Below are 72,089 nucleotides of genomic sequence, written 5' to 3' on the forward strand. Positions count from 1 at the left end.
ACAAGAAACAAATCTCGTAATTGATTATAATTATAAGGACGTGTCTATTTAGACCGAAAACATACTAATTGTGTAAATCCTATTATAATTATAAAAGATATAATGCGGAAAGGGAAAAGCAATAAACACCAGAAGTTTTCTTAAAGAAGAAATCACGATAGAAGAAAAAACTCGGGACCTCATCCATATTTGTACACCAAATTGTATTAAGCTGCTACAAACACTAGTCTACTATCAGACTTTGGACTGAAATGTTGTTGAGACCGAATCCACCCTCGAAGCGATTCAACTAAAGTCGCGCTCCTTACGTATCTTGAACCTCGCAAAATTCTACGCAATTGATTCCCTTAGCTGACGTCCTTGACAGCCTAAGAGTTGTTTCAACCTCAATGCAGACTTTTGGTACCAATCTGCCTCTAATAGATAAGCGTATTTGATTTCCTCTTAGATGAAAGATCGAGGCTTGGATTATTTTAATTTTGCAATAGACAAATCTAGCAAACCTCACAAATGCGGAACACTTATACTCACTTTGATGAGAATCCTGTATTCTTTACCATCTCCCAATAACAATCTTCAACTTATCAATTAAGAATAGTTTTCAGATATCTATCTTGAGGAATCAAAAAGTCTAAGACGAAGATAACTTTGTGATTTATATCTATCTTGCCTGGAAGATATTCAGGATAGACGAACTATGAAGGTAAATAGCTGGACCTGGCTTCACGAATCCCCAAAACGAAGTCTTTTAGTCGTAGGCCTAATTATGTTTCTCATAGGAAACCTAGGTCAACAAAGGACGACTCTAGCTATCAACTAGGACACAAAGTGTCAGGAATTGAATTTTCCAGTTGAAATAGCATGTTTATTTATAGTTTTTAAAGACTGGGAGTTTCTTAAAAATCAAGCTAAGATAACTTTAGAATCAAGCAAACACTTTCTCTATTTAGATGAAACTCTAATTAGGGTTTCAAGTAAGCATGTGAAGAATTTTCTTGAAAATACAATAAAAGATTATACACTATGGTCCGGTTACAGAACTGCGTATATAACCGTTCTGTTTTGGAAAATATGCCTTTCAAACTATAAGCAAATTGATGCTCATTTAAACACCTAAGAGTTTAATCATGATGGACAAACATAAGTGTTTTATTGATCAATGATGTCTTAGCAGGGTTTAATAGATTCATAGAAATGCTAAACATATTTAAAAAAAATAAGTCTTTGAGCATCTGCTAAATTCTACTAGGACCGTTGGTAAAACGATTCGTGAACCGTAAGGTTAGTTCACGAGTCATGGTGGTACGGTTCGTGAATCGGGTTCGCGAACCTTACTAGATCGAGAACTAAGATGTACAATGTTCGGGAACTGGATTCGTCAACCATACTCGGTATATGAACTAAGATGGACACAGTTCGTGAACTGGGTTTGCGAATCTTAAGCCTTTTACACCAACATAAAAATTCAATTCACTACGTTTCGTGAATAGTAAATTTATTATATGACTTAAAATATACTCCCTTCGTCTCTATTATAAAGGTGGAATTTTGTACTTCGCTTGTCCACTAGATATGTAGAATTCTATTTTCAAGATGACTTTTCTACTTATACTGTAATGACCCGTCCCTCCACCGATACTGTCCTCACTTAGCCACTGTGGTTATCCGGCAGTGTGGGGTTTTCAACGGGCATCGCTGCGGTAATTCAGCAGAAACTTCCCGGATGGTCACCCATCCCTGGATTGCTTCCGCCCGAGCGCGCTTAACTGGAGAGTTTCCTGCCAATTCTGGAGCCAATTGTGCAGAAAATACCTCGGTGTTAGGAAAGGACAAATCATTACTTATATTCCATTCGGCCAACCACTATCGAATATCGGGGTATTGATGAGTGCCAAATATTGTATATATCTATCCCTTTTTGTTGGCATTTTAACTCATCTTTTGTGCATTAATTCTACATTTTATCCCATATTCTGTATTTTCATTGTTTTCAAGAATAAATATTTTTATTAATTAATTTTGCATTTTTAGGTAATAAATAAAGTTCGGATGAGTCGCGGAGCGAAAAGAGCAGAAAAGTAGTGAAAAGCCGGGAGAAATTACGCAAGGAAGCCGCGAAGAATGGTGCGCACAACCTCATTTTCTACCCACAAAAGCGCCTCCGTTCTCAGCCATCAGATCAGTTCTCAGAAGCATCCGACGGTCGCTCCTTCATAGACATCAAAATCTGATGTCTCTGCCGAGCACCACAGCGCTGAAATTCCAAGCCTTCAGATTAGATGGTAGTTGAATCCAACGGTCGCTCCCTTGCTGTGCATCAAAGTTTGATATCTCCGCCTAACACTACAACACCTAACTCCATCTGGCATCGTTGATTTCGTTGTATCAAAAAATCTGACGGTCGCTACAAGCTTCACTTCACATCACCGTCCGATCTACCTACCAGCTTCGCATCCAGTGATTCAGCGTCACAGAACATCAAGATTGGATGAAGCCGCCTCACACCCTAGCGACCGAACCCATCCACCTAACCAAACACCCTTCTCTCCCAAACAGTCGACCTTCCCTTCCACTCCACCCCTCTGCAGAGACACCATGTCCTGCCACCATCTCCTTCACCTCCACTGTCACCACCACACCGCCACCAAACACCACCATACCACCTCAATCATCATCCTACACATAATTGAACACCTTCCCCCATCATTCTAGCCCCTTATCCCATCAGCTCATTACCTAACCTAAACCCTAGGTTATGGATTGATGGATTAACGTGTGCTAGAGTTGAAATTGGCGCATGAGAAATGGAGTAGGAGCAATTACAAAGCATGGGTTGCGATCAATTTGATGTGCTACATCAAGTTAGGTGAGAAATTACTGAACCCTAGTCTACTGTCAGTTTGGGTGAAAAATTTGGGGAAGAACCCTAATTGTATAATTTGGGTCTGTGACTATAAATAGCACTATGGGTTGTGTTGTAAAAACTATGTTAGGATTAGCCTACATCAAGTTCTGTTAATTTTCATGTTTCAGTTAAATATGCTTGTGTTTGCTTTGTTCTGTTAATTGCTTGTCTTATGCTTATGTTCATGTTATAATTGTTATTTGTCTCCTGTTAATGTGTTAGATGTTTATGTGTATTCACATGTTAATTTCAGTTCATTTGTTAATTTCTGCTCAGTTTCATTTTGTTTATGTTCATGTTAGACTTTTTATTCACTGTTAAATGTTCACTGTCAGTTAAATGTTCCTGTTGTGTTTAATGTATTGTTACATTTGAAGGAATGCTAGGCTAGGTATCTGTGAAGCAATGTGCTGATTGTGCAATGGCAAGAAATCAGTGCTCATAGCAAGCTGATGTTCTTGCCATTCTCCTTGTATGCTTAGGTTGTAGTGTTGATTGTGCATTGGGAGAAACTAGTGCTTATAGCAAGCTAGTTCTCTTCCATTCTTTTAGTATACCTCCTGTTTGCCTGTATGCTGCCTTAGTATTGCTTCATGTCAGTTTCTCCACAACCCTGCCCTTGGCCTTAAGCCTTGGTTCATCTCATTTTGTTTTGCTTTTGTGCATTGTTTGTTTTCTGCTGTGTTTAGTTCTTTCATTGCTTTGCATTGTTTGTTTCCCCTGCTGCTATTTCTTTTCCTGTTAATTGCTTCCTTTTTTCTCTTGGCCTTGTGCTGCTGTGCAGCACTTGTGCTGCTGCTACTTCTTTTCCTGTTGTGCACTTGCCTTGCTGTGCACTTTCATCCACTTCTGCTGCTGCCACCCCACTTCTGTAGCTGTTGTCTGCTGCAGCTCTTCTGCTGCCACTCCCAAGCTGTTGCAGTTGCCCTGCTGCCACTTCCACTGCTGCCAAGGTTGCTGCCAAGGTTGCTGCTGCTGTTGCAGCTGCCCTTTTGCTGTTGCTGTTTTCTTTTACTGCCTTTGATTGCTTGTACATTCTGCTGCTTTTTGCTTGCACTGCTCTGTGGCTTAGGTCTTTGCCACTGTGCTGTTTTCCTTTGGCTGCTGCTGTTGCAGCTGTGTTGCTGTTGCCCCCCTTGCAGTTGCCCTTCTGCTGCTGTTGTGTAGCTGTTGTCTGCTGCAGCTCCACTGCTGCTTCCTCCCCAAAGGCCAAGCTCAGACCCCATCCAACTGAACCAAAGCCCAGTTGTTTAACCCAAAGGCCTAGTTCAATTGCCAAGCCCAATTCAGTCAACTGTGGGCTTAACCAAAGCCCAGTTGTTTAAAGACCAAAGCCCAAACTCATTAAGGCCCAATCCAATTTAACTGTGGGCTTAATCAAAAGCCTAAGTTTAAGGCCAAAGCCCATTTTCACTTTCAAAGACTAACTGAGCCCAAGCTCAGTTCCTTTTATTGTTATCAAACCCAATAGTACATTAAGCCCAACACTTCCAAAAGGCTTCTAAGCCCAAAGCAAATTTAGGAACCCAAATAGCTAGAAACATTCCTTTTATTATGGCATATTATCGTGGTATCTACTCTATACCCCCAAACCTAAACTAAACATTGTCCTCAATGTTTCAAAATATGGAAAGAATTAAAATGCAACATATGGAAAGGGACATGCTGAGTAGAGTAAAAGGAGAGAGAATACCCGATTTCGGCGAAAGCAGAATTAAAACTCCGTTATTCAAGGCAAAAATCCAACATATTTTAGCCGAGATCAAATTGGATTAGCAAAATATATACAAAAGGAACAAAAGGTTTTTTTTTTTTTTTTTTTTTTTTTTTTTTTTTTAAATAAATAAAATAAAATTTGGTTTTTGTATGGGAGCAAGCCCACTGTGCAAGCCTCTAATGAAATGGATGGAAGGCTGCGGCCTACGAAAATCCAAGTTTTAATTTTGAAATTTTTTTTTTTTTGGCCCAGTTGGTTAAGGCCCGACGTTTGTTTTAAAACTTTGGTTTCGAGGTCCACTCTTGAGTGGAAGCAAATCCACAATCAGTTATAAGCTCAGCTGGGTTTAAACCCAGAGTCCAAAATACAAGTCCAATGAAAGAATTTAAACAAGCCCACAATAAAAAAAAACAAGCCCACAAATAAATTATTACAAACCCAACAGAAAATAAAAAGCCCAAAAAATTGGGTTAATTATTACAAGCCCACAATTAAAAATTTGGAAGCCCACAGGTTGGGTTCTCTCAATGAATGGGTTTAGGCTTACCGTTTTAGCACAGCCCAGCTGCTCTGATATTGTTGCAAAAACCCAGTTGGGTTTTGGTTCTTTTCTTTGGCGCCGCTGCCGGGGACTAACAAGTTTTTGGCGCCGTTGCCGGGGATTGGTGCTGTGTTTTATCTGTGTTTTTCTTAGCTATTTTTGCATTTCATTTCATAGCATTTGCATCTGCATCTGCTTCACTTCATTTGCTGTTGGACCTGCTGTTCTGAACCTGTTTTTCCTCTGCTGGGACGCCGCCAAGGAAAAGAACCAAAACCCAACTGGGTTTTTGCAACAATATCAGAGCAGCTGGGCTGTGCTAAAACGGTAAGCCTAAACCCATTCATTGAGAGAACCCAACCTGTGGGCTTCCAAATTTTTAATTGTGGGCTTGTAATAATTAACCCAATTTTTTGGGCTTTTTATTTTCTGTTGGGTTTGTAATAATTTATTTGTGGGCTTGTTTTTTTTTATTGTGGGCTTGTTTAAATTCTTTCATTGGACTTGTATTTTGGACTCTGGGTTTAAACCCAGCTGAGCTTATAACTGATTGTGGATTTGCTTCCACTCAAGAGTGGACCTCGAAACCAAAGTTTTAAAACAAACGTCGGGCCTTAACCAACTGGGCCAAACAAAAAAAAATTTCAAAATTAAAACTTGGATTTTCGTAGGCCGCAGCCTTCCATCCATTTCATTAGAGGCTTGCACAGTGGGCTTGCTCCCATACAAAAACCAAATTTTATTTTATTTATTTAAAAAAAAAAAAAAAAAAAAAAAAAAAAAAAAAAAACCTTTTGTTCCTTTTGTATATATTTTGCTAATCCAATTTGATCTCGGCTAAAATATGTTGGATTTTTGCCTTGAATAACGGAGTTTTAATTCTGCTTTCGCCGAAATCGGGTATTCTCTCTCCTTTTACTCTACTCAGCATGTCCCTTTCCATATGTTGCATTTTAATTCTTTCCATATTTTGAAACATTGAGGACAATGTTTAGTTTAGGTTTGGGGGTATAGAGTAGATACCACGATAATATGCCATAATTGAAAACGAACTTCTTCTTCTTTTTGAAAATATTGAAAAATTCCAAAAAAAATTGAAAAATTGAAAAATTGAAAAAAATTAAAAAATTAGAAAAAATCATAAAAATGGAGCTCATTTACCTTGAAATGTTGATTCTTGTGCAAATATGTATTTTTATTAGGAGTCTTAGTCTAGATATTTAGGCACCCTGATTCTAGCACAATTCACATAGTGATAAGAAATTTGCACGCGCACGATCTACCAATACATGTATGGCCTCGATCTTCAAGGTGTTGGATAGGAAGTTACGATTGCCAATCACTTTAGAATACTGAACGAAACTGGACTAGCTTGTTCTTTGGTTGGTTGGGATAGAAGATGGAGGTTACATTAAGAAAGACAACCATCGAATTTAACTGGGTGCATCAAAAAGGGCTACCTCTTGCAAAGTGTCATGTAATCTTTTGTTTCCTTTTGTATTTGTATCAAAAGTGTTCAGTTCAAAAAAAAAAAAAAAAAAAAAAAAAAAAAAAAAAAAAAAAAATTCGATGTATAATTCAAAAAAAAAAAAAAAAAAAAAAAAAAGAAGAAAAAAAATATATCAGAAAAATACAAAAAAATCAAGTATTGTTCAATTCCATCCTCTCTTGTTCCAAAAATAAAAGAGAGTAGTCAATGTAAATAAGAGTCATGTAATTTGTCATCTTTTGTTGTTTTTTGTAATAAGCAAGGAGGGTGTATGCCATTGATGTACAACGCGAGTAATTGTGAAATACCTCCAACTCATTCACAATTCTCGTAAAGTCCGGACAGCTAGCTAGATCTCGACCTCAGTTCTTAGCCTGAGAAACTATCTCTTGGTGATTAGTAGTCATGACTTCAGATCTTTCTTTACACATGTGTAGATACACTTTACACTCTTATCACATGTCTTTTTTTGTTATCAGTGCTAGGATTGTGCCTTCGATAGCTAGATTGACATCTCCATTTTGCTGTGAGCTTAAACTGTTTTGCACATGTCACATTTGATGGAATCTGAGCTTTTATTTTGTCCTTAGGTTTTGTAGGCACACCTCTGGTAAACCTTCACGAGACTTCAACTCGTCCACTAGGGACACTTAGTGGTTTAAAAGGCTTAGTGCATACGCTAAATGCATTCGAGAGACCAGCGACAGTGGTATAGTTAGGATTTCCTTAGTTTTGTTTTACTTGAGGACAAGTAAAATTCAGGTTTGGGGGTATTTGATGAGTGCCAAATATTGTATATATCTATCCCTTTTTGTTGGCATTTTAACTCATCTTTTGTGCATTAATTCTACATTTTATCCCATATTCTGTATTTTCATTGTTTTCAAGAATAAATATTTTTATTAATTAATTTTGCATTTTTAGGTAATAAATAAAGTTCGGATGAGTCGCGGAGCGAAAAGAGCAGAAAAGTAGTGAAAAGCCGGGAGAAATTACGCAAGGAAGCCGCGAAGAATGGTGCGCACAACCTCATTTTCTACACACAAAAGCGCCTCCGTTCTCAGCCATCAGATCAGTTCTCAGAAGCATCCGACGGTCGCTCCTTCATAGAGCATCAAAATCTGATGTCTCTGCCGAGCACCACAGCGCTGAAATTCCAAGCCTTCAGATTAGATGGTAGTTGAATCCAACGGTCGCTCCCTTGCTGTGCATCAAAGTTTGATATCTTCGCCTAACACTACAACACCTAACTCCATCTGGCATCGTTGATTTCGTTGTATCAAAAAATCTGACGGTCGCTACAAGCTTCACTTCACATCACCGTCCGATCTACCTACCAGCTTCGCATCCAGTGATTCAGCGTCACAGAACATCAAGATTGGATGAAGCCGCCTCACACCCTAGCGACCGAACCCATCCACCTAACCAAACACCCTTCTCTCCCAAACAGTCGACCTTCCCTTCCACTCCACCCCTCTGCAGAGACACCATGTCCTGCCACCATCTCCTTCACCTCCACTGTCACCACCACACCGCCACCAAACACCACCATACCACCTCAATCATCATCCTACACATAATTGAACACCTTCCCCCATCATTCTAGCCCCTTATCCCATCAGCTCATTACCTAACCTAAACCCTAGGTTATGGATTGATGGATTAACGTGTGCTAGAGTTGAAATTGGCGCATGAGAAATGGAGTAGGAGCAATTACAAAGCATGGGTTGCGATCAATTTGATGTGCTACATCAAGTTAGGTGAGAAATTACTGAACCCTAGTCTACTGTCAGTTTGGGTGAAAAATTTGGGGAAGAACCCTAATTGTATAATTTGGGTCTGTGACTATAAATAGCACTATGGGTTGTGTTGTAAAAACTATGTTGGGATTAGCCCACATCCAGGACTCTCATGTCCTGTTAACTGTTAACTTTAGTTCAATTTTCAATTTTCAGTCACTGCTTAATTTCAGTTCACAGTTGTGTTGTTCTTGTTCATTGTTCCATGTTTTAAATCTTTGTTTGTTAATTTTCCTGTTAATGTGTTATGCTTATGTTCATATTCCTGTTATGCTTATGCCCAAGTTCTGTTAATGTGTTAGCCTGTATCATTTCTTGTTTTCAATTCCTGTTAGTGTTGTTTACTGTTAAATGTTCACTGTCAGTTAAATGTTCCTGTTGTGTTTAATGTATTGTTACATTTGAAGGAATGCTAGGCTAGGTATCTGTGAAGCAATGTGCTGATTGTGCAATGGCAAGAAATCAGTGCTCATAGCAAGCTGATGTTCTTGCCATTCTCCTTGTATGCTTAGGTTGTAGTGTTGATTGTGCATTGGGAGAAACTAGTGCTTATAGCAAGCTAGTTCTCTTCCATTCTTTTAGTATACCTCCTGTTTGCCTGTATGCTGCCTTAGTATTGCTTCATGTCAGTTTCTCCACAACCCTGCCCTTGGCCTTAAGCCTTGGTTCATCTCATTTTGTTTTGCTTTTGTGCATTGTTTTGTTTTCTGCTGTTTAGTTCTTTCATTGCTTTGCATTGTTTGTTTCCCCTGCTGCTATTTCTTTTCCTGTTAATTGCTTCCTTTTTTCTCTTGGCCTTGTGCTGCTGTGCAGCACTTGTGCTGCTGCTACTTCTTTTCCTGTTGTGCACTTGCCTTGTTGTGCACTTTCATCCACTTCTGCTGCTGCCACCCCACTTCTGTAGCTGTTGTCTGCTGCAGCTCTTCTGCTGCCACTCCCAAGCTGTTGCAGTTGCCCTGCTGCCACTTCCACTGCTGCCAAGGTTGCTGCCAAGGTTGCTGCTGCTGTTGCAGCTGCCCTTTTGCTGTTGCTGTTTTCTTTTACTGCCTTTGATTGCTTGTACATTCTGCTGCTTTTTGCTTGCACTGCTCTGTGGCTTAGGTCTTTGCCACTGTGCTGTTTTCCTTTGGCTGCTGCTGTTGCAGCTGCTGTTGCTGTTGCCCCCCTTGCAGTTGCCCTTCTGTTGCTGCTGTAGCTGTTGTCTGCTGCAGCTCCACTGCTGCTTCCTCCCCAAAGGCCAAGCTCAGACCCCATCCAACTGAACCAAAGCCCAGTTGTTTAACCCAAAGGCCTAGTTCAATTGCCAAGCCCAATTCAGTCAACTGTGGGCTTAACCAAAGCCCAGTTGTTTAAAGACCAAAGCCCAAACTCATTAAGGCCCAATCCAATTTAACTGTGGGCTTAATCAAAAGCCTAAGTTTAAGGCCAAAGCCCATTTGCACTTTCAAAGACTAACTGAGCCCAAGCTCAGTTCCTTTTATTGTTATCAAACCCAATAGTACATTAAGCCCAACACTTCCAAAAGGCTTCTAAGCCCAAAGCAAATTTAGGAACCCAAATAGCTAGAAACATTCCAAACACACCCGATCTCTGTGGATCGACCCGTACTTGCACGAGCTACAACCGACGACCGTGCACTTGCGGTATTACTGTAGGCCCCCGTTTTCATTGCGCTTAATTTTATACATATCTCCGGGCCCACCAAGTTTTTGGCCGGGGATAATTTCTATACCCTTTCGAGGCCTGCCAGGTATTACAATACCACCACCTTAAATTGGAGCCGTCCTTGGCTCCATAATATATTCGCAAGCCAAATATCCGACGTTCCATGCCCCTCATGAGAAGCACCTGGACCAACCTCGTCCAGCGTACCTTCCCACCCTCGGAAGGTGACCTGTCGTCGGCTCTGATACCATTTGTAATGACTTGTCCCTCCACCGATATTGTCCCCACTTAGCCACTGCGGTTATCCGGCAGTGTGGGGTTTTCAACGGGCATCGCTGCTGCAGTCCAGCAGAAACTTCCCGGATGGTCACCCATCCCTGGATTTCTCCCGCCCGAGCACGCTTAACTGCAGAGTTTTCTGCCAACTCTGGAACCAATTGTGCTGAAAGGACCTCGGTGTTAGGAAAGGACAAATCATTACTTATATTCCATTCGGCCAACCACTGCCGAATATCGGGATATTACATACACCCTTATTTATGATACATGAATAATTGTGTTATGAATATGACAAAGGGTTAAACATAAAAAAATATAAATATTTAAAAATTCAAAATAATTTTCTTACTCTAGAAAAATTGACCCCTTCTGCCTATATGTGTGGTACTTGAAAGTATTTGGAACTTGAAATTTATCACCAGACTAAAACGTACATCGTGAATCAAAATTTATCTCCTAACTCAAAATATTCGTTGTAACACAAGATTTGCCTTGCGATCCAAAATACGTATCTTGACCCAACAAAAATTGTCCGAAAAATGGTCGACATATTTCTACGCATTTGCATTGAATATTTAATTATTTTAAAATTATATTGATTTTTTTGTATTTTTCAAGAAAATTATATCGAAAAGATATCTGAGGACCTAGTTAGAAATTCGGCGTGTGGCAAAAAATCGAATCGGTAAAAGTATACGCATTAATCTGCTAAACAAAATGTGAATTCGGTCAACTATGCGATCAAGTCTGCGAAATGCGGAAAAAATCGAAAATTCGTTAGTTCGCGTTTAATGCGTTTCAAGGATACAAATGCGGCATATGAAATTCGGCATATATTAAATAATTTAAAAACTACGATTTATGTTTAATATATACGGTTAACGTTAAAAATAAGTTACATTTTATGTTGAAATTTGAATATATATATATACAATATGTGTAACTTTAATAGGAAACCCTAAAGGAGCTTTAGATCTGGATCAATTCCCTACTCGCAAATGTGAAGATACTAGAACCCCCTACTATATGGGTTCAATATATAGAAGTCCCACTAAATGGATCCTCCCCTATCAACTCCATACTTTCACTTTTTAATATTTCTAGGCCCAGAATGTTAGATTTCAGGGCTTGGTAATAACGTTTAGGGTTTGGGGGAAATTCGTAATACCAAAAATGCCCTTTACTATATATACCTAATGAAATAGGCTATAGGTTTCATTTCCAGATTCATTTTTCACTTTCTCTCACTTCTCTCTCGTCTTTGCTCTGAAGAAAATTAGGGTTCTTTCATCAAACCGAAGAAAACAATTGCAGAGAGCAAGAAAATGATTCTCACTCCATCGATCTTCGCTAATGACGTTTACGTATTACAGAAGAACGAAAGTAATCATTCATTTTTGGTTTTAGATTGAATCTCAGATCAGAGATTCAATGATTCTTTTAGGGTGTTCTTTCTTCCCTATCAGTTACGTCAAATCTCTATATTTTTCAGTTGATTCGAAGATATCTCATGTATTGATTGAATTATTCTAGTTTTCAATCGATTTATAGATTTAATCGATTTGATTCAAACAGGTTTAACAACTGATCATCAATCTACAAGTTCGAATCCATCAATTGACTCTAATTTGTTGTTTCGAAGCTACTTCAAGTAAGGTTTTCAATTTGATTCAATAGGTTTTCCCTATTTAGTAGTTCTATTTCTTAGTTTGATTAGGTTCTGATTTTTGTTTTCATTGACATTATTCAGATCGGAGAAGAACATGATTTTTATTGAATCAACAGGTTTTGAATCTAGGTATGTTTAGGTTTGTTGTTGTTTCTGTTGATGTTGTTGTTTAAGTTCGATTTGTTGATAATACTAGTTACTAGTGGAATTCAATCAGCTAATAAAATATTCTCCATTCAATAAAAACGCTGATCTCTCATAATTCTAGTGGAGTCAGTTATGGACTCTTGTTAGTGTTTTTATCTTGCTTATATTGACTACACATGTTGAGTTTGATTAACGAATCTATGGTGGTGTTGGTGGTGGAGATACAGGTTTTGGAGGAGTATGAAGAGGATGTGGTGGTAGAGGTGGTGGTATTGGAGCAGGTTTGAAGGAGGATTTTGAAGTAAGTGGTGGTGTTTTAATTGATGAATTTAAGGAGATGATGAGATGATAGAAGATGAACTATTTTAAGTTTGTACTGCTGGTGCTAGTGGTCACAGGTAATTAGCTGATTTCACAAGGTTCTCTTATTTATTAAATGTTTATATTTTTGTTGTGATCAAGGTTAACTTGTTCTGATAAATTTACTACGTCAATATCCCCTATGAATGATTGGTTTTTACTGTTGAATTATTCATCGAGATAGTTCTCGTATCTGGGACATTGATTATTCATGATAAACTTACTGCTTTTTCTCCATATAGATATTCTTATGACGCCTGAATACCAATATCAGTTCTCTGATTATCAAGTAGGCCTTCTTGATTGTTTACGACTAGCCACTTCTTTTCTTGAAAGGTAGTATATGGATATATATAGATATAGGTATGGAATGGTTTCACTTAACTCATACATCTGTTTAACTACACATTACATCTGTTTAACTGCACATTACACATGCCATATGCATGACAGTTTGCACATTTAACTAGCATTGGCAGAATATGGATGTGTAATTAAAATGTGTAACTTCTAGGTACACAAGCTAAATGAATGTGTATCTTATAGTTACACATGCTAATTTGATGGGATATGCATATGTAACCTAATATGAAACTTCTATCTGTTATAGTGGTTATATTTATGAAATTGAGGAAAGAACATCAAGTCCTAGTAGTAGGGAGTAGCAATGGATCTAGTGATTCTGGAAATGATGAGATTGAATGTGGAATTTTTAGTAATGATTATGTAAGTTTGTGAGATAATTTGAATTATGGGGCTTTGGATGTTGGGTTTCTGGGAAACAACATTGAGATGAGGTTTGTGCTGCTAAAATACTGTTCGCTTGTATTATAATTTTCGGGATTTTTGGAATATAATACTTTTGAGTTTTCGTTGAGCTCTGAAAAGATGGTAATTACATTGCATGATGGGGTAGAGTATGCTGGAGTTCCTGTAAAGAACTGGGTGCTTATTGCTGGAGGCCAATCAGTTATATCTTAATGCATAGACATGCCATGTATCATTCTGCGGAGCAGGTCTGTGATTTCTTATATATATCAACATACATTATACATTTATTGTACAGTTCATGATTTGATCATACTTGTAGAGTGTTATAACTTGGAAAGATAAATGGACTTGTAGCTACTAGTTACATGTGTAACTTTTAGGTACACATGCTAATTAGATGTGTAGCTACTAGTTACACATGCTAATTAGATGTGTAATTTATAGATACACATGCCAATTGAATTGAATAGGATACAAGGAAATTATTTTCTTCTACAATGATTAGAGGAATTTCTTTGGAAATGATTCTCAGTTCAGATTATTAGTAGGTTTAATCTAATATTTGTGTTGCTTAAACTAGAACTTTATACCGTGATATCGTGTTTATTAACTAAGAATCTGATAGATTTTGTGGTGTGTGTGCCTGCTGTTTGATATATATTACTAAGCATTTATTTCTGTGAATAATATATTGAATTCTTGCCTTTGCTTAATGATTTGAGTCCTTCAATTCCAGTATTCTTATTTGTCTTTGTAAGTTTTCCGCTTAGAAATATATGAGCGGGTGTAATAGAAGTTAAGGATACAATTGTTCATGAATCATGACATCCTTGAAAGCTTGTTTGAGGATATCTACTTTTCCAAATTGGAAAGTGATTGCAGGGGCTGCTGTAGTTGTTTCATTTTGGTTTCTAAAACTAACATAGTATACGTGCCAAGTATACAAGCTATAATACTGATGTGTAACTGCGTCTTACACATGTCATATGCATGTGTAACTGCCTATTACACATGCCTATGACATATGTAACTACGACTTACACATGATATATGCATGTGTAACTGTCGATTACATGTAGAACAGTTTGCTTGTGTATGGACTTTTTCTAGGTTTTTTTAGTTGTTTTTACTTCTTTTAACTGCTCTTTTACATTTATTTCATGAAAATATCCAACTGAGGAAAGTAACTAGATTTCTGATGAAGGATGTGGCATCTCGCTTGGCTGAGAGGGAAATTCCACTAGTTGTGTCCAATGCTACATTGGACATTGTACTGACTGAAAGCTATGATCCAGTATGTGATCTACTCAGCAATGTGCTCTTTCGTCCTGAATAACGAAATAAATTAGGAATATAAAGTTTTCTGCGAGGTTATTCTTATGTTCCTGTTGTTGCTTACAGAAGTTGCAAAATCTTCTTTATCGATTTTACAGGTATATGGCGCTAGGCTAATTAGGAGGTGGATAGAGAAGAAGGTGGTGACATAGTTGTCAAAGATGCTTCTAAGAGAGGAGATTGACGAGAACTCTACCATGTATATTGATGCAAGTCTAGATGGAGCTGAACTTACTTATCGAGTGGAAAATAATGGTGGATTGGTGAATGCCAGCACTGAAATTGCGCTTGATACTACTGCAAGGTTAGTCCAGCATGCCTCAGTCTATATTTTGTTTTCTATTCTTCGTTTTCCCGGACATGTTGAACCTTTAACTCATAGCTTTACAGCAGAAATCAGTGGTTTGAACATTATACACTTGGTAATCATGCTTATGTTCTTGTCTTTATTGGTTCGTATGCTGAATTCCAATATGGATGTGTAACTCCTAGTTACGCTAGTCAGTTGCATGGGTAACTGCTAGTTTCACTACTCAGATGTATGTGAAATTGAATATACATTGTTTTTCATTTAATCTTATAAAAACTAATTGTTTGTCGTTATATTTTAGGTCTCGCTGGAACTGGAGTTGACGCTGAACACACAAGTCAGACGCATGTGTAACTCTCAATTACACTAGATAGATGCATATGTAACTCTCAATTACACTAGACAGATGCGTGTGTAACTTCTAGTTACACATGGTAAGAAATTATTATAAATGAATATTAAAGTAATACATGTACTTTTTTATGCGTTCTTTTTTATGTCTATTTTTTGATATGTAACTCTGCATTACACATGTCATAAGGATGTGTAACTTCTGGATACATGTGTAACTTCTGTTTACACATTCACACTATGCTTTAATAATTTTGGGCCTAGATTTAATAATTTTGGGCTTAAATTTAAATTTTATTTAATTTGGGGCTTGACAATATATAAAAGGGAATGGATGTCTTTTAATAACTCGTGACCTAGATTTAAACTTCTTTTAATTAAAGGCCTCATATTATGGATTATCCATGAGTTGGGCCTTGGCCTAATTTCCCCTTCGCAAATTTGTAAAAACCGCCAATAATCCGGAGAAGTCATAAATTACGTGTTTCTATCCGTGGTTGCCTTTGTTCAGCACAAATTAGTTTGTGAATATTTACAAATAATACGACAAAAGTTCGAAAAAAATTGCTAACTAGACCCGAGGAGACTTTTTTTGATAGAAACTAAAAAATTAACAATATTTTTGATAGAAACATATTTTGAGGCATACTCAAGGTTCGGCTGATAACCTATGTTTTTGCCTAGGTTCGGCTGATAACTTTTCAGCCGAACTTAGACAGATGTATGCCTCAAAACAGGGTTTTTTTTATAGAAACTAAAAAATTAACAATAGAAAACTCCACACTCCAACTTTAGAGGCTTCGCCAGAACCAACCCAAGAGTCCCAAACAACCAACCGTGACGGGCTCACTTTAAACTCTACTAGAACCGGTTTCGAGTCCAGTCGGAAATTCAGGACCTTCAGGTAGGTTCTGATAAATACGCTATTTTGGGTCACATCACGGTTCACTAGCAAACCAAATGGGGTTCTTCCTTTTAGTGAATTGTTAGAGACCCGTTCCGTATTACGTCACCAATAAAAAATCTTATGCTCTGTTAACCCCAAAAGGTATCATGATTCAGCTGGCAAACTCCATGGGGAAATAAAAAGTTTGTGATATTTTCAGAGTAATCATCTAAATGACATTATCCTGCACTAGATAGAGTCCACCAGTAAATGGCTAGCTAAAGCTTAATCGAAATGCAGATTATAGCCCTTTTCAGAATACTCACCTAAACAACACTGTTGCATACTGGACAATGGACATATCCACCAGTAACGGGCCATCCCAAGCTTAAATACTAGGCAGATTATGATATAAAAACAGACAAGGAAGGTACACTAATTGTTCTTGCAGGAGGATTAGGATGCCAGCTCTAACTCATATTCCTGAGGGGGCAGAGAGAAGGCTGCAGTAGAACTGTAGAAGCGGTCAAATAGACTATAGAACTACAGTTCTGAAATCTGGATACAGAAAGTAGTACCCACACAGCATCAAATTTTTGAAGGCAAAATGATTTTCTGGATGAACAATAATGATGCTCCTAGAAGACAATGGTCAAAGTTTATGTTCCTTTTGACTAGAGGAGATCAGGTAACAAGACTGCAGAAGCATTCACAAAATTAGCTAATCCACAATCTTAGTTACTACAGCTACTGTTTGATTTGGATTTCACTCGCACGGAGTTCATGAACTGAGCTATGGTCCCTAGCCTAAATCATCTGAGATAGCTTAGTATGACCAATAGATTGAGAGTTCGACAAAACCCAGTTATATTTACCCACCAAACTATTGATACATTTTATTACATAGACAAAGGGACATGTCCATTTGCACATGCATATGTACACAAAAGGCCTGGTAATTTACAATTTCTTTCTCTGATTTGAAAATTGATAAAATGAAAGACGGACTTCTATTAGATAAAAGGAAATATGATGTATTCAGAATAGAAGAGATTCCAAACAAACCGATAGTACCCCGATATAGCATCCTGCAAAAAAGTTTGTGTATGGAGTATTAGAGATGATCTTTATTCTGTTTGACAAAAAAAAGTTCTGTATATTTTATGAAATGATGTTCTCGAGAAATGGTATAATTGGCTTGGTGTTACACAATGCTACCGGTAAAATTTCTAGCCAGATGAAGATTGTAATTACCTTGGTGTAGTTTGCTTGCTCTAACATCCATGTCTGTCAAAAAAAAAATTGATCTTATATTAGATTATAACTGATACGAGGAAAGGAAATTGCATAATATGATGTTCAAACTTCAGAAAATAACTCTTTTTTTCATCTAAAGAACATACTTGGGAAAGAATCAAAAACAAAGACAGTAGACCTGCAAATGTTTTCAGCTGTTTCCATTGTAATATCAGAAGAAATTACTCTGAAATGATATACTTGAAGAATAAACACGGAAGCCCTTTCAGCGGCTCAGCAACCAAATGCATTTTGCCGAAAATATTTCCAAATGCAAAGGCTCATAAAAAAAACAGCATGCTACTCGAACTGGAATTGACGAATACCAATGACAATAGAACTTGTCCAGTGTATAATATAGTCTACGCCATCCCGCAATAAGTAGCAGCTTGCCCTCATGATACTGTCAGGAGCCCTTTTAGCTGGACTTCTTGCCTCAAAACATGAGATGAGAAGAGATTGAACCTTGAGAGGGTTTGCGGCAGTGCTCTGACAAATGGCAGCGTGAAGTAACCTTTTGCTTTTTCTTGTATCTATGACTAATGCTCCATGCTGAAGGTTAGATTAAGTTTTAAGATGACTACCTGAATATATTTCATGGATTCGTAGGGAAGGCTGGGAAACGAAGGCACTTTGCTTAACCTTAGGTGGAGAAAAAAAATATCTCTCATTGTTATAATTTTGGCGGTTTGAGTTCATTTGAACAAAGTTTCGGGCAGCTGATAGAAGTTTCTCATGTCTAAACATTCAGTCATTGGAATTACCTATGCAGTCATTCAACTCAAATGCCTCTCAATACACCTCGTGGTAAAATGTCTAGATTGAGGTAAACGGTTTATTACACCCACCAGCATCAATTGATTTCAGATGTTAACTAAAAGAACAAAAGTAAAATATGCACGGAAGGAGAGAAGTGTAATACCAACTAAATACCTGGAAAATCAAACCCATGGCTAAAACTGCATGCAAAGGGATCATCAAGCGACTCCTGAAAGCCTGCAATACACAAACGTCAAAATAATGTTTAGCTCTTTTTTGGAGTAAATGTTGTGGACCTTCGTCAATGTGTCAGCTGAATATGATTAATCGAACAATCAAAACACCACGCAAGATGCCTTTACCTGCGGAAAGTAAATTGCAGCAAATATAGCACCAATATAATTTACAAGCAAAAGGCCGGACCCAAGTAGTGCAATATTTCTAACACCAAGCTTTGTTGCGAAAGTTGATATCTGAAACCTACAAAATCAATTCAGAAATTTACCAAACAATAATTATTAGAAAGTGATCATTAACCTGCTTTTCCTATTCATCGCAATCTGAATAAGGCCTACATCAACTTAAGAACTGTCTTACTGTACAAGTAAGGCACAACTCTAAATTGAGCTTCATGAACGTGCTTACATGATACTTTTAAACATTGTACCAGATAAGGTATTATGTATAAAATGAGTGACACAGAATACAGTAGCAGAAATAGAAAATATCCAGTGTATCTCGATTTGAGCTGGTCATACAACTTACTTGCGATCTCCCTCTACATCTGGCAGATCCTTTGTTATGGCAATAACCAGGGCAAAAACCGTCACGAAAGTCGTGATGAAAGCAACAGGTGAACTGCATGTAGAAATAGAGATATTTGCTATTAAAAGGAAGGTATTATTAACAATGACTTGAACAAACATGCTTGAATCTACTTTTTTGAGTCATTTAACTGAATCAGAATATAAAATAATAAGATAATCGATGGATATCATTTATCACCTCCACTCAAATGCAAGCCCCAATGCAACTTTCGTGGCATAATAAACACCAAAATTCAGAAGAAAACCACGTACCTGCCAAATCAACCCTTTCTACTCAGTTTCAAGCTAAAATATGGGCAATATTATACAAGCAAGGTCCAATGTGCTTATTGCCTTTGCAAGTTGACAAGCTTACATCTAATGACAACTAAGACCATTAGAGCAAGTTTGCTAAAGAAATGGCACAGCCAATAAAGTTTATGCAAAGGCAAAAAAGTATATAGTGAAAATATTTTGTTTGGACTATGTAAACCAGCATACAGAAATTGCTCTCCCTAAATACCCTCAGTAACATGTAGAGTCTATGCACAATAAGAACTTTCCTCTTCTGTGTTTTATTTGCACGAAATAGAAAATGATTTTTGAAGCAGTTAAAACCATAAAACATATTAGCTGAAGCCTGAAACAAATGAAATAATAGCAAAACAAAAACCACACTTTTGTGATAACTACAACATTTGAGGCATTTAAGTTATCAATGAGAAGTGTCCCTGTAGACTTATTTTTTTGTTTTCTAGTAAGAGAAAAGAAAAACGTACAAGGTTATGACAAAAATGAACTTACTGTGGCAATGATGAGAAATGCTGCAACAGGAAATCTCTTCAACCTCAATGGAGGAACGGAATATGTGTTCCCCTGCAGCTATTGGTAAATAAGGCTTGTTTACCCTGTGAACAAGATACAAATGGCAAAACTAAGAAGTATAAACCATCACAACAACAAAATGCAACGCGCATGATTCAGTATTTGGACTTACTTATCAATTCCAATATCATAAATTTGGTTAATGCCCACTATATAACCGTTCCCACATATAAGAGCAAAAAGACCACATAGTGCTTTCGTCACCAATGACCACTTTATTAGATTTGGATTTTCAATCAGGGCTTTTGATACCAGTGCACTGTAAGCAGAACAAAACATAAATTTGGTCAGCGCTTAAAGAAAAGGCTAAAGAGATCAATAAATTTCCAAAGGTAATTACTTACAAAGACCCTAGCGCAGTCCCACGAATTGTATGAGGCCTTAAAAATCTCCAGATTGCATCTTTAAACTCTGAAACCTTATGCAATGCACCAGGATCGGATCCAGAAGCTTCAACTCCACTGCAGCCCTGCCCAGCATCGAGTTCCAGATGAACCCAAATCAACTCTTAATAATCCATATATTAGCTAATTAGGAAGCAACTCGGAAATTACATCTAACTCAAAACTTAAATTACATGACACTTAGATGGTTCACTGATTTCATTTCTGTTTGTTATCTTCCTAAGAAAAAAAAGTAAAGCGGTGCTACTTAAGCTACAAAGAGGTATCAGGCACTCTTGAAATTCATATTTAAATGAAAAGAATGATAATGATGAAATATTCGAGTTATTTACTGGTATTGGTTTTAATTTGAGCATTGTCACCATTCCAATTCGTTTCATCCTAGATTAAAATTGCTAAAGACTCCATATCCATATAAAGATAGTAAGTAAGTTTTTTTTTTCTGTTAACAACAAAATTAATATGCCAATTGATAATTAATGGTTATGCAAGAAAAAATAACATGAAACACAGTGTAATGAAAGCAACACTAACAGAAATTTGGTATATAACAAACATACCCAGATTGAAAATCGCCTTGAATGTCTATGCGAAACACCCCTGCTGCTGCAACTTGTACACTTGGACAATCCAAAGGTCGATGAATAATTCTTGGAGCTATTTAACAAAGACTGACTATGACTTTCAGTGGGTTTAATAGGAAATTTCGTACGATTGGATTTAGTTCTAGAACTAAGAAGTTTTACGGCTGAAACTCGAAAAGAACAGGAAGACGGAGAACTCAAACAGATATCCATCGAAAGAGGGGTTTAAGTAACAGACGCAATCAAGAAATGGTGTATTTTCAGTATTCCTCCTTATTCTCCATTTGGGTTCAGTGGATGATGAATGATGAGAAATTGGCCTCAAATCCCCAAGGAGAAGCACACTATAATAGTGATCTGCTACAACAACTTCTTTTTCTTTAACTTACATACTGGATCCTACCTATTACTCACCTCATCAAGACCGTTCATTTTCTATCTCTCTAAATATCCCGAATTCCTTGATCTTTTAACGGTCGTCTCAGCTACCAGTTAGTCTGTGTTACAATGGCGACCTCATTTCTGTCTCCAATCCTTCAAATCCTACAAAAACAACAAACATTAAAAACCCTAATTCCGGCACCCTCTCAACGAAGGCACCGTTTACTTCTACAACTACCTCGATCGTCGATGGTTCCAATTCATCGGAATAACAATCAATATCGAGATTCTCAGCGTTTTTCATCATCAAGCAATGATTGGTCGTTTGAAGAAAGAATTGAAGAAGCTCTTGGTATATTGGATTTAATGGAATCACAAGGAATTGAACCTGAACCTAATTTGTTCTGTACTCTCCTCAAGAGCTGTGCTGAGGCGGAGAATATTGAATTAGGTAAAACGATTCACTCTAAGATAGTTGGAACACAATTAGAAAACAATGCTTATGTTGTGAATAATCTCATTAATTTATATTCAAAATGTGGGTGTTTAGAAACTGCTCGTGAACTGTTTGATAATATGTCTGCTAGGAATACTGTGTCTTGGACTAGTATTATTTCTATGTATAGTCAGTAAGGTTTCCATGAAGAAGCTCTGCGCCTTTACAGTTCTATGAAATTTGATCCAAGAATTAGACCTAATCTGTTTACGTATACAATAGCATTGAGTTCTTGTGCTAAGATTCAGAATTTGAAAATGGGTATTCAAATTCATGAAGATTTGGTTAAAGATGGGTGTGAAAATGATGATTTTATTGTCACGACGTTGATTGATTTTTATTCTAAATGTGGGAAGACCGATAATGCACGTCGAGTATTTGATAGGATTCGAGTACCAACAATTCCTAATTGTACAGCAATGATTGATGGTTATACGATGAATAACCGAAGTAAGGACGCGATTAACTTAATTAGAAGGATCTTGAGGTCTAGGTTAGATTTGAAGATGGTTAAAGATTTGGGCTTTACCTGTTTGCTTAGACCTTGTACTAACGAAAAACTGCTTAAACAAGGTCAAGAAATTCATGTTAACATGATTAAGTTTGGGTATAAACCCGGAGCGCAGACAATCATTTCACTAGTTAATCTATTCGAGAAATGTGACAAAATGGTAACTGCTCGTCGTTTATTTGATGAGTTGATTGAGAAGCATGTAGGGTTATGGGCAAGAATGATAGCTGGACATGTAAGAAATGGATTGAACCATGAAGCTATGGAGTTATATTTTGAAATGATTTGTGAAGATGTTGAACCGAATCCCTTTGCACTTTCTTCTGCTATTAGTGCTTGTATTGCTACATCAGGTATGAAAGAAGGGATGGAAATACACGGTCGAGCAATTAAATCTGGTTGTAGGTTATCAGAAGATGTTATTGTAGTTAGCCTTGTGAAGTTTTACAGTGAGTTTGAGCTGCTTGAGGATGTACAGAAGGTTGTTAGATGTCATAGGGAGCAAGTATATCCATGATGCATTCAAAAAGAGGTATTTCATCTGATAATAATTTTTAAGTTTTCATGTGGGTATTATAGTGAGACAAAACGAGAAATTTGATGTCAGTTGGCTGTAACCTAAATCAGAGTACTTGTATCTTCAGTTTCAACCCTACTGAATGGTTGGGTGACTCTATAGCATTGCACGGCCTTTCTACTTGTGAATCTTGTCAATATAATGTAACATGTATATTGAAATTTAAGAGCCTAAACTCAAAATAGTTGATATTAGTAACCTCCTTATTAATCACTTTAGGTCTATTGGTTGTACTAGTAACCCTGTTTTGCCTGCTGATGATTTCTATATTATTTCCTCTGTTATTACCGATATTGATAATGTTGGTTTAATTGCAATCCCACCTACCTGCACATGAGTTTTTTAAATTGTTTAAATTCATGCCAGCTTGGAGTTCACCTGATCTAGATGGTTTCCAAATCGATTTTTATAATCTCGGTGGCAATTGTGGGTAAAGATGTTATTGATGTTGTCCAAAGATTTTTTAAATTTTGGTTTCATGCATAGATGTTTGAACATGACATGCATTTGTCTCATCCCAAAGGTGAAAGACAAAATAAACAATAAACAATAAAAAAATAATTGATTTTAGACCCGTAGGACTATGCAATGTTTCTTATAAGATAGCATCCAAAATTCTAACTAATAGGAATGGCCTTTTTTTAAGGAACTCGTCTCTCCCTATGAAGCTGCTTTTGCGCCTGGAAGAGCTATCCATGATAATGTTATAGCTGCTCATGGACTTATCCATACCATGAAACAAAAAGAATTTTTTTGAAGAACTATGGCTCTCAAACTGGATCTTTCTAATTCTAAGGTTTTTGACAAACTTCACTGGACTTTTCTTCTAAAAGTTCTGTCTCGTTTTGGTTTCAATGAGGCTTTCTGCAACTTAATTCACCAATGTATTTCCACCGCAAGCATTAGTGTTCTTCTTAATGGATCACCCTATCAGGACTATATCCTTTAGAGGCATTAGACAAGGTGATCCATTGTCACCTTTTATCGCTACAGAATTTCTATGTAGAAGCTTAATAAATGCTGAGACCAATAAGATCATTGCAGGTGTTAAAGTTGCAAGAAGAGTTCCTCTTATTACTCATTTCTAGTTGTGTATGACATCATCTTTGCAAAGGCTGACATGCATCACATTGATAGTATTCTGAGTATTTTGCAAGATTTTGATAATCTTTATGGTCAGATTATGAATTTTGACTTAGTCCAGGTACATGTGAGGATTTAGCTGGAAACTCAATATGATTATGGTAGGAGATCTGAAGAAAAAAAATTAGGTGCTCCTTTGCTCCTAGGAAATTCTAAGGTAAAGCCTTTTGATCCTATAGTGCATTCCTTTGAAGCTAGACGTAAGAATTTGGTGAGTGTATCTCTTAGCCAAGAAGAAAGAATTACCATGATATAAAACATTTAATAAGTACTCATGCCTTTTTGGAAATGTTCCTATGTCCCAAAAGAAAAAAAATAAAATAGTTGGTAGTCTTTCTAAATTAGCTAGAACCCAAAGAATGAGTGGTGTTTGGCTTTTAAATCCTCCAGGTGAAATTATTCATCAGCTCCAGGAGGAGGCAAACTATGTAAACACTATCTAATCTTCAGTTTCAAATAAAAAAGAATTACCATGATTAAGTCATTCTTGAATTCCCTTCTCACATACCAGATGAGATGCTTTAAAATTCCTAGCACTCTTATTAATAAACTCAATTCTCTGCAAAGAAACTTTTGGTGGGGACATAAAGGTAATAAAGGGATTAAGTTTGTAGCTTGAAAATTTTTAATAAACCTAAGGAATTAGTTGGAGTGGGATTTAGGAAGTTAGAAGTCTTTAATAGAGCTCTGATTCTGATAAATAATGTGATAAGACCCTTAAGGCTAAATATTTCAGGAATGACAGTTTTGTACACTTAGGTAAACTCAATGACAGTAGCTCTTGGGTCTGGAAGGGCATTTATAAATGTTTTGACATTATAAGGAATAATAGATTTAGAATGTCAGATGTAGAACCAGAGTCAAGATTTGGTTAGATATAATTAGCTTAGATCACCCACCAAAAACAGTTGTGAATATGACTTCTTCCTCTGCGCTTATATTTTTAATGAATTATATTTACCAGTTACTAGGAACTGGAATTTCCAGCTTATTCATGAAATATTTTCTGATGAAGATGCCATCAAGATTTTGGCCATGCAATTGCCAATAACTGGTGATGATGCTCTTATCTGGTTATCTGACGGAAGGGTAATTTTCAGTTAAGAGTGTCTATAATGTCTTGAACATTAGCTCTATAATATGATACTCTTAATTCTTCACAAAATTAAGCTTTTTGTTTGGAAGTGCCTCAAAAGCATAATCCTAACAAGAGATAAAATCTTCAGATAAAAACAAGACATTGACACCCACTGTAGCATGTGTAATGCTACTCTAGAATCTACAGAATATCTTTTCTTTGATTGTCCCTATGCTATATCTTTGTGGCTTGGTGTTAATATTAATGTTGGTAACATATTATCTGATTTTGGTAACTTGATGAATTGGATAGTAAGTTGGTTTTCTGCAGGAAATAATAATGTTAATTACGTTATGGACAATTTGGAAAGATAGATGTGCAGTTATATTTCAAAATCACAAACCTAACATAATATTTCTATTGGTAATATTTATACTTCGGATAATTGCAAATCTATTAATGCTAGTGTTATTATCTCCAATACCAATTTGCAGTTGCAGGTACAGAATTGGGATCCTCCAGATATATATAAACTATGTCAAAATAAATATTGATGCATCTTGTTATAACACTGTTCAATTGAACTCGCAAGTTTTGTTATCTCAAGCTTGTTATCAATGTTAGTGGCATAAAACTATATCTTGATTTCTAGTCTACTAAAGTCAAGTCTCGGACTAAGATAACCCTCGAAGATTGAAGATAGAAGATCGGACGAAGACATTTGGACACTTCGTCAACAAAGAGGTATGGGAAGACTGCAGCATTCTATTTACTCACAAGTTAGATATCTAAAACTCTTCCTACTTGATTAGTTTAAGATTATTATTGAGAGGTGGTTAATAATCCAGGCTTCTCATCTAACTAGGTGTAAGTGGGATTTGTGAGATTTGCTAATTTTGTCTATTGCAAACAGATTTTCAAGGATTGATATATTCGATCTAAAATAAAATCAAATAGACTTATTTGTTAGATGGAGGTTGGTATCATAAATCTTCACTTAGGTGAAGCAACTCTTAGGCTATAAAGGACGTCAACTAAGGGAGTTAATTGCGTGGAGTCTTATGAGGTTCAAGAGACGTAAGGAGCACGACTACAGCTGAATTGCTTGGAGGTAAATTAGGTATCAACTACATTTCATTCTGAAATCAGATAGTAGGCCAGTGTCTGTAGCGACTTAATACGGTTCAGTGTTCAAATATGGACTATGTCCCGAGGGTTTTCTGCCGGTGCAGTTTTTCTCGTTAAAAAAAATTATGGTGTCGTCTGTTTTTCCTTTTTCGCGTTATATTTTATTATCTTTATAATAGTAACCCAAGTAATACGTAATAAATCTTAGTAGATAAGTCCATATTAATTGTGATCAATTACGAGACTCATTCTTGTAGAATTCGTATCTTGAAAGTTAGATAACAGGTTTCATACCTGGAAGAATTCAGATCTTCTTTATTTGGATACAACTAAAATTGATTTTGGATATTTATTTTTGAGATCGTCCAAGTACTTTTTTATACAATCAGGTTTATGGACTTTATTGCCTTGACTTTCGGATTGTGAAGAGAAAGAGATATAAACTATTGTTTGCGGGTAAAACGGTTTACTGGTTTTTTGGGTAAAAGTTGTGGAGTAGGCAAGTGCTCGATGTAGCAAATCGTCTAAACCTTTAAAAAAATATACTTCACGGGAGTACTTTGATTTCGAGAGATTAGTCTGTATGACTCTGTCCTAAACCAAGATGTTAGCTGATTCATTTCAGTCGCAAGGTAGGAGAATGGTCTGTCTGTAGGGAGGGAAACTAAGAATTGTAGTGATCAATGAAGATTGATTGATTGATGCGTGATGTATTGAACTTCTTTGAAGATGATTCCTATGTGTAAGACGAGAAAAATCTTCACTGCGCTTTGATATGGTTGTCAGACGAGTGATGTCTGATGAGATTAATTCAGTTCTTCCTAAGTTTTTCATGTCCAGGACCTATTTATTGTAGTGGTAGTTAGCACATCGATCTCAACTACACACTTTTTATGTTGAGTCATATTGCACGAATTGATTAATTGTTTGTAACTGGCGTAGAGAATAGTTTTTGTGGGTGATAATTTTTCTCACGAAAATCTTGTATCTTAATGCCTCTAACATTAAGATCGTTACTTTTAAACTCTTCATTCGTAACTGGTGAGAAGACAGAAAAATATTGGGATACTTATTTACTTTGTTCGTAACTGGAAAGTAAATTTGTATGTAGAAGGAAAATCCTTCTCTTGTGATTAGGGTTAAGATCGCTCATACTGTTCTTTCGTAAATGAAATCTGTTAGAGCATTGCTCGGTCGAACTCACAAGTGTTGTTATATCAAGCTTGTTGTCAAATTTAGTTGATCAAAATTATACCTTGATTTCTAGTCTACATTTAATCAAGTCTCGTATTAGGATTAAAATTGTGTAGTTGAGTATCAGACATCACTGCAATCTATCGTTTGAAGGCGAAGATCAACTGAAGGCATTTGGAGAACTTCATCGACAAAAGGTATTTGAAGACTGAACCAACCTATTACTCAAGTTTTCACTATTATATCTATGAGACTAAGTCGCATGATTAAGTGGACTTTAAAATATTGCACAATAGAAATTTCGAGTCAAGTTTATCTTATTAATTATTCTCGAAATATGAATGACTAAGCTTAGGAACACTTGTTCAAAACTTTATGAATTTGGTTAATAACAATTTATTGTTTATGACTTAAATCATGATTCAGGTCAATCATTTAAAAATAGCCTGGAACAGTGGTATATGTCATTGATGTTTTTCGGGAATTTTTCAAATTGATTATTAGAGAGATATAGAACTACTGTAAATCTGGATACAGGATAGTACACATACCAGTACACGTACCGGCGTAGCTATAGTTCGGCAACGACCTTTGGTACAATATCCAGTATGGATACAAAAAAAATTGTTGACTCGTGAACTCAAAAAGGTACACATACCAGTATGGATACCAAAATTTCCTGAAGTGTTTTTTTCTTAAGGGTACACATACCTGGTATACATATTGTGACAAAAATAACTCACGAACTGGAAGTAAGTACACGTACTTACCCAGTCGAATATTTTCAAATGCATCAAAATTATTTATATAAGATAATCAGCATTTGATTAACTCTCTAAAGACACCTCTAGACATATTTGATCACATTATAACCTATGGTTGTGACTCAATATTAAAGCCTAAAAGTGTTATATGAAAATGGTCAATTAAGATTATAGTTCGTCTGGCTAGTTTCGGCTAACCTTTCATGAAAAAATCATTATACACGGTTTGGTTATGGTTATTCCTAACTACAATGTATATTTTATCGTGTTTATCTCAAGTCGAAGATTCATCTAATGGTGGATAATGATTGCTTGATTCCAAAGCTACCTTAGCTTAAATCTATAGCAACGATCTTGAAAGTCTATAAAAGGAGAACCTCGAGCAACTGGGATTTTTTAATCCCTGACACTCTTCTTGTGTATCATAGTTATAAACTAGAGTTGTCATCTCCTTTAGACTTCGCTTAGGGATTCGTTAAGCCAGGTCTGACTATCTTTATCTTGATAGTTTGTGTATCCTGATATTGTTACTGATTGTTGAGTCTCATCTCAGACTTTATGATTCCACAAGTATGTTCCTCCATGTTGAAATCAGAGTAGGTTTTACTTGTAAGGTGAATAATAATCCAGGCTGCTCCTCGGGAGTCGTAAGTACAAGATTTTGAGGTTTGCTAAACCTAGTCTACTGCAAACGATTTCCTATCTCACCTTTATCTAATGACTAGAACATAAATCACGTATATTTGTTGGAGGAAAATCGGTTTAAAGTATTCACTTAGGTTGAAGCAACTCTTACGTTGTAAAGGAACTCAACTAAGGGAATCAATTGTGTAGAGTCTTGCGATATTCAAGAGGCGTAAGGAGCGCGATTATAACTGAACTACTATGAAGGTGGATTTGGTTTGAACTATATTCCATGTCCGAAGTTTTAATAGTAGGCTAGAGTCTGTAGCGGCTTAATATAATTTAGTATTCAAGTCTGGACAAGGTCCCGGGTTTTTTCTGCATTTGGGGTTTCCTCGTTAACAAAATTTCTGGTGTCTTTGTTACTCTTTTCCGCATTATATTAGTTTTTTATATAATTGACATATCACAGGTTGTATGTAAAACCAATCAAAGTAGATACGTTCATCTTAATTGTTGGATAAGACTTGATTGATCTTGGTTATAGATCTTTGTAATCATCCAAGTACTCTCACAGTATAATCAGGTTCATGGGCTTGTCTCCGTTTACATATTGATTGTGATAGAAATAGATATAAACTCTTGATATAATTCCTGATTGAGATTCATTAAATTGTAACTCTCATAATTGTATTTGGGTTTAGTCCATACAAGTTTCCTACAAAAAAGTTGGTGGTGTACTTTTGTACCCTCGCATTTTCAATTGGTATTAAAGCATCCAAACACGTGAAAGACCTAATAAGTATGTGTTTGAAGCAATTTGATTATATGGACCTAAGACCAATCTCAATAAACATACCTCCAACCCTTGATGGCACAAATTACTTATGGTGGAAAATTTTCTATTTGTTATGCTCTACAAGCTCTTGACCTTCAGACATGGAAACTTGTTGTAAAAGGATATAATGTTCCAACAGTTGTTAGAGATGGAACCACTACTGAGAAATATATAGCAGAATACAGTGAAACCGAGATAGATACTGCAAAGTATAGTTCTGACGGGTTAAACGCTATTATTCACACCATAAGCCAAGATCTTCAGCAATATGTGACTTTGTGCACTAAGTCAAAAGATGCTTGTGATATCTTAGAAACTGTATTCGAAGGAGATACCTCATAAAAAAAAAACCTAAGATTTAAAACCTAAATTCTGACTGGTAAAGTCTTCGTATGTATGATGAAGATTTGTTTGATGAGTTTAATCCCAAAGTGTCTGAAATTGGTAATGCATATTATGCGTTAGGTAAGACTATTCCTGAAAATGATATTGCGACAAGATACGATTCTAAGAAACATGTCATCATGGAAGTAAATATCCTTGGAATGCTTTCTAGAAATTGTCTAAGTATATCGTTCAAAATTTAAAGATATATGATCACGAGAAGAGTATGGCTAAGGATAACGCTCGTGGACTTGAAGCCACTACCAAATCAAGCATAATTTCTTCGAAGGAAAGCTTGTTCTCAGCCATATTGTTTGGTCAAACATCCTTTGGTAACACTAGTGGCATTGAGTTCAAAAGAAAAACCTTAATCACTAACAACTATTTCATTTCGGCTGGTTCATGTAAAAAGGAAACCGTTTGTTGCGATAAACAGAGAGCCGAATCTTCTAAACATGTGTTCTCTCTGCTTTGTTTTTTTTGTGGAAATAAGTACATGTTCAATAAAAATGTTGGAAATTCAATAAGAATAACAAGAAAATTGTTAAACTTCAGAATGACATGCGAAAATGAATAAGATATTGAATAATGGTACGGAAGCTTCAATACCAAATAGAAGTAAATGGAGAAGAATAACCAGAAAAGGTAAGATTCCTGAATGATGGGATATTTTATATGCCGCAAGTGTACGGCTGTCGATAGAACAATATACAAATGCGGTTCGTTCCACAGGGACTAATAAGAAACACACCAGGGCCTTAATTCCACCACTATGTTGGCTACTAGATTATTCAAACATTTTCTATAAAATTCTTCAACATTGCTTCAAGGCGATTTAGGACACGAATATTTACGTCTTGGAAGGTAAAACATTATAACCCACTATATTGAAGGTCTCAAAAATACTAATAATTTATCTTTACTTAAAGTGATGTTCTCTATGAACAGAATATAAAACTCAATCAAATAAGCACGAGGACATGCGAAGAAAATTACCATCATTACGAGACGAAAACAAGGACCAAATTTGAATTGTTATAAAAAAAAATAGTGGAAATCCTCTTACATACATCATAGGGCTTCATCTATCTCCGGTACAGAGTTATTTCATTACAAAAGCATAAATAAAAGAAAAATCCTAAAACTATAATATTTCTCTAGACTACGAACCCCGGACCTCCCCTTTTCCACCTGCTTCAACCAGTATTTATAGTTTTCAAAGGAAACCACTTTCCTTTTTCATATCCACTACCACATCATCATCCAACGAAAGTATGCCACGTGTCAAATAATATAAAAATCCTTTAATCAATACGAGACATGTGTCAAATACTGCAATCAATATCTTAATTATTATTTTCAACCATAAAGAATAATATTCTTTCCCAAATCTTCATATATTCCATTAATCCACATCATAAAGAAATATTTTCTTCATTAAACAAAATATCTTCAAATATCCTTTATCATAATATCTTGCACATGGTCTACACACGCCCAAATCCAAATAATTGGCCCAATAATTCTTCATATTTTCTTTTGGGCTTAACCCATCAAATCACTTCCTTTCTCCAGCAGAATTCTGTATTTTAGTCCATAGAGCTTTATTTTCTAAAAACTGCAAAAATAAATAAAATCATCAAATATGTACAAAATAAAGAACTAAATAAATGTAAAATTGAGTAGTAAATATATAAGAATTAAGCACTTATCACACCCCGAACCTACATTTTGTTAGTCCTCGAGCAAAATTAAAGAAGAATAAGAATCCTAACTCACTGTCGCAGGCATCGCGATTGCACTTAGAATGTGCAACAAGCCTTTAAACCCCTAGGTGGCCCTAGTGGCCGAGTTATAGTCTCGGAAGGGTTTACCAGAGGTGTACCCACAAAACCTTTACTCCAAATTGGTCACAAGTATTCAAAGAGCTATGAGGACCTACATATTCTCAACCTATCGCCAAGTATCTAGAATGCAATGGGAAATCAAAGGTATTCGCTTTACAGCTGAATAAAGAATTTGGGAGATACACCCGCTCTACAGCTGGATAAAGAGATATCCACTCTACAGCTGGATAAACATTATGAGACGCATCCTCTTTACACCTGGATAAGATTAGGAGATAGATAGAAATGATAGGGACATCCGCTCTACAACTAAATAAATTACGTGTGATGAGTTGAACCAGTGCTAGAAAGATCTTGTGTCAGATGGAAAGCAGACTAAAAAAGCAACCAATATGCATTTCTCCTCGGCTCTCTCATAATGCTTAGTAGAAACAACGTCTTCTTCGGCTTCAAGTGTTGATGATAAACTCTCGAACCTCTTAGAACCTTGACAATTAACTCTTCTCCTCAATTTCTTCTTACTTGAAACTTCTTTATAGATTTCTCTTCTTCCACGTGATCTTATTGAACAAAAAGGTAACTACAAGATTAATATTTTTTTTTAAACACAATAATAACAAGATTAATATTTACATGGCCATGAGAGAAGCACTTGATCTTCTCAACTTGTAATATCTTGGTATCATGAACTTCAACAACTTACATCGTTTTCTTTGCTCTTGTACCTAAGTCTTCAACTTTGATTTTGAATTCTACTTTTCTTTCTATTATTTCTTATAAACCTTAAGCGTCTTCAATTTTCTTCTTAGATTCTGATGTCGCTTCGCTTGTTGATGATAAGTTTCTTCTGAGAGAGAGTCGTAATCCAGTAACTAAAACTTCATGGGAGGTTGGTTTGTCTTTCTGGAAATTCTTTCTGACCTAATTGTCTTTCCATCATGGATGGTTAGGTCCATCACGATTACCCTCTAAAAGGTAAATTTTCTCTCCTGGGTGTCAATGATCTCAATGTCTTTTTCTCTAATGTCTCAATAGAATGTTATCCCTAGCAATTCTAATTTCCATCTTTTCGGTGAGAAACAATATGTAAACTTAGCTAACTGAATACTTTGTGACACTAGAAGTTTTAATAATGCAACTAAAAGTTTCTCACATACCCCCAAACTTAAATCTAACATTTTCCTCAATGTTCTAAAGATAAAATTCAACGCATGAACAAGGAGACTATTACCACTTAAAGCAAAAGAGTTAAGGAAAGATATTACCATGTTGCATGAGCATGGGTTACCTCCCAAGAAGTGCTAAGTTTAAAGTCTCCAGCCAGACATCGGAAGAATTAGTCACCACATAAAATCATAAATTAGTAGCTGGAACAACTGTGGGTCATGAAAACCAAATAAAAGGAATGCCAAGAAAATGAAAAAATAAAGCACACCCTTGTCTAGTTTCTTGTTTAAGACAACTGCACCTAGTTGTGGCTCTAGTTCATGCTCTATGAAAGGGTCTAGATAAAATATTTTCATTAGCTTAGTTTCCACATAGGCAGGATCTGGAGGATCAGGTTGTAGAGTCTGGAAAAACTCAAATAAAAACTTAGAAGCACATAATAATAACCTGAATAATTGTGGATCCTCAAAGTCAATTAGATTTATCTTACACAATTGACCACAATGAAAGTGGTGGTCATTCTTAAGGAAATGTGTCGACGATTCTAATTTCCTAAAATAATTAGGTTTAAATATAAAAACTATATAATAACACATTTCAAATTTAGATACTCCCACATTTGGTAAATAAAATCTTGGTGGGACAACAAAGTTAATTATGGTATCATGGACCGGATTAACCACATCAAACAGAGGATGGATTACTATCAATTGAGTTTCTTTTTGGACATAACTAGGTTCAGCAAAACGTGCATGAAGATAGTCTTTTAAGATGGTAGAGGCACATACGTCAAGTCCCAAGTTAGGGACTTTTATAAGAGTCAAAGGTAAACCACGTGGAGAATGATATTCACCCCCAAACCTAGAGTTTCCAATATCCTTGGATAAACTAGTCACAATTTCCTTAATTTCTAAATTATCAGATTTAAGAAAATGGTCTTTTATTTCTTCTAGGTTTTAATCATGTGGTTCTACATTTCTATAATCCTCAGCAGGGACTATTGTTTCCAAAACGCTAGACTCTAAAACATTAGTCTCAGGATAAAGTCCTTCCTCTAAGCCATCCTCGGCTTCATAATCACAATGATATACTACGCCATCTAAAACAATGGTATCCCTAGTCAAATCCTCATCCTTTTGAATAGGTGAATGATTATCAACATTATTAGGATTTGAACTAGAAACAACATCTAAATCATAAGGCTCAATTGATGTAATAGTTTCCTCGTCATTATGAATACATATTTCAAATTCTTCATCGACACTATCCTCATCATCATCATAATAACATGAAGATGCTTGAACCTTATCAAATTGACAATTAAGTTCATTGAGAGCAATACTTAAAGATGCAATTGTTTATTTACATTCTAGGTCATACTTCCGTTCAGTTTCAGTTAATTGATCGAGCCTATCATTCAAAGAATTAATCAAAGAACTGATGAAGGTTTCATTAATTTGTGCAGTTTCCATGAAACGTCGGAGCACATATTCTAAATTTTCCACATTTTCATCATTGCAGTGTTGCTCATTTACCCGTTCATATGATTTGTGTACGTGTGAATAGTAATTGGAATCACCATGGTATAAACCATAACCTTCAGAATAATGGTAGTGGTCCCAAGTACTATCTACACTATAGTTATAGTACGGATATTGTCCATTAAGATACTCAGTCAGATAATCATTATATTGGTATTTATGATACCAGCTCGACATTTATTTATTTTTTGGTTGCACGTGCAAATGCAAATGCTGAGTTCACTATTTTGGGTAGGCTTGGGTTACCTTTAACAATATATACCTACAGTCAGAGACTGATCAATGGTACGGGATAAGGTTTGTGGTGTTTCGGATAACGCCCAGAGGGTTCACCGTACTAAACCACGTGTTTTCCTACTAATCGGTGCCAGACGATGCAATATGGTGTGCACGTGTACGTTTGTGTTTTTTTTATAATAAAATAAAATAAAATTCTAATATAATTATGTACAATAAAATAAAATCTAGAGAATCCTAATATAGATATTTACAATAATAAATGGAAATCTAAAAGTAAAATAAAATATGAGATTTCTTACTTACCTTTTGGCAGTCAAATTTTATTTCCACTTTTAACGCACTTAAACCTGCACAACGAAAATAAGAGTTGTAAAAGTTCGTTGAGACTTGTGAAAGCAAAAGATTTTAGATTTAATGAAATTTAAAAACAAACAAGAATTAATTCAAGATTATTAGGAATAACCAAGACACTAATTCCACTATCACACATGAATAAATTATGGAAAATAATCCAAAACTCTAATTATCTTTTAAGTCCCTTATTTCTTAATTCACAATTAATCAAACATATTCTCAAATATTAATTGTATTCCCCAAGCATAGACTATCAATTGATTAAACAAAGTATAATCTATCAAATTGAATCACAAGTAATTAAGAAAATTATGTAGACATTTAAAAACTCTGCAAGAGCAGTGATTGAGTGAATTATAATTAAAAATTAGAGAAAATGAAATAGTTATCCATTATTCATGCGTGAATAGCTTCCTCATTGCCTTGGTTGTGGGAGAATTAGATCATCATCATGTTGGAAACACACTCAAAATTCATTTTTATTGCTCAAAGGGTGTTTACAAAGATGAAATGTAGAAAAACTATTAAAAACCGGGTTTGCAACAGTTATAAGTGTTACAAACTGAAAAGAACGATAGAACAGAGTGATGTCGCTTATTCTCGCCCCTCGCCTGTGTGTCATTTCCACTGTTGAGAAACGACTGTTGTTGCGCGCCTAATGTTCTTGGTGTTCTTCACAACAGCAGAAATGGTGGTTCTTCCGCAACTCGACTTTCACAGCTTTGTAATCTCCCCTAAACTCTCCGTACCCCTTCCTTGCATATCCCTTCACTATTTATACATCTTTGCAGTAAGAAAATCACCGTAATAACTCCATTCTAATCCTCATTAACGTTGCCAACCACAGGAATATTTTCTTTCCTTTTTCTTCTCTTGCACGCACCTGTTGTAGTCATCCTCTGTCCAAACACTCTTCCACACATCCCAACATGCGTCAAACACGCTCAGGTCACATGAAATCTTCCCAAACATACCCAGAGATCCAGAGAATAATATAAGCTTCCCTGTTTCTTCTTATCGTGAGAAAATCTTTCCTTTTTTCGAACCAGAGGAAATTACCAGTCCTGTTTGTGGTTAACAGGGCCAAATCAAGCTAAAACTTCGATTGAATCTCACCAGAAGCTCTCCAAACCAAATCCAGAAGATCCCGTATAATATTTTTTTTCCGTGAACCTATGTTTACCTAAACTCAATGATTTAGCCAATTCTGGACCAATAAAACACCCACATCATCTTTATTTATCCATAACAGGCATATCCCTTGAAAATCAGCGGTTGAATCTCTGTAAATCCCGTCCAAAACTTCAACCTTAATTCTGCCAGTGAAGACACGTTTTCCCGCCAATTCTTGAATTTGAAAGGTAGAAGAAAGTGCCCCTTATCCACAATAGGGGTGCGAATAGCAGGTGGCGCTCTGGGGGTGCAAATAGCAGGTAGTGTGCCCCTTAGTAATTGGGTGTTGATGATGAATTTGGGCTATGCACAACCCTGGGTGCCTGATAGACACATTTTTGTGTTTAATTTGATCTCAATACTATATATTGTTGGCACTCGAGTTTGTACTAATTTTGGTGTTTTATGTGTTTGTAGGCACCTTTGGAAAATAAACATTTTTTGGAAAATTCGGCTCGAAAAGTTGGTAAAAGCCCCGGAGGACACGTGTTATTCGGACTCTCACCGTTGGATAAGGGGCACCTCAATTACTAAGGGGAAACCCAGGTCACCCCAAAAGGCATCTGCTATTCGCACCCCAGTACAGGATTAGGGGGAGGTCATCTTCTCCATTTGAATTTTGTTTTTGGCGGGAAAATGGAGAACACTTCTGCGGATTTTTGATCGAATTGTTGAACATGTTCTAGGGAGATTCAATGGATGATTTTTGGTAGATAGTTGTGATATGGCCTATTAAACACACTGTGGGCGTTTGGTTCGACCAGAATTGGCTAGAATCAGCTAAACAATTCACGGGTTGAAAACAGGGCAGTTCGTGTATATCACGGGTTTCACGTGATTTGGAGAAGATTCAACGTGTTTTGTGCGTGCATGGAAGACCCTCACAGCCTGTTGAAGCGTGAAGGAGTTAAATATGGTAATTTGGAGGCTTGAAAACGCGTGATAAGATGAAACAGGAAAGAATCCTAGAAATATTTTCTTTACTGCCGAGTTAAAGAGAATTATATGGAGTGAATGAGTGAGATTCGATGGGTATGTTGGCTATAAATAGGTTGTTGGGGTTGAGTAGAAAGGGTGTCGAGAGTCTGGGGGGATGAGGAGAGCCAGAGAAGAAGAAATTCGAGTTTTCCCAAACTCGGTTTCTGCTGCTGCTGCTGATGATGATGAACATGAAGAACACGAAGAATGGACCTGCACCAGCAGTCGTTTTTCTACAGTAATAACGACTCACGCCTGTGGGTCGTACATCAGGCAGACTTATTTGCTACAGCGTTTGCGACACAGCTGCAGCAGTCTTATTTTGTCACTGAGGGTCGTAGTTCTCTGTTTGTAACAAATATAATTGTTACAAACCCGGTTTTATTGTATTTCTCATATTCTCATCATTTGTAAACCATTTTTGAGCATCAATGAAATATTTTGAGAGGTTTTCCAACATGATGAGCGGCTAATTCCCTCGTAACCAAAGCAATGGAGGAAGCTATTCACGCAACATAAATGGGTAACTATTTCATTTAATTATATAATTCACCTAATCGCTGCTTTTGCAGAGTTTTAAATTATTTGAATGATTGTCTTAATTATTTGTTATTCAGTTTGATAGGTTATGCTTGGTTTAATCTCTTGATAATCTATGCTTAAGGTTTACAAATAATGTTTGAGAATCTGTATGATTGATAGTGAATTAAAGATAAAAGAGGACTTAAGAATTGAATAGAGTTTTGAAATATTTATCATTCAATTTTGCATAATAGTGGAATCTAGTGTCTTGGTTACCTCTCGCACCCATTGTTAATATTTTTGTATATATAATTTTATCAAATCTTTAAATTTAATCTTCACAAGTCCGAGAGTTTGAACCTCATTACTACAACATCATCAAAAAACATGATATCATTTTGGCGCCGCCGACGCGGATTTGTGCTTAGGTAGAATTTTTATGTTTTTATTATTTTTTATTATTCCATTTGTTCTTTTTACGTCTCTTTGGTTGTGTCTTTGTATTACAGGTTTGAAGTTGGATACTAAAGAGCTTGGAATCAAAGCTTAAAGCTAAAAGAGAAGGAAAAAAGACAAAGCAAAAAAATAAAGAAAAAAGAGAGGAAAAAAAAAGAGAGAGAATTATTTATTTATTTATTTTTAAGAGACTTTCCATTTTTTTTTTGTAATTATTATTATTATTTTATTTTTTTTGTATTTCTTTTCATTGGACTGGACTTTGGACTATTTATTTTAATTTTAAACCCTACGGAAGGGTTATATAAAAAAAAATTAAATATAAACTGTTTGCAGGGAAGGACGACGATTACAATATCGTCTCGGCCCCTCGGGTTCGCACACTGACACCGGAGTCAGTGGCCCGAGTCGACTACAGCTGTTCTTCGCCCATCTGGTACGGGAGGTAAACTTCTAAACACCCGCGAATCTCCTGTCAGCGGGTTTACTGTCTGCCTTAAGGTGATTATATGTTGAGGACTGAACCGTCTGCTTTAATTTCCTAGTAAAGGGCAAGAACTGGCCATATAAGATAAGGGTTCATATTTCATCACCATTCCCTTCTTGCCCGCCTTAGGTAAACGAAACCTAACGCGAAACCAAGCTTAAAATTTGATTAGAACGAGACAGATAGGGTAACGAGCTTAGTAGGAAATTCGTTCGAAAAATATTGGTTACTCTTTTAGCATACTTCGAAGTTCATGATGGTTTCTGTGAGTTGAATGCGTGACTGCGCCGCCTTGTGATAGAGGTGAGGCCTTGGGTATTAAAGCTCCACTGAGCTTCCCTCGCCTCAATTCAACTTACTTTGACTCGGATTGATTCCAGAGGGGTTTGCTTAAATTGTAACGAATTCTCTTTCGAAGGATTAGAAGCTAGTCTAGAAACAATCTAAGTGGAGCCATCATGCTTTTTGTTTGCTAGAAATCAGTAGGTTTGATTTGGTCGAGTCAGCCTTGTTTGTGATTGTGTAGAATTCCCTTGCAATTAAGAATGTCGAACTGGTATGACAGAATCCAATATAATGAGTATCGATCTGAATTTGAATATGGACATCATCATTTTTATGACCATGGTGGGAATAGTAGTTGGGAACGCCAACCTTTTCAAGGTTATGGTTCATACCATGGTGAGCCCAAGTACTATCCACACGCGAATTGGTCTTACGAGCAAGAAAATCAGGAACACTGTATTACGGGTTACTCGTTTTTGGAAACTAGTCCTGATTATGATATTTTTGAACCTGTTCCATCTCTAGAAGAGACCCAACAACGGATTGAAAGGACGTATAAACGTTTAGTTGCAATGAATAGTTCAAAAGAAAAGTGTACACGATATTCTGAGATGATAAACGAGAGTGGTAAACGTATAAGTGTTATGCACAGTGAAATTCAGGCACGTCTAGAGGCAGAAAATGAACAGTTGGCTAATGCTGCTCGAAATATTCTAAATTTCCAAAATAGGGTTTCTAATTCTACCCTTGATACCAATAGTGAATATTTGCCTAATTTAGAGGACGAGGCTAGAATAAAAGACACTACTTATTTAGATAAGGTTCAATCATCTTTGTACTATTATGATGATGAGGATAGTAGTAATGAAGAATCTGAAATATGTAGGCATAGTAATCAGGAATCTATTAATCCAATTGAGCTTTATAATGATTATATTATTTCTAGTTCAAATCCAAATAATTTTTATGATTATTCACCTATTCAAAAGGACGAGGATTTGATTAGGGATACCACCATTTTAGACGATGTAGTTTTTCCTTTTGATTACGAAGCCGATAGTGGTTTAGAGGAACGGGATTATTCCGAAAATGCTGTTTTAGAGTCTAGCGACTTAGAAACAATAGTATTAGATGAAGAAGATATACTCGTAGAGATGAGTGAGGATGAACCCGACTTAGAAGAATCAATTGACCATTTTCGGGAATCCGATGACCTAGAAATTAGGGAAGTTGTGACTAGTCTTTCTAGAGACACAGAAAACTCTAAGTTTGGGGGTGATTATCATTCTCCGTGTGCTTTAACTCTTAAAAAGTTCCCTCGTGTAGGACTTGACATTTGTTCCTCAACCATCTTACAAGATTATCTTCGTATACTTTTTCCTGAACCTAATGATGTCCAAAGAGAAGCTCAGTTGTTAGAAACCCATTCTCTGGTTGATGTGGTTGACCCAGGCTAAGATACCAAGATTGACTTTGTTTTCCCACCAATAAATTTTCTTCCAATTGTGGGAACATTTGATTTTAAGATGTGTCGGTTATTAAGTTTTGAGACTAAACCTAATTACTTTAGGAGAATAAGGTCGACACATTTTCTTAAGGAAGACCAACTCTTTCATTGTGGTCAGTTTTGTGAGTCAAGTCTAATTGACTTTAAGGATCCGCAGTTGTTCATGTTATTGTTATGTTCTTCTAAGTTCCTACTTGAGTATTTCCAGACTCTACAACCTGATCTTAAGAATCCTTCTTTTGAGGAAGTCCAGCCTATGAAAGCATTTTATTTAGACCCTTTTATAGAGCCTGAACTTGAGCCACAACTAGAGATAGTTGTCTTAAACAAAAAGTTAAATAAGGGTATGTTCGGTATCTTCTTGGTCTGTTGCAGTTTCCTCTTCTTGTGGTTAGCACTTTTTGATCCAGATGACCCACAATTATTCCGGCTACTTCTATATGATTCTATGAGGTGACTAATTCCTTCTGATGTCTGGCTGAAGACTTTAAACTTAGCACTTCCTGGGAGGTAACCCAATCTCATGCAACATGGTAATATCTTTCCTTAACCCTTTTGCTTCAAATGGTAACAGTTTCTCCTTGTTCATATGCTTTTAATTTTATCTTTAGAACATTGAGGACAATGTTAGATTTAAGTTTGGGGGTATGGGAGAAACTTTTTAGTTGCATTTTTGAAACTTCTAGCGTCACATGGTATCCGGTTAGCTAAGTTTACATACTGTTTCTCACCGAAAAGATAGAAATTGGAATGCTAGGGATAACAACTTATTGAGACATTAGAGAAAAAAACATTAAGATCCTTGAAATTCAGGAGAGAACTTGTTCCTTTTAGAGGGTAACCGTGATGGACCTAACCATACATGATGGAAAGGAAAGTAGGTCGGGGAAATGCCAGAAAGACAAAGCAACCTCACAATGTAGTCTTAGTTACTGGATTGCGACTCTCTCTCAGTAGAAACTTATCATCATCAACAAGCGGAGCGACATCAAAATCTATGAAGAAAGTGAAGATGTTTTAGGTTTAGAAGCAACAATAGAAGAGAATAATTGAAAAATCAAAGTTGAAGTTATAAGAGCAAATGATATAAGTTGTTAGAATCCATGATACCAAGACATCACAAGTTGCGAAGAAGTTTTGAAAGTCCTTCTCTCATGGCCATGTAAATTTTTGTCTTGTAATTTTTTTGTTCATCAAAAAAAAAAAAAAAAAAAGAAAGAAAAAACATCATTACGTTCTTTTTGTTCAATAAGGCCATAGGGAAGAAGAAATTTATAAGTCAAGCAAGAAATCGAAGAGAAGAGTTAATTGTCAAGGTTCTATGAGGTTCGAGAGTTTATCATCAACAGTTTAAGACCGAAGAAGACGTTATTTCTACTGAGCACTGTGAGAGAGTCGAAGAAAGATGCATTTTGGTTGCTTTGTTAGTCTGCTTTCAACCTGGCACAAGATCTTTCTAGCACTGGTTTAACTCATCACACGTAATTAGTCCAGCTGTGTAGCAGATGTCCCTCTCATTTTTATCTCTCTCCTAATCTTATCCAGCTGTAAAGCAGCAGACGCATCTTACAACGTTTATCTAGTTGTGTAGCGGATATCTATTTATCTAGCAGTGGTGCGGATGTGTCTCCCCTTTTCTTCAGACAGCTTTAGACCTGACACCTTTAATTTCTCTGGCATTCTACTTACTTGGAGATAGGTTGAGAATATGTATGTCCTCATAGCTCTTTGGATACTTGTGACCAATTAGGAGTAAAGGTTTTGTGGGTACACCTCTGGTAAGACCTCCGGAGACAACACTCCGCCGCTAGGGCCACCTAGCGGTTTAACGGCCTGCTGCACGTGCTAAGTGTAGTATTTTTATCTTTTCAAAATTAAATTTTGCTCGAGGACTAGCAAATAATAAGTTTGGGGGTATTTGATAGACACATTTTTGTGTTTAATTTGATCTCAATACTATATATTGTTGGCACTCGAGTTTGTACTAATTTTGGTGTTTTATGTGTTTGTAGGCACCTTTGGAAAATAAACATTTTTTGGAAAATTCGGCTCGAAAAGTTGGTAAAAGCCCCGGAGGACACGTGTTATTCGGACTCTCACCGTTGGATAAGGAGCACCTCAATTACTAAGGGGCAACCCAGGTCATCCCAAAAGGCATCTGCTATTCGCACCCCAGTACAGGATTAGGGGGAGGTCATCTTCTCCATTTGAATTTTGTTTTTGGCGGGAAAATGGAGAACACTTCTGCAGATTTTTGATCGAATTGTTGAACGTGTTCTAGGGAGATTCAATGGCTGATTTTTGGTAGATAGTTGTGATATGGCCTATTAAACACACTGTGGGCGTTTGGTTCGACCAGAATTGGCTAGAATCATCTAAACAATTCACAGGTTGAAAACAGGACAGTTCGTGTATATCACGGGTTTCACGTGATTTGAAGAAGATTCAACGTGTTTTGTGCGTGTATGGAAGACCCTCACAGCCTGTTGGAGCATGAAGGAGTTAAATATGGTAATTTGGAGGCTTGAAAACGCGTGAGAAGATGAAACAGGAAAGAAAATATTCCCAGAAATATTTTCTTTACTGCCGAGTTAAAGAGAATTATATGGAGTGAATGAGCGAGATTCGATGGGTCTGTTGGATATAAATAGGTTTCTGGGGTTGAGTAGAAAGGGTGTCGAGAGTCTGGGGGGATGAGGAGAGCCAGAGAAGAAGAAATTCGAGTTTTCCCAAACTCAATTTCTGCTGCTGCTGCTGCTGCTGATGAACATGAAGAACACGAAGAACGGACCTGCACCAGCAGTCGTTTTTCTATAGTAATAACGACTCACACCTGTGGGTCGTACATCAGGCAGACTTATTTGCTACAGCGTTTGCGACACAACTGCAACAGTCTTATTTTGTCACCGAGGGTCGTAGTTCTCTGGTTTGTAACAAATATAATTGTTACAAACCCGGTTTTATTGTATTTCTCATATTCTCATCATTTGTAAACCATTTTTGAGCATCAATGAAATATTTTGAGAGGTTTTCCAACATGATGAGCGGCTAATTCCCTCGTAACAAAGGCAATGGAGGAATCTATTCACGCAACATAAATGGGTAACTATTTCATTTAATTATATAATTCACCTAATCGCTGCTTTTGCAGAGTTTTAAATTATTTGAATGATTGTCTTAATTATTTGTTATTCAGTTTGATAGGTTATGCTTGGTTTAATCTCTTGATAATCTATGCTTAAGGTTTACAAATAATGTTTGAGAATCTGTATGATTGATAGTGAATTAAAGATAAAAGAGGACTTAAGAATTGAATAGAGTTTTGAAATATTTATCATTCAATTTTGCATAATAGTGGAATCTAGTGTCTTGGTTACCTCTCGCACCCATTGTTAATATTTTTGTATATATAATTTTATCAAATCTTTAAATTTAATCTTCACAAGTCTGAGAGTTTGAACCTCATTACTACAACATCATTTAAAAATATAATCAGTGCCCCTTATCGAAATCTGGGGTCCGTATAGCAAATGTCCTCCGGGGTCCAAATAGCACTTTTTGAGCAACTTTTTCCACACAAGTGTATTCTCCAAAAACACCTACACAAACATAAAAATACCATAATAAGTACGAAATCGAGTACCAACAATACAGAACATTGAGGACAAATTAGACACAAAAATGTGTCTATCAAATACCCCCAAACTTATTATTTGCTAGTCCTCGAGCAAAACTAATCTAGAAAAAAAATGACTACACTAAGCACGTGCAACAAGCCGTTAAACCGCTAGGTGGCCCTAGCGGCGGAGTGTTGTCTCTGGAGGGTTTACCAGAGGTGTACCCACAAAACCTTTACTCCAGACCCTAGATATCTACGCAGAACCTTGGAAGGCACTAAAGAATCTCCTTGATTGGCATACAATCATTGACTATAGGAGGAAGTACCCTGATGCGAAATTCCAATTGTTGTACACGAGTTTGCACTCAGCATACTATAATTCATATATAAGTGACAGAGCTCTACTCAGATAGTTTCTAGACATCATAACCGGAGTCAACCAATCATATGGAAAGATTAAGAAGATGGATAAAGAGAAAAATAGATGGTTAAAGTGAACGGTGTTTCCCATATCTGTCTGAAGGCCTCTGCCAAGATGATCCTATTCTAATGGATTGAGATACCGGTCTGGCTAATATCAACACAACTGGCATATACAAGGGGACCAGTGGTCGATAAACCTAACTCTAGGTCAACACAACTGGCATATACAAAGGCACCAGTGGTCGACTTTATTGAATTTATTCCAGTTGTTCTGATGGTCTGGTCTCAAACTTTTTTTTTTTGTATCTCAATCACTCTATTTCACCTAGAAATGGTAACAACTTGAGTCGTGTGCCCCCCCCCCCCCAAATCACTTAATAAATAAAAACATAAGGGATTAGGATTCAACGAGTTATGGCGAAACTACCATGTTTTTTTTAATTCTAACACCTGAGCTCTGTGCTTTTATAAATAGACTCTTTAGATGTTTCCATCTAATCAGATTGGTTCCTCAACTCCTACAACCAAGATGTTCCCATCCACTTAGGTTGGTTAGTGCCAACCTTAATAAGCATAAATTTCTAGGCTCTGGAGTTTATTTATTGCAACTAAAAGCTAACAAAAAGTTTCTTCCCCACCCCCAGACTTAAATCTAACATTGTCCTCAATGTTTCTAATGAAAGAGCAATACTAAAAAGCAAAGTAACATGAGGAATCGGTAAAGAGAGAAGTCGGAAAGATAGTACCTAGGTGAAGAGAGAAATCAAAAACTAATATACAACATACAATCGCCTCGATGGTCAATCAAGGGTAAACAAGGTCCTCCAGAGGGACCTCCTCAACATCACCTGTTGGAAAGGGCTCTAAAAAGGGTTTCAATCTCTGACCGTTAACCTTCGAAGAACTACTACCATCTGGTGTCTCGATCTCAACAGCTCCATGAGGAAAGACAGTACGAACAATAAAAGGACTCGTCCACCGAGAACGTAACTTCTCAGGGAAAAGATGCAAGCGGGTATCATACAGAAGAACTTTTTGACCTGGAGAAAATGACTTCCTTAAAATATTTCTATCATGTACAAGTTTGATTTTGTTCTTATACTCCTTCGCACTATCGTAAGCATCTATACGAATCTCTTCCAACTCATTGAGCTGGAGTTTCCTATGGGCTCCTGCCTTGTCAAGTGAAAAATTTAGCTGCTTAACAGCCCAATAAGCTCTATGTTCTAACTCAACAGGTAAATGACATGCCTTTCCATACACAAGCCGATAAGGAGACATTCCAATGGGGGTCTTAAACGCAGTACGGTAAGCCCATAAGGCATCAGTAAGCCTAGACGACCAGTCTTTCCGATTAGGATTAACTGTTTTCTCTAATATACGCTTTATCTCCCTATTGGAAACCTCTACCTGACCACTAGTCTGTGGATGATATGGGGTAGCTACCTTATGTGTAATACCATATTTCTTCATCAAAAGCCTAAAAGGTCCATTACAAAAGTGCGACCCTCCATCACTAATTATAGCTCGCGGTGTACCAAAACGTGTAAGTATATTATTTTTCAAGAACTCAATCACAACCCTATGGTCATTTTTTACACGCAACCGCCTCAATCCACTTAGAGACATAGTCTGCGACAAGGATGTAAAGGTTACCAAAAGAATTAGGAAACGGACCCATAAAGTCAATACCCCACACATCAAAGACCTCAACAACTAAAATAGGGTTCAAGGGCATCATGTTCCTACGGGAAATGGTTCCTAATTTCTGGCAACGTTCACAAGTAACACAGTAATGGGAGTCTTTAAACAACGAAGGCCAATAGAATCCACACTGCAATATCTTAGCAGCAGTCTTCTTAGCACTAAAGTGACCCCCACAAGCATGATCATGACAAAAGGAAATAATACTGGACTGGTCACTCTCAGGTATACATCTCCTAATAATCTGGTCTGGACAATACTTAAACAAATAAGGATCATCCCAAAAGAAGTGCTTCACCTCGGCTAAAAACCTAGAACGATCTTGTTTACCCCAATGTTGGGGCATTCGACCAGTAACAAGATAATTCACTATATTCGCATACCAAGGTGCTTGGGTAACAAAGAACAGTTGTTCATCAGGAAAACTATCCCTAACAGGAGGAGAATCATTAAGGGTATCCACAACAAGACTATACAAGTGGTCTGCTACTACATTTTCTCCACCTTTTTTATCTCCAATATCTAAGGAAAATTCCTGCAACAATAGGATCCATCTAATCAATCTAGGTTTAGTATCCTTCTTGGAAAGAAGATACTTCAAAGCAGCATGATCAGTAAAGATTATGACCTTAGAACCTAAGAGGTAGGATCTAAACTTGTCTAAGGCAAACACAATAGCTAATAGTTCCTTCTCCGTAGTGGTATAGTTCAACTGGGAATCATTCAGAGTTTTGCTAGCATAGTAAATCACATGAAGTAACTTATTTTCTCGCTGACCTAGCACAACACCAATAGCATAATCTGAAGCATCACACATGATCTCAAAGGGTAGGTTCCAGTTGGGTGCCTGGACTATGGGGGTGGTAGTGAGTAAATTCTTAAGCTTCTCAAAAGCCTCTAAACAAGCATCATCAAAGACAAACTTAACGTCTTTTGCAAGCAAATTGCAAATAGGTCTAGAAATTAAGCTAAAATCCTTAATGAATCGACGATAAAAACCTGCATGCCCTAAGAATGACCTAATATATCTTACAGTTTTTGGGACCCGTAAAGTTTTAATGAGGTCAACTTTGGCTCCATCTACCTCTATACCCTTCGAAGATACGATATGCCCTAGAACAATTCCTGAACGAACCATGAAGTGACATTTCTCCCAATTAAGCACTAAATTCTTTTCCTTACACCTAGTGAAAACTAATGACAAATGATGCAAGCACTCATCGAAAGACGAACCAAGCACTGAAAAATCATCCATAAAGACCTTTAAGAACCGTTCTACCATGTCAGAAAATATGCTCAACATACAACGTTGAAAGGTCGCAGGGGAATTACATAGCCCAAAAGGCATGCGTCTATACGCAAAGGTACCAAAGGGACAGGTGAAAGTGGTTTTCTCTTGGTCTTCTGGGGCAATAAAAACCTGATTATAACCGCAGTATCCATCTAAAAAACAATAATGGCTACGTCCAGCTAATCTCTCTAGCATTTTATCGATGAAGGGAAGGGGAAAGTGGTCCTTCCTAGTGACCTTGTTCAATTTCCTATAGTCAATACAGACACGCCAACCCGTGGTCACCCGGGTTGGTATTAACTCATTGTTATAATTCTGGACTACAGTAATATCGGATTTCTTGGGAACAACCTGAACGGGGCTGACCCACTTACTGTCTGAAATGGAGTATATAATGCATGCATCTAACAACTTAAGAACCTCGGTTCGAAATACTTCTTTCATATTAGGGTTCAGGCATCTCCCTAGAAGGTTTGGTGTCACTCTCTAAATAGATATGATGCATACCATCAGTAGGACTTATACCCTTAATGTCTGTTATGGTCCACCCTAAAGCTTCCTTGTTATTCTGAAGGACAGTCACTAGCCTACTTTCCTGATCACTATCCAAGTCGGATGCTATAATCGCAGGTAAAGTTTCAGATGGGCCTAAAAACACATACTTCAGGGAATCTGGTAATGGTTTAAGGTCCAACTTAGGAGGATTTTCTAACCAAGGAACTAGGGTAGACTCAGAAACGGGTAGAGGTTCAAACTTAGGTTTCCAGCCATTACTAGTGTCTATCAAAGGGGTTGAATCTAACAAAGAATTCACCTCATTAATCACATCGTCATCATGAAAATCAATCCCAAAGTGCGCTAGGCATTTCTCTAATGGATCTTCTAACAAAGTGTTTGGTAATTACTCCTCGACTAATGTTCCTATCATGTTCACCTCTTCTATGTTCGAGTCATCTAGTTCAGAGGGTATCTTACTAATATTAAAAATGTTCAGCTCAATAGTCATATTACCAAAAGACAAATTTATAATACCATTTCGACAGTTAATGATCGCATTGGATGTAGCTAAAAACGGGCGACCTAAAATCACTGGTATTTGGTTCTCTGGGTCAGGGACAGGTTGGGTATCTAGGATAACAAAAGCCACTGGATAAATAAACTTGTTGACCTCAATAAGAACGTCCTCGATCACACCACGAGGAATTTTAACAGACCTATCAGCTAACTGAAGTGTCATCTGGGTAGGTTTCATCTCACCAAGTCCTAGCTTAAGGTACACATAGTATGGAAGTAAGTTCACACTGGCTCCTAAGTCAAGCAAAGCTTTCTCGACACGGTATTTACCTATTGTGCAAGAAATAGTAGGGTACCCTGGGTCTTTATACTTAGGAGTAGTGGTATTCTAAATAATAGAACTCACATGACTAGCTAGGAAGGCTTTCTTCTGGACACTAAGTTTTCTCTTTCGCGTATACATATCTTTAAGAAACTTGGCATAAGCGGGAATCTGCTTAATCGCATCTAACAATGGGAGGTTGATAGTAACCTGCTTAAAAACCTCCAATATATCATTAAAGTTGGACTCACTCTTAGTTGGAACTAGCAGCTGGGGGAACGGGGCTCTGGGAACAAAGCCGGGCTCAGCATGACCCTCATTGGTCTCTTTGGAGACTCTATCAGTCTCCTCATTTTCTGGATCAGAAGGGTGAACTACAACATGTTCACTATCAGGCATGGAAACCTTGTTGTCAACTTTCTTTCCACTCCTAAGGGTTGTTATAGAATTCATATGATTGTACGATTTCTCACCTTTAGGGTTAGGATCAGTTTGACCAGGGAATCTTCCATCTTCTCTTTCACTAAGAAACTTAGCTATTTGGCCGACTTGAAGTTCTAAGTTAGCAAGAGACTGGGAATTATTCTTAAAATTCTTCATGGTTTCTTCTTGAAAACCACAGTGGTTCTTTGATAACATCTCGTGGTTCTTTGCTAACATAGTAAGATTTTCTTCTAAGGTAGAGATCTTTTTCTCATTCTGAAACTGGGGTTGACCTAAAGAGTTCTTAGCATAACCAAAACCTGGGGGAGGCTAAGAATTACTAGACTGTCCTTTATTCTGACCCTTAGACTAAAAAAAATTAGGATGGTTTCTCCAACCAGGGTTGTAAGTCTCTGAGTATAGGTCAAACTTATGATGGTTCTCAAACCTAGCATTGTTATAGACAGCATGGGCTTGATCTTCACTAACCTGACCTTCCCAAAACGAGTTACTGGGTTCTACTCCACAACTAGACACTTGAGAGGCTCTAAACCTATTATCAGGTTCAACAAGAGACCTATGTTTAGGATGATTCAATTCCAAAGCTTCTAACCTTCTAGACAAAGCGGCAAACTTAGCATCAGACTCGAAGCTTGTATCTACCACATTGGTGCTACTTATATTGACCAAAAGTCTTTTGGGGTGTTCAACACAAGACTCCCACTGTTGGGATTTTTCAGCGACAGCTCCTAAGAAGGTAAAAGCATCATCAACACTTTTACTAGTGAACTTACCAGCGCACATAGACTCAACCATGGCTTTGGTTGAATAGTCTAAACCATCATAAATAATCTCTACGAGTTTCATCTTATCAAATCCATGGTGAGGACACTGGGATAAGATATCATTGAATCTCTCTAAGAACCTATAAAGAGACTCTCCCTCTTGTTGCACACTAGCACTAATTTTCTACCTAACAGACGCAGTTTTATGCTTAGGGTAGAATTTCATATAGAAAGCGGCAATAAGTTCCTGCCATGTTTCGATGGATTCAGATGGTAGGTTGTTCAGCCAGGTCTTGGATTTATCTCTTAAGGAAAAGAGAAACATTTTAATTTTCAAGACTTCATCAGTAAGGTCTTTTATTCTAATTGTCCCACAAATTTCCTCAAAGTCCCTAATATGAAAATAAGGGTTCTCATCATCTTTTCCTAAGAATATAGGGATCATCTGAAGAATACTAGGTTTTATCTCGAAATTAGCCGTAGTGGCTGGAAATTTAATGCACGAAGCTCGGGTGGACCTAGTTGGGAACATGTAATCTTTCAAAGTTTCCATCGCTGGCACAGCTGAAGTACTAGGGGTATTTTCCTCACGAAGAGACAGATTCTCAAAACTGAAGTTTCCAAAAACAGGGCTCTCAAAAGAAGAGTCTTCGAGCTCCCCGCCTTCACAAGAAGAACTATTAGGTTTATCACTAATCAAACGACCTAGAGTGTTTCTTTTCCAAGCCCGCTCTTTAATAACCTTGGGCATACACTAGAAAAATAAAAGAAAAAGAAAGAAATCCTAAAAGGAAGGGAAGTTCTATGCAAACACAAAGCAGGCTGACTCCACCACAACAAACCTACTGATTTCTAGCAAACAAAAAGCATGATGGCTCCACTTAGATTGTTTCTAGACCAGATTCTAATTCTTCGAAAGGGAATTCGTTACAATTTAAGCAAACCCCTCTGGAACCAATCCGAGTTTAAGTAAGTTGAATCGAGACGAGGGAAGCTCAATGGAGCTTTGATACCCAAGGCCTCACCGGCATTACAAGGCGGCGTATTCAACTCACAGAAACCATCATGAACTTTGAAGCATGCTTAAAAGAGTAACCAATATTTTTAGAATGACTTTCCTATTAATCTCGTTACCCTATAGGTCTCGTTCTAGTCAAATTTTAGGCTTAGGTTCGCGTTTGGTTTCGTTTTCCTAAGGCGGGCAAGAAGGGAATGGTGATGAAATCCGAACCTTTAACTTGTATGGCCAGTCCTTGCCCTTTACTAGGAAATTAAAGCAGCCTATTCAGATCCTCAGCATATATGCAAACGAAGGAATACAGTAACTCGCTGGCAGGAGATTCGCGAGTGTTTCGACAAACTTACCTCCCGTACCAGATGGGGGATGAACCGCTGAAGCCGACTCAGGCCACGACTCTTATGTCGTGTACGAACCTGAGGGGCCGAGGAGATATCGTAATCGTCGTCCTTCTATGCAAACAAATGATATTTAAACTACCCTTCTGTAGGGTTTAAAAAAAATAAAGACCCAAATTCCACATTCCAAAGTCCAAAAATAAAGTGCAAAAAAAAAAATCTAAAAAAAAAAATTGTCTCTCTCTCTTTTTTTTTAATTAATTTTTATTCTCCTTTTCTTTCGCTCCTTTCGCTTTGCTTTTACTCCAAATCTTTAAGTATTCACCAAAAGCTTTGGAAAAATTTTCTTTCGCTCCAAATTCCAAAATATGTAAGGAAAAGACAAAAACCAGAAATGTAAAGAAGAACAAATAAAATAAAAATGAAAACAAATAAAAACCTAAAATAAATAAATAAAAGCTCTAGCCTAAAGACAAGTCCGCGTCGGTGGCGCCAAAAATTGATGTGATTTCAAATTGAGTTGTAGTAAAAAGTTCGTTGAGACTTGTGAAAGCAAAAGATTTTAGATTTAATGAAATTTAAAAACAAACAAGAATTAATTCAAGATTATTAGGAATAACCAAGACACTGATTCCACTATCACACATGAATAAATTATAGATAATAATCCAAAACTCTAATTATCTTTTAAGTCCCTTATTTCTTAATTCACAATTAATCAAACATATTCTCACATATTAATTGTATTCCCCAAGCATAAACTATCAATTGATTAAACAAAGTATAATTTATCAAATTGAATCACAAGTAATTAAGAAAATTATATAAACATTTAAAAACTCTGCAAGAGCAGTGATTGAGTGAATTATAATTAAAAATTAGAGAAAATGAAATAGTTACCCATTATTCATGAGTGAAGAGCTTCCTCATTGCCTTGGTTGTGGGAGAATTAGCTCATCATCATGTTGGAAACACACTCAAAATTCATTTTTATTGCTCAAAGGGTGTTTACAAAGATGAAATGGAGAAAAACTATTAAAAACCGGGTTTGCAACAGATAAGTGTTACAAACTGAAAAGAACGGTAGAACAGAGTATTGTCACTTATTCTCGACCCTCGCCTGTGTGTCGTTTCCACTGTTGAGAAACGACTGTTGTTGCGCGCCTAATGTTCTTGGTGTTCTTCACAGCAGCAGAAATGGTGATTCTTCTGCAACTCGACTTTCACAGCTCTGTAATCTCCCCCAAACTCTCCGCCCCCCCTTCCTTGCATATCCCTTCACTATTTATACATCTCTACAGTAAGAAAATCACCGTAATAACTCCATTCTAATCCTCATTAACGCTGCCAACCACAGGAATATTTTCTTTCCTTTTTCTTCTCATGCACGCACCTGTTATAGTCATCCTCTGTCCAAACACTCTTCCACACATCCCAACATGCGTCAAACACGCTCAGGTCACATGAAATCTTCCCAAACATACCCAGAAATCCCGGGAATAATATAAGCTTCCCTGTTTCTTCTTATCGTGAGAAAATCTTTCCTTTTTTCGAACCAGAGGAAATTACCAGTCCTATTTGTGGTTAACAGGGCCAAATCAAGCTAAAACTTCGATTGAATCTCACCAGAAGCTCTCCAAACCAAATCCAGAAGATCCCGTATAATATTTTTTTTTTCCGTGAACCTATGTTTACCTAAACTCAATGATTTAGCCAATTCTGGACCAATAAAACACCCACATCATCTTTATTTATCCATAACAGGCCTATCCCTTGAAAATCAGCGGTTGAATCTCTGTAAATCCCGTCCAAAACTTCAACCCTAATTCTGCCAGTGAAGACACGTTTTCCCGCCAATTCTTGAATTTGAAAGGTAGAAGAAAGTGCCCCTTATCCACGACAGGGGTGCGAATAGCAGGTGGAACTATGGGGGTGCAAATAGCAGGTAGTGTGCCCCTTAGTAATTGGGCGCTGAGGATGAATTTGGGCTATGCATAACCCTGGGTGCCCCTTAGCCAAATATGGGGTCCGTATAACAAATGTCCTCCGGGGTCCAAATAGCACTTTTTGAGCAACTTTTTCCGCACAAGTGTATTTCTCCAAAAACACCTACACAAACATAAAAACACCATAATAAGTACGAAATCGAGTACCAACAATACAGAACATTGAGGACAAATTAGACACAAAAATGTGTCTATCAGTTGTCGCTAGGACAATATACAAATGCGGTTCGTTCCACAAGGACTAAATTTGTTACCTTTAATTTCTAATTAAATCAAGTGAGACAAAGAATAATATAAGATAAAAATTAATAAAATAAAAAAATAAGAAAGATACCAGGGCCTTAATTCCACCACTATGTTGGCTACTAGAGTATTCAACCATTTGGGTCCAAGAGCATAGCTCAGTGGTATCCCATCAACTCCACTATGGAGGAAGTCAAGGGTTCGATCCCCACCATAGTAAATGTTTGTATTTAAATTAGTTGTATAGAGGGGTTTGGCGGGGTTGGGTCTAGCAGTGTGGCTAGTCCAACTGGTCGGATTTGGATATAGGCCTGGGTCCGGCTTAAGCCTATCAAAAATAAATAATTATTCAACCATTTTCTATAAAATTCTTAAACACTGCTTCAAGGCGATTTAGGACACGAATATTTACGTCTTGGAAGGTAAAACATTATAACCCACTGTATTGAAATTCTCAAAAATACTGATAATTCATCTTCACTTAAAGTGTTGTTCTCTATGAACAGAATATAAACTCAATAAAATAAGCATGAGGACATGCGAAGAAAATTACCATCAATACAAAACGAGAACAAGGACCAAATTGAATTGTTATAGAAAAATAGTGGAAATCCTCTTACATACATCATAGGGCTTCATCTATCCCTAGTACAGAGTTATTCCATTACAAAAGCATAAAGAAAAAAAAAATCCTAAAACTATAATATTTATCTGGACTACAAACCCCGGACCTCCCCTTTTCCATCATCTTCAACCAGTATTTATAGTTTTCAAAGGAAACCACTTTCCTTTTTCATATCCACTACCACATCATCATCCAACGAAAGTATGCCACGTTTCAAATAATATAAAAAAACTTTCAATCAAAATGCGCCATGTGTCAAATACTACAATCAATATCTTAATCATTATTTCCAACCATAAAGAATAATATTATTTCCCAAATATTCATATATTCCATTACTCCACATCATAAATAAATATTTTCTTCATTAAACAAAGTACTTTCAAATATCCTTTATCATAATATCTTGCACATGGTCTACACACGCCCAAATCCAAATGATTGGCCCAATAATTCTTCATGTTTTCTTTTGGGATTAACCCATCAAATCACTTTCTTTCTCCAGCAGAATTCCGCATTTTAGTCCATGGAGCTTTATTTTCTAAAAACTGCAAAAATAAATAAAATCATCAAATATGTACAAAATAAAGAACTAAATAAATGTAAATTTGAGTAGTAAATATGTAATAATTAAGCATTTATCACTGAAATCTCCTGAAGATGAAAAAGGTTCTTCCTCAACTTGTCTTTTATCTATATGCCGTCAGGATAATGATTTTAGGGCTACAGTGAAGAACTTCATGTCCCAAAGAAATGATTTGAAATCTCGAATCAATCACTCTTTGGATGAGATAACTTACTATGAGCGCATGATGTCTCTGTCAAAGACCACCCTATGTAAGTTTGAGACAGATCTTAGTGAGTTAACTGACATCTCTAAAGACTTAGAAAAACTGAATGATCCTATCATCAAAGAGTTTATCAACAATGAGAAGGAATTCTCCACCCAGGGTATTAGAAATAACCTGATGCATTATTAGGAAACTTCTTGTGAATTTTTTTTCTTATGTTCGAGAAGGATAACTAGGGTTTGGTATAGCATATATGCGAGTATACAAGTTATTTCCAACGATTTTCATGTTGCATGTTTTTAAGTTTATTTATTTAAATTCTAAAGTTTTTGGAAGATGAACTTGCAGTATTTAATCTTTATTAGTTATATGTATTGCAAAGTCCTATGAGATGTATGTGTCCTTTGAGTTTTGTGAATTGAACTGATATCTCATATATGCTCAAAAGTTAAATTTATTAAGTCTTTATGGATTTATTGACTAAAGGTGGAATAAACTTTGTGAGAATTTCCGCAGTATTGATCTCTCTATGGTCACACTTTTGTGAAGTTACTGCATAATCCAACTCCGTAAGATTTTCTCTTATGTTGAGTGATATCGTTTAAATTATCTCCTTGTTCGTAACTAGCATTGAGATTGATTTATGTTGATGTTTTTGGATACAAGTCCATATGATTTTTTAATTTCCAACAAAATATTCCTTTATTTAAGTAAGGTCACTCATGTCATTCTCTTGAGAATGACATCAAATAGGGAAGAGTTCTTTTTGAACTTGTGCTTAATCGATATATTTTATGGGGGAGAGTGGACGCGGAATATGTATGGGATGCTTGTATCTTAATATCTCTTAGGTGAAGACACTAATTATTTTCACTCTGTGATATCATATAAATTAAAGTTAATATGTGTTTCTTTAGTCTTGAAATATCATTATGATCCCATAGTTTTCGTACCTTTGCGAATTTTTATTGACAAAATGGGGAGAATTAATTAGTAGTTTCGTACTACATACACATGATTTATTGATCATTATGTAAGGGGGGTGAATCTACATCTACAACTTTCACCTATTATGCAAAAGATGTAAGTATTAACTAAGGGGGAGAAATATATGACCGTAGTATTACTTCAAAGTTGTGATACAATTGAACTTTGGAGAAGATAATGATACTATGTTTCCGTATAACAACGATTGAGAATATTTGTTTTCAAAGTTGTTACCGCTACGGATCTTCAACAACAACGATGTTGAGTTGAACACGTTCAGAATCATTAGCGCCCTTGAAGTAACGGAGAATTCAAGAAGTTTGAGAACCAAGGAAATCAAGCATGATGGATTTTGGAGTTTTAAAGCTTTTATTTTTTAATCAATATGTATTGATAGTTTTATCACTAAAATTGACAAAGGGGGAGATTGTTAGATAATTGCTCAGTCGAACTCACAAGTGTTGATATATATCAAGCTTGTTGTCAAATTTAGTTGATGAAAATTATATCTTGATTTCTAGTCTACATTTAATCAAGTCTCAGATTAGGATTAGAAATATGTAGTTGAGTATCAGACATCACTGCAATTCTACCGTTTGAAAGCGAAGATCAGCTGAAGACATTTGGAAAACTTCATCCACAAAAGGTATGTGAAGACTGAACAAACCTATTGCCCAAGTTTTCATCTATCTATCTATGAGACTTAGTCGCATGACTAACTGGACTTTAAAATATTACAGAATAGAAATTTCGAGCCAAGTTTATTTTGTTAATTATTCTCGAAATATGAATGAGTAAGCTTAAGAACGTTTTTTCAAAACTTGATGAATTTGGTTAAGAATTTTTTTTTATTTAACGAAATAAATCATGATTCAAGTCAATCATAATACACATAAACTTGGATACAAGATAATACACATACCAGTATACATACTAGCGTAGCTGTTGTAGGTCCAAAGCCGCAGTACACGCGCCGGCGTAGGTATAGTTCGGCAACGACCTTTGGTACACATACCCAGTATGGATGCCAAAAAGTATGTTGAATTGTGAACTCAGGAAGGTACACATACCAGTTGTTGATGGTGGTTTTTATCTTAGGGTTAAAATCGTAAAACCTTGCATCTGATGTGACGTCACTCTGCAAGGAAACAGTGACGTGAGTGCTAACCTCTCCACCGGCATATTTATTGAGTCATTCAATATATTTACATGAAATTTATCCAGACTGGTGAATGTAGCAACCATCCCAAACGCTTTATAAATTTCGGCACCTCGCCAATACAAGACTCACTGAGTACTTTCCTGTGCTATGTTCCCCGACAGAACCCTTAATATCGGTATGGCATGATGGATTTATGTTCACTCGCAGCGTATTAGCATGAACCTCCAAGTACCAAAGTTAAAGCCATCACACGAAATGCTCAGACGGAAAGCACACTGCATTCTGTAGATAAGGATTTTTGTGGCAGCATACGAAATCCATCCAATTATTGTGACAACTCACAAAAAACTCATAAACCCGACTAATTTGCAAAATCAGGGTTTCGGGCCCCTCTCAATACACTAGACCCCGTTGGTCGAAAAACTATGCTTAGCCAAACTAGGCAATTAAATCCGCCACAGCGCACTGGAAGTGTGGCCACGCCCTAGCTTGCCGGCCCCACTTCCATCGACTAATCAGGTCACTTTAAATCCGCCAAAGCAACTGGAAGTATGGCCACACCCTAGCTTGCCGGCCCCACTTTCCATCGACCAATCAAGTCGCTCTAACCCCGCCACACTCACACAGAAGTGTAGCACGCCCATGGCTACGCCAGGCGCCAACGTGTCAAAATTTCAGTGGCCATGGCTACGCCAGGCGCCACCGTTCCAATGGCATGCACGAACCGTACCAGCCATGCCACAATGCCGCTGGCACGCATTAAAGGCGCCATTTCCTACGGAAGGTAGCCATAATCGACGATTATCCTTCCTCCTGGGATGCAATCTCAGCCCTCCAAGTTTGCCACCAAACTGATAGACTTGTGACAATTTTTAGGAAACCAGCCGCCTAAATTCAGCGGCCATGGCAACGCCAGGCGCCACTTGCACCACTGCGCCACTAGCATGCACGAGCCATGCCGCCAAAACTTTGGCCACGGCACCAAAATCCCAATTTGGCCACGGCGCTAAACCCTAATTTCGGCCACAGTGCCAAACCCTAATTTGGTCACCGCACCAAATCCCAACTTTGGCCATGCCGCCATGCCACTTACGCAATCGTGCCAATGGCATGCATGAACCATGCGAGCCATGCCTTCCATGCCGCTGGCATGCCATAAAAAGGCCATTGCGCCATTATTAGGCGCCAACAGAAGGTAGACATAATCGACGGCTACCCTTCCTCCTGGGATGCAATCTCAACCATCCAAGTTTGCCACCGAACTGATAGACTTGTAACAAATTTTAGGCGACCGACTTCCTAAATCCAGTGGCCATGGCTACGCTAGGCGCCACTTGTACCACCGTGCCACTGGCATGCACGAGCCATGCCGCAATGCCACTGGCGTACACCAAAACGCCACTGCGCTATTTTTAGGCTCCAACACAAGGTAGCCACAATCAACGGCTACCCTTATTCATAAGATGCGATCTCGACCATCGAAGTTCGCCATTGAGCCGGCAAGCTCGTGGCAAGTTTTAGGCGACCAGCCAAGACGAGCCTAATAGCATCACATGCTATATAATTACCTGCGGAAAGCATCTCAATTTTAACATGCCACACGTAGCAAAGTGCTACATGTTTTCCACGAAAACACTCGAGACATCAAAACATGTCACAAACTGGGGGATACTCATCATGGTATTGGTCTGGCGGTTTAAAGCGTGCGGCGTGCAATACGCCCGTTACAAGAAAGTGTCATAAAACGGGGCGGTTAGTAATGGCAAGAAGTAATGGTGTAAACATATCCTTCATTATGGAAACATAAATTCCAGGGGTTACCCGTTACTCCCTTCTTCCACTACTCAATCGTTTCCACTTCCTACGAGACTAGGGTACGTTTTGTTACGACTTGTATAAATAGGTCTCACCTATTTCCAACAAACAACAAGTTTTGGTCAGGAGAAAAATACAACATCTAGAAATCATCTGATAGCTTTTCATCCAGCTAGCCAGTTCAACTTTCTAATACAAGTCACGAAACACCCACACTTCCAGAATCAACTATTCTGGTCTCAACACTTTCTTCGCTTCCCTCCCTAAGACCAACCCTTCTCCTTCACTTTGTGACCGAAACAAGCCTGGAACGGCCATTTCTTGGTTTAGGCCAGGATTGTACAGATTGATCTCTTGAATCAAAAGTACTCTCGTGCACTACATTGTTTAGGGTTTAGACTCCTTTCTCATCCACACACTCAAAATTACCAAAATCAGCAGAAACGGTTTTCACCCATAAACACCAGTATTGTTAGAGCACTGCTCGGTCGAACTCGCATGCGTTGCTATCTCAAGCATGTTTGTCAATGTTAGTGATCAAAACTGTAAGTCTTACTTTCTATCCTATTTATATATGTCTCATACTAGGACATAGATTGTGTATTCGAGCTTAGTTTTCACGGTGTTCATCATTTGAAGACGAAGAACTACTAAGCGGAGCTTGTGGAACTTCATCGACAAAAGGTATGTGGAGGCCGAAACTCATTTATCACTTAGAAAGTCTATTTATACTCTATCTCCTATATTGAGACATAAGTCGTATTACGATATAGTTTTCTATATACACATTTGAGGTTTCGAGCTGAGTTTATCTCGCTTACATATTTCTCGAAATATGTGTTGGCAAGATTTCTCTTCGACCAAGTTCATCTTATATCATGTGAAAATTTCCAAGTAACATCTTACATGGTTTGTGTGATACAATCATTTGGTGTTATCTTGGAATGTTTCGTTATGATTATTTCAATAACTTGAAATTTCTTTGATGCTAATAGTATGTGAAAACGACTATTGTCGTCCTCTAAGAAAGTTTCAATGATTGAAATAAGAGTTTAGGACACTTAACCATTATTGGATAATGTCATGTTGTGCACTCTTGCACATATGTAATCCATGTCCAGGAACCATAGTATGCGCACCCGTTTGCGTACCTGTTGGTTTGAGAAATACTGGAACCTAAGTATACATACCCGTTTATGTACTGGCGTACAGGTTCATGTCCGAGAATTTCTGTTGGGATTGAAAGTTCGCGTACCCGTTTGCGTACTGGAGAAACCCAATCTTAGTCCGGGTATTTCAAGTATGCGTACCTGTTTGCATACTTGAAGGTTAAAGTTCTAAAATCGGTTATGAACATGAACATAAACATTTATATAATAAGGAATGCAATATTTACAAATCGTGGATATAATGTTCATGATTTATTCGAGTGAATCAAATCGATTTTGCTTCAATTGTGTTCTTGTATAATTCTATGAGAATATAGAAATTGAACAACTCTTTAACTAGTTTCATTTGAATCATTTGAACTAGTTATGGTTAAGATGAATAATATTGATATGAGAGTAATCATATGGATAACCTCGGTTAGAATATTTGTGAACCAACATGGTGTACACGTTTGGGTACGGTTACATAAACCTAAATGAGGGTACATTTCATTTGTGCGTAACAAGCTAAGTTCGATCTAATGGTTGAAAGATATTAGCTTGGTTGAATCAAGTTTTTCATCTAACCGTGAGTATTGAATGCTATGTTACCAAGGTAACTTGGATTGCAAACCCTGATTTGAAAACTATATAAAGGAGAACTCTAGCAACTGGGAAAACTAATCCCCACACCTCTTGTGTGTTACTAATTGCATAAACTAGAGTCGCTTTTCCTTTAACCTTAGGTTTCTATCGAGACCCTGTAGGTTACGACTTGAAAGACTTCATTGGGATTGTGAAGCCAGACCCAACTATTTTCTTTGTAGTTGAGTATTCCTTATTTCCCACCTAACTTCCAAAACTAAAACCATGAAAATCCCGGGAAAATTTCTTCCCTGTTTCATGATTACTTCCCTTATTTACATGAATAAACCTATTACCTTCCCCGTTTAACCAAAACAGGGTTATAAATCGACAAAATGAGCAGAACCGTGACAGAAACACTCCTCAATATTTCACGGAACTTCAAAACTTCCGATAGTATTTCCACTCCTCTGTTCAGCTCAAAATCAATTAATCAACCCAATTCAATCCAATCCAACGCCCATACATATCCTGTCTGGTTCATTCAAGTCCAGCCCAATCGAATTTTGCAATTGAAACTCCATAAAACTCGCCTAACTTTGATACTGAAATTTACGCAGTTAAAAGGTCCCTTTTCCCGCCATTTTTTCCATTTTGAATTTGAGAAGACAATGGAATCCCCCTATCCATCACGGGAGTCCCTTTAAAGCTTAGGGTGAAAATAGTAAATCCACGGGTGTAAATAGTAATATTTCTGGGGTTCCCTTAGCGATTATTCTTGAGTGACAATAACGATTCCTCCCGAGGGTGCAACTACCACTTTTCGAGTCAATTTTGCCGCAAAAGCCTATTTCTCCAAAAACACTTATAAAAACATAAAATGATCAAATAAATACAAGATCGAGCACTAACAATACACTTAATTGAGAAAATAGACACATAAATGCGTATATCAAATACCCCCAAACTTATTATTTGCTAGTTCTCGAGCAAATAAAATCTACAAAATAAAATCCTAACTCACTGTAGCAAGCATTGTGATTGCACTTGGCATGTGCAACAAGCCTTTAAACCCCTAGGTGGCCCTAGTGGCCGAGTTATAGTCTCGGGAGGGTTTACAAGAGATATACCCACAAAACCTTTACTCCAGACCCTAGATATCTACGCAGAACCTTGGAATAGCACTAAAGAACCTCCTGGTTGGCATACTCTCATTGACTACAGGAGGAAGTACCTTGATGCGAAATTCCAATTGATGTACACGAATTTGCACTCACGCAAACTCAAATTCATATTAAGTGACAATGCTCTACTCAAATAGTCGCACTATGGGCATCAATATTCGGAATCAACAAATCACATGGATAGATTAATAAGATGGATATAAAGAAAAAATAGATGGTTTTGATGTTGACTAAGGTGAACGGTGTTTCCCATATCTGTCTGAAGGCTACTGCCGAGATGAACCTATCCTAATAGACTGAGATACTGGTCTGACTAATATCAACACAGCTGGCATATACAAGGGAACCAGTGACCGATAATCCTAATTCTAGATCAACTCAGCTGGCATATACAAGGGAACCAGTGGACGATTTATTAAACATTAACTTTTTTTTTAAAACTAACAACATGATTAGATCTTGTGGATCCAAGCACATGCTTCTTGTCAGAAGATTACATGGTAATTCCCGTGGATCCTGCATTCCACGCTTGTTTAGGCGACGGAGACAGGGAGAACACAGACATATTGCTATCCAAGTGTTAGTATCTATGCCGATTGGTCTGATTGGTCTGGGTTTTTTTTTTTATTCAAAAAGTAACTCAATCACTCTACTTCACCCTAACAGTAGTAACAATTCGATGCATGTGCCCTACCAAATCACTTAGAGAAACATATTTAAAATAAATAAAGGAAAAATAGAAGGTGAAAGGGACTCAACGAGATATGGCGAAACTACCATGTTATTTCTAACACCTGAGCTCTGTGCTTTTATGAATAGACTCTATTTAGATGCTTTCATCTACTCAGATTGGTTCATCAACTCCTACAACCAGGATGCTTCCATCCACTTAGATTGGTTAGTGCCATCCTTAATAAGCATAAATTTCTAGGCTCTGGAGTTTATTAATGCAACTAAAAAGTTTCTCCCATACCCATAAACTGAAATCTAATATTGTCCTCAATGCTCTAAAGATAAAATTAAAAGCATGAGTATGGGTTACCTCCCAAGAAGTGCTAAGTTTAACGTCTTCAACCAGAATAAGAAAGGATTTAGTCGCCTCATAGAATCATAAAGTAATAGACGAAATATTTGTGGGTCATCAAAACCAAATAAAGCTACCACAAATAAAAGAAATCTGCAACATGCCAAGAAAAAGAACAAATAAAGCATACCCTTGTCTAGTTTCCTGTTTAAGACAATTGCATCTAGCTGTGGTTCAGGTTCAATAAAGGGGTTAAAATAAAATATTTTTCATGGGTCGCACTTCCTCGTAAGTAAGATCCGAAAAATCAGGTTCTAAGGTCTGAAAAAATTTAGAAGCACATAATAATAACCTGAATAATTGAGGATCCTCATAGTCAATCATATTTGACTCACACAGTTGACCGTAATGAAAGTGGTGGTCATTCTTAAACAAAATGTCGTTTCTATTCTTCTAAAGTATTTAGGTTTAGTCTCAGAACTTAATAATTGACACATTTGAAACTTATACGTTCCCACATTTGGAAGAAAAATATTTGGTGGGAAAACAAAGTCAATCTGGGTATCATAGCCTTGGTAAACCACATCAACCAGCGGATGGGTTTCTAACAACTGAACTTCTTCCTGGAAATCATTCAGTTCGAGAGAGCTAGTACTAAGGTAATATGGTACAATGGTTGAGGCACAAATATCAAGTCCCAGGTGAGGGATCTCTGTAAAAGCTAAAGGTAAGGCACGAGGAGAATGATAATCACCCCCAAACTTAGATTTTTGGGTGTCTCTAGATAGACTGGCTATAATTTCCATAATTTCTGGATCATCAGAATCCTGAAAATGGTTAATTTCTTCTTGTAGGTTATACTCAGGTGATGCATCCTCACACATATTTAAACGCTCTACGAGTTCATCTTCTTCGTCTAAGACTAGTGTTTCTAAATCGTTGTACTTTAAAATAGTATTTTCAGACAAAACTCGTTCCTCAAAACTATCATCGGCTTCATAAAAAGGAAGTATTACATCGTCTAAAACGGGGGTATCTCTAGTCAAATCCTTGTCTTTTTGAATAGATGAATAATTATCAAAATTATTTGGATTTGAACTAGAAATAACATTGTCATTATAAATCTCAATTGGTGTAACGAATTCCTGATCAATATGCCTACATATTTCAGATTCATCATTAGCACTATCCTCATCATAATCATCATTGTAATAACATGAAAATGGTCGAACCTCATCTAAAAAGTAGTGTGACCAATTCTAACCTCGTCATCTTGATTATGTGAATAAAAACTATCCTTATTTTTAGGGGTAGTACTGGAAATACTATTTTGGAATTTAAGACTATCTTGAGTCATTTTTCCCACAATCCTATTTGTATTTTCAGTAAATCGCTTGAGAGACTCTTCTAGAGACATCCTAGTTGACTGCTATGGGGACTCGTCCGGAATATTAAAGGTTTCCTTCATAAATAAGGAATGATTCTTGAAAGCTTCTTCTAGAGAAATAAAAGGATTGTTCTTCTCATATGATTGTTGGGTGTGCGAATAGTAATTGGGCTCACCCTGGAATGAACCATGACCTTGAAAAGGTTGATGTTCCCAACCACTATTCGCGCTATGGTCAAAGTAGTAATGTCCATGTTGCTCAGTCGGATATTCATTGTATTGGCTATTGTAATACCAATTCGACATAATTTGCGCAAATGCAAGGCTGACTAAAATGGGCAAGCTCGGGTTACCACAACAAAATATACCCGAAAGTACGAGGCTGAGGTTTGTGGACTTTCAGCTGGTAACTCCCATAAGGCCCAAGGCACGGGTTCAGCTTACTAATCCACGAGTTTTCCTAAACTCGGTAATCTGATGATGCAATTGGTGTATGCACGTGTTTTTTTTATAAAAAAAATACTAAAAAAATAAACAAACAATATATACAAGTCCAAAAATAAAGAAAATAAAAACTAACAAAAATAAAAATCTTGTATTTTCTGTACTTTTTTAGGCAAGTCCAACTTTCCACTTTTAGCTTCAAGCAAAACATGCACACACAAAAAAAAAATACCCAAAGTAAAATCTAACAAAAGAAATAAAATAAAATAAACCTAAAAATATAAATATAAATCTAAAACCTAACATAAAAACAAGTCCGCGTCGGCGGCACCAAAAGTTGATGTGTTATAGAAAGTGGTAAAAAAAAGTTTGATTCTCAGACTCGTTGAGGTTTGATTTTAAGACTTAAAAATAAAATAAAGAAAATATATTCACAAGGTTGTCACAAATATTGAAAGGTACTAAGACTCGGGATTTCACTGTTTTCCATATTCAAGTGGTACAGAAATTAATCGTAGGCAATTATACCTCAAAACAAATATTAACTCTATTCTTTGCCAAAGTAGATTCCATAAAATATTACTTGTAGATTATAAGCATGGTGCATCAAGAATCCCTAGGACCAAGCATGCTCCATCAAACAAAGTCACAAGTAATTAATCGAAATCTTAATTCAATTAAAATCGGTGCAAAAAGTAAATAAAGAATTAACTAAGTTACCACATGGATGAAATACAGATTCCTCCGTCGTCCCGGTGTTTAGGTTTAGCTCACGATGTCAAACACTCTCTCAAAATAATAATCCATGGCTCAAAAAGTGTTTTTATTGAAGAAATATACGAGAAAGAATTGATTGTTACAAGAAACAGTGGGAGAAGCCTTTTTTAGAGATTCAGAATTAGTCACTAAAGTCCTTCCGCAATTACAGATGAACAACGATACTTGTTTTGTACGGTTAAATAACCGACTCTTTGTTCTTGAGAACGACACTCATGTTTTGTCGTCTCCAATCTCTTCTTCTCCTCCTTCCTCCTGATGCTGCTGCAGAATCGCTCTGCAGCGATCTTTAATGCTCCAAAACTACCCCAAACTCCCGATTATCCCTATGGGACTCGAACCTCTCATATATATATACCCAACAGATCATATCTAGGGCGAAAATTACTCGGTTCTCTTTGTGATTACTTTTTTTCCCGTATTTTATGTAATGTATACAATTCGTAGAATCAAATACTAAGTAGTTTCGATGCCTCAGTTGAACTGATGATGCTAATGTTGTAGTAATTCAATTTGCGGTAAATACGGATTCGATGCTCGGACTTGAAAAGATTTTTAAAACAAAAATATATACACAATATGTCACAAGATCAAGAGGAACCAGGACTCAGGATTCCAATGTGTTTCATATTCAAGTGGCTCAGAAAATAATTCTAGGCGATTATAGCTCAAAATAAAACAAGTATTAACTCTATCTTTGCCAAATTAGATTCCATAAAATATTACTTGTATATGATAAGCATGGAACATCAAGAATCCCTAGGACTAAGCATGTTCCATCAAACAAAATCACAAGTAATTAATTGAAATCATAAATCAATTAAAATCGGTGCAAAAAGTGAATTAAGAATTATTTAAATAACCACATGGCTGAAAACAGCTTCCTCCATCATCCCAGTATTGGGGTTTAGCTACTCATAATAATCATGTTCTTAAAATACATACTTGATGCTCAAAATATGATTAAAAGAGTGAAAAATATAATACAGTGAAACTACGACCCTCTTTAAGCGTCCAGAGAAGAACGATAGAATACCACTGCTGTAAAAACGATACCTCACGGCTGCTGTTGACGCTGCTGTTTTAAGACCCTCGGATGCTAGTCGTTGACACTGTTGATAAACGACTGTCTATGCTGGTGTGTTCTTCGTGTTCTTCGAGCTTTGTTAATGGCAGCAGCAGCAGCAGGTACAATTCCTGCAACTCCTCCTGCGCCTCTCTGCTGGCCTCCCAATCGACCCCTAACTCTTGATAAAACTTTCTCTCACTTCCCACCAGCCTTTATATACCAATAGGGTCCAAATAACTCGATTAAATCCGAGTTTATCTCCCTTTTTTCTTCACGTGCAGTTGAGAGAGAAATCTCTTTTCTGTTGCTTTGTACGCGTCTTCTGGCAATTTATTACGCTCCAAAATTCTCCTAATCCTTAAACAAGACTAGATACACTTTACTTCAACGTAAAACTCTCCCAGAATCTCTAAATATATTTGAAAACTTCACAGAGAACACATATTCTGTTTGGACTTTGATCGCTTCTCACGGCCATTCCAGCCCAATTCGATCAGCCCAATCACTTGCATAGGGTCTGTTTAGGTCTAACAGGATTATCCCAACTGATTTCCGGTGTTTAATCGCATTAAAACTCCTCCAATAATCGAACCAAAATCTGCCAGACGATGCATGCATTTTCCCGCCAAAATTTGCTTTTAAATTTGAGAAGTTGACCTCCCCTTATCTGTGGCTGGTCTCCCTTTAGCAGCTGCCTGGAAATGGGTCACCCCTTAGTAATTAGGTTACCCCTTATCCAAAATCAAGGATCCGTATAGCAAGTGTCCTCTGGGGCATTTTCCGCACTTTTTCCGGGGTTCCTCCGGGGTATTTCTGGGGTACTTCCGGTACACTTCTGGGGCGCTTCCGGTACTCTATCAACGGAGGTCCAAACGCCGCATTTTCAGCCAATTTCGCCGCAAATCCTTATTCTTCTAAAAACACCTACAAATAAATAAAATAACCAAATAAGTACAAAATTGAGCACTAACAATATATACAAATGAGCTATATTAGACACATAAATGCGTCTATCAGCTAAGTAATAGAAGATATCATAGATCACAATAATAACAAAGAACACAAATATAAAGTAAAATCTATTAAGTTATCATGAGACACAAGATATTACGTGGTTCGACTCTCGTCTACGTCCACGGGGTAATGAGTGATTTGTTTGTATTAAGTTGTAGTGGTTACAAAAGATCTTAAATGCTTCCCAAAGTAATAGAGAGAACTCAAGTTGAAGTCATTCCTTAAGTTCTAAACGTTAAAGAGGTATAAGCTTAAGACTAGATCTTCTTCTCCTAGGAATTGAATGCCCTTAGTTTGTTGGTGAGGCTTGGTATTTATAGCCCCTTCTTCTCTAGGTATACCTTTGCTGCCTCTGAGTCCATCGTTTGCTGATATACTTTTCGTACAGATGGTACCTTCGTTCGTCGCGTGCTTTCTCCAGTCGAACTCTGCCACCTCAGCTGACCCACGTTCTTCGGGAACTTCCCAACCTTAGTACAGGTTGTACCTTCGTTCACCGCCAGCTTCTTCCAATCTGGTTCCGCCACATTATCTCTCTCCACGTGCTTTGATTATACATGTAGATAAGAGATTTGTGCATTTAATGCTGATTAGATATGTCATCTACCTCTGTCCCTTCGTCAGCTGCCTCCTCATAGACTAGGTTTTTACTTCTCTTATCTTAGCCATCGAGGCATCCTTTCTTGGGACGAGATAAAGTGGATCTACGAATGTATCCTCTGCCACTTGGATTTCTCTGTATAGCGAGGGATACTCGGTTATCTTGTATGCGACCACCGAGATCGTGACACGTGCTCCGCAGAATATAGGTATTCACAGTTTGCCCATTTTCTTTCATATTCTACTGTTTGGTAGGATTGGAAAAAAATCTCGTAACGCCGCCATTTTTGCACGTACCGGTTGGGTGGTCCCAATATGTCTTTTCATGCAATAACTTCCCCTTGAATTTCGAAACGTCCAAAATTTTGGATTCTTCATCCGCCTATAAAAAGAGAATAAAGAGGAGGAATTTTCATTAACTCCTTTTTTTTCCTCTCGAACTGTCGCTCTTTGTCTCTTTCACGGATATTTTCTGCCACCATCAACTGGTGAACTTTCCTTCAATTTGTCAAAGATTCGTGGTTCAATACTCGATCATCATATATAAGTAAGTGATACTTTGCCTTTTGATGTTGCTTTCCATACTTCTCCATGCTTAATTATGTCTTCCCTTCTTCGATTCATTGGAGAATTTTGTTGTACTTGCATGTGAGAATTTCAATTCTATTTTACTCGTTTATAATGTATGAGAACTTGGGTTTGCTCCCATTTTGTATTTTGATGATGATCCTTCCATGATTGTTCCTCGTCTGCAACTTTATTTATGGTGATGAATAACCTTTGATTTTTCCTTATGATGAGTCTAAATCGTTTCCTTTGGTTGGTTTAGTAAAACCCATTCCCAGAGTATGCTTGTTTTTGCCCCTAATTTTCTTTTGTGTCGGCTGAAATTCTCATACGCCATTGTCGATGAGATGTTCTTCCTGCTGATGTTAGGATAATGAGACTTCCGAAGAAGCCTACGCGTAAATGACAAAGGACTTCTTCGTCTACGGATCCACCTCCACGGATGGATCATCCTAATGCTATGTCGTCTCCTCCTCCTGAGGATGCTGAGATGGTTGTGGTTCCTGAGGTCGCTGCGGACCCTGAGGCAAAAGAAGTTGTTGTTGAGGATATTCCACCTCCTCCTCCTCACTATGATCTTCATAGTCTTCAGCTGCGTGACAAGGATAGCTATGTTCAGTTATCTTTAGCTGAGATCACCAAATCTTTTCGCCTCCATAAGTTTGGGATTTCCTTTGTTAACGACCCTGATGTTCTTACTGAGTCTCTGATCCGGAGCTTTCCTTATGATGAGAACAACCTTCTGATTAGTGTTGGACAGCTGGCCGCAGGTATGCTCCTCCCTTTTTTTGGTAGAAAGGATCCCTTCTACTATGACGTTTTGTCTACCAGGGATGACCCGGTGAACAAGATTCAGGTCCAAGGAATTATGCAGTATACTGGTAACTACTGGCGTGCCTTTCGTTAGAGCTGGTGCCGTAGTAAGGGAAAGACCACTTTGAAGTCTTATGACCCCTTTGCTTATGGAAGGTCTAAGCAAGAGGATTATACCCCTGCCAACTTCAATGCTAAATACGTTGATGCTATTCAGAAGAGTAATCTTCTTCCTTGAAGTATCGGCCCTCGTCGTATCCATGTTACTGCTAAGAAAATCAGGGAAGGTAACATCCTTCGTCTGTTGGAGGAGATCGATAAGACTGGTTTGACTTTCATCCCTTATTCTGCTAAGTTACCTTTTCCGAAGTCTGATCGCATTCGTCTTGATTATGATAATCGCTGGGATCGTACTACTCTTCGTGTGGTGGGTCCTTAGGCATATGGTTTTACTACCGCTGATCCTAGCGTACCTCGTGTAGATTTCTCCTTCCCTGAGAAGTATGATGGGTATCAGCCTTGGGTTTTCAACCCTGCTGCTTCTCATGAGGTAACCTTCATTTCTGTTTGAAGGATTTTGCTTTAGTATCTTTGTCTAATATTTTGATAGCTTTCTTTTGTAGTCTGCCCCTGCTTTTTCTGCTGGAAATGCTCTAGGCTCTGCTGCTATGACTGCTCCGGGATCTGCTAGTAATTTCGTAGCCACCAGAACTAGGAAAAGAAATGCTTCGTATGAAACAGCTACGCCAACACCTGCGGAGGTAAGTATCATTGCCATACCTTTGTATTCGTAGGCTCCCTAGTATCTTACCCCTGATCCTTAGCTGGCGCATGTGTTTTTCCAAGAGAAAGGGCAAGTTGAAGGTTGTCATTGATCTCGAGGCATCGAATGAGGATCTCAAGGCTGGTGATGAGGTACCGGATGATAAATATATGGAGGACATTGAGGATACTGTCCTCATCCTTCATTTGGATGATATTGAGGAAGATTTTTCCAAGGATAACCCCAGTCCCATCCGTGCTGGCTCAATGGAGGGTGAGAACCTCATAGCTGGTGGTGATGCTCCATTTTTTAAACCTGTTAGTGTCCAAGCTCTAGCTCCTACTTTGTCTCCAAAGGTACCCTCGTTTTCTGCCCCTGGTGGAGCATTGCCTGTTGTATCGGCTACTACTGGAGATGCTGTTGTAGCTTCCAAGAGTCTTCCTTCATCTCCTGCTACTTCGCTTCAATCAAGTGGTTCGTTTTCTAAGGTTGTTGCCCCGGTGGTGAGGGATAGCAGCTCAGATTCTCAGCCGAATAAGAAGGTTGTGATTTCACTGGGCATCTTCTCCTTCAATGCTATTCCAACCTCGTTAAGGAGCGCTCAATCTGTTTTTACTGCCCTTGTTAGCAAAGCTGTTGGACCTCCGCCTTCGTCACCAGATTGGACCGTACTGGGTAATATTCCTTCTGCTGGTGATATGGACTTAGATGGTGCTCAAGATTTTTCTTCAGTTCCCAGCTCGTCCACCATGCCGTCTCTTCGTCGTGGTGAGGGCTCACTAGTCGTGCCCCATGTTCGCTCTCAAGCGATTGATGGAGTTGTTGCCGTGTCTAAAAAGGGTAAGTTGCCTGAGAACTCGAGCCTTGGTAGTTCTGATGATGTCATTCTTGAGGCCATTATGTGGAACTCGAAGGGTCCCTTTTCTGTTGAGGTTGATCGTCATCGCCTGGATAGCTCTTTTGAGGTAGCTTCGCAGTTAGATTTGATGTCTGCTCAATATCATGCGGCTAAGGATCTATTCTTTGCCTTCGCTCCAGCCAGAGCTTTGGTGAAATCCGTAGGGGTAGCATCCAAGAGATGGAGGATTTCATGGACACCTATGATGATTTCCTTCCTCGTCTCTCAGCATTCTCAGTAAGTGATTCCTACCTTACCGCTTTGCAAATTGTTTTGATTCTTCGTTCATACTCCTTTGTTTGCAGCTTTGCAAGAAAATAGATGTTGGGTGCTACTCACTTGAGTGCTCTGTTGGAGCGTGCTCGTCAAGAATATGCCCTCGTTAGCATACAGCAACCTTCGTCCAGTGATGTTTCTTCTATTGCTAGGGTATCTTCATTGGAGGATGATCTGAGGAAGACTCAGAGATCCTTGGAGGCTTGTCTGTTGGCTCTTGAGAGAGCTAACAATGCTGCTAAACTTGCTGAGGAAGGGCGTAAAGCTGATGATTTTTCTATGGCTGTTGAGTCCTCCAAATCCATAGGTTCGTTTCTTTTTTCCTTTAGCTTTGTTTTTGT

At 37.4% G+C, this 72,089-nt stretch overlaps 1 protein-coding gene and 1 pseudogene across 1 annotated transcript; one reads left to right on the forward strand and one right to left on the reverse strand.

Annotated features, from left to right (window-relative positions):
• Window positions 1-17,104: 17,104 nt before the first annotated feature.
• Window positions 17,105-21,273, reverse strand: LOC113322894 (annotated as a pseudogene).
• Window positions 21,274-22,008: 735 nt separating this feature from the next.
• Window positions 22,009-22,863, forward strand: LOC113324278 (pentatricopeptide repeat-containing protein At3g12770-like). The gene has a single exon (XM_026572601.1). The coding sequence runs from the start codon at window positions 22,009-22,011 to the stop codon at window positions 22,861-22,863; it is 855 nt and encodes a 284-aa protein (XP_026428386.1).
• The last annotated feature ends 49,226 nt before the right edge of the window (window positions 22,864-72,089 follow it).

This window comes from Papaver somniferum, chromosome 11, assembly GCF_003573695.1.
Source record: "Papaver somniferum cultivar HN1 chromosome 11, ASM357369v1, whole genome shotgun sequence".
Lineage (NCBI taxonomy): Eukaryota > Viridiplantae > Streptophyta > Magnoliopsida > Ranunculales > Papaveraceae > Papaver > Papaver somniferum.

Excerpts from the sequence above, each read along its gene's own strand:
- LOC113324278 (XM_026572601.1), top strand. The coding sequence starts at position 22,009 with ATGAAATTTGATCCAAGAATTAGACCTAATCTGTTTACGTATACAATA.